This window comes from Varanus komodoensis, unplaced genomic scaffold (assembly GCF_004798865.1).
Source record: "Varanus komodoensis strain SLA01 unplaced genomic scaffold, ASM479886v1 scaffold33, whole genome shotgun sequence".
Taxonomy (NCBI): domain Eukaryota; kingdom Metazoa; phylum Chordata; class Lepidosauria; order Squamata; family Varanidae; genus Varanus; species Varanus komodoensis.
Genome location: NW_025335817.1, coordinates 7,198,560 through 7,270,648, shown reverse-complemented (window position 1 = coordinate 7,270,648; position 72,089 = coordinate 7,198,560). Strand labels below are relative to the sequence as shown.

Below are 72,089 nucleotides of genomic sequence, written 5' to 3'. Positions count from 1 at the left end.
CCATGCAATATTTGGGGACTGATGCACAAAGCTACTGAGTTTTGGCAAAAAGGCCTATTGGGGATCCCAAATGTGGGGCCTGGAAGGACTCCAAAGCACCCTCCCACTAGTTCTGGCCATAGGGGAAAAAACCTACAGTGAAGTAGCCAGACCAAAAATGAAATTGATTTTAACAATGAGGCCAGAGCAAGTTGGACAGGGCGCCAGGATAATCCACTGGACTTGTTGATCTGCCAATTTCTTTCAATATGGGCAAGTAATTGTCGAGTAAGGGCACTGGGATATTTTGCCATCCTTCCAGGCTGCCTGCTTGCACAACGCATTGTCTGCTCCATATTACTTGCTGGCAAACAGACCCAGGCACCCGACAACAGGTTTTTTCTAAGCAGCTAAATCCAGAGTAAGAGCCCATCCATTTGTCCCATAGCTATTTAAAGAAAAAAATCACCAGGCACCGCTGAGGAGACACCAAGCATCACCACTGTGTTAAACCCAAGTCAGCCTGTGAAAAAGGGTGTTGTCTGAAGAGGCCTGAGCGATATGTTCTGCAGGCCACTTTTGCAACAGCAAGTCGATTCCATACAGCTTACAGCCGAGGCTTGGGAAAGGCAGCTCATTTTAACTTGCAGCTGCACTGAGACTGACTCGGTCCTCTCAACTCTAACGGGGCAGAGTCAACTGAAGTGGTCTGTGGCTTACCCTATAAAGTAATCATTTTGACTCCCAGTCTCCTAGTATATGAGCAGCAGACAAGCTACTCAGGCCAGCAACCTCAACCCGTAAGCTAAAATATGTTAACAATTTTCCCCAAATGCCACACTGTCAATCAAACACCCCAGTTTAAGCCAAATGGAAATTTTACAGGTAGCTCATATGCCGAATGGGATGTCAACATGTCAAATCAAATAGACATCAAATGTATTCTTGCTAATACAGATGGAGAAAAAATAATAATCATATATAATGATAAGAGGAGGGAATTGTGGTTGCTATTTCCCATTCCCAGCATAGAAACATAGGAACAGAGCGAGTCAGAAGGGGCCGCCCGGGCCATCCAGTCTGACCTCCGGCACCAGCCGGCTCCGCTCACGACATGCCCACCATGTGGACGTCCAGCATTAACTGAGCATTAGTTAATTAGTTAATTAACTGAGCAGAGAGCTTATGCAGCTGGACAGTATGATATGGTAGATTTTTTTAATGCTGGAGATTACTTTCCCCAGCTAAAAATTGGCAGAACGTATTTGAAGTGGTTTTGCTTTTCATGACAAGTAACGAGTCTATATTTTTAGAACAAAATGGTATTTTGCAAATATTTATCCCATAGCCTCTTTGAAGAGATCTGAAAACAGAATGCATGCAACACCCACACATCTTACATCAAGAAGTACAACCATGCATAGCACTGCTTTAACATGCAACTCTCTGTGAGGTACATACACACTGGGAAGGTACATGATTTCTGTACTATTTCAAACAGCTTAGTTTCATGCATATTTAGTTGGAAGCAAGTTAAGCCAGGGGCTCCAATGCAAGATGGCAAGCACTTCTACGTTGTTCTCCAGCATAATCAAGAATAAAAACCAGGATTTTTTCAAAAGGATACAGTGATTCCAGAGGCCACATTCCGTACCATGCAACCAATTATAAAGTTGCGTTGTGACACAATGAATGCATAGACAAACCGTTCCAGAGGCTGTTACTGGAATAATAATAGAAGAAAGCTGGGATCTCACCCAAATTAAACTTTATGGTTAATTGAGTCCTGCTGAGACTCTTGTCCACTGGGACATTTGAGGTTAAGGTCTAGCAGTTTCAATGGCCCTGACAAAGGAGTAAAATGTTACAACTGCCTCAGTTCATCTGCTTCTCATGCTGCAGTTGTCAGCTTACATGATGATGCCATTTCAGTGTTGTGTATGTTGCTCTTCGGCCAGGAAGCAGATTGCCAGCTCCTCATAGCCCTGTTACCGGTTGTGGGTCTTTCTCTTTCCATGTTTGTGCCAATGAGGCAATTTTAACTCCATTTCTGGAAGATTTTATTTTTATTTTGCTTCCTAGGAATCATTCTTTCTGTGGGCTGAAAGCAGGACTGAAGAAATCATTTAAACTCCTGGCCTCCAATTTTTGGAAGCCATAATCACTTGCTCCACAGAGGGATGAAAATATATTTCTGATCCTGGGGAAAGAGTGTCAGATATTTTACATTTCCACTGCAGATGGTACGGAAATGATTCATTCTTTGGCCAATCCCATACTAAACAAACATAGGACCTTACTTCAGTGGCTAACAAACTTTTAAGATTTCCAGGGGTTTTGTTCAGCTTTCTGATTTACAAGACCACCTTGTAAAATCTAAGAAACTGAGGCCCGGGAGGATGCAATGTAAAATCTGCCCCCTCCTTTCCAAATCCCATTGAGAGGGATTGATTATGTAGTACAGTGGCCTGTAACCCTTTGGGGTTAGTGGACACCATTTAAAATTTTGTAGAGCATCATGGACACCCTCGCAAAATGGCAGCCATGGGGACAAGCCCATTCACAAAAAGGCTGCCCTAGTGAGAATGACTGGTCACAAAATGTTACTTCTGAACAGCCTGGTGTGGCTGAAAGAAAAGTAACTTGCCAAGAACCTAAGTGCAAGACAGAGGTGGATGCTGCTTTTAACATATAAACTTCTATGTGTGTGTAAAAGGAGGAATATAGACAACCAAGAGAGGTTTTTGTGGGTACCATGTTTGAGATTTGAGGTATATAGGCTTGGGATAATGTTTGGAACTTGGGATAATAGGATCAGATATCCTTTGAGAAGTCAGGCCATGACCACTAGGACACTTTCAAAGTGATTGAATAAGATTAGCTATGAAATTTAGCTCTGTAATCATTACATGGTGGGAGACTTTGGCATACCGCTGCAATCTTGCAGCCACTTTCTAGGACTGAACTTAATGGGACTTACTTCTGGTAGTTCTGGTAAATATATGTATGGACCTCTCTCCCTCCCTCCCTCCATGCGTGAAAGAGAGGGAATACAGATGCTCCATTATTTATGGTTTTATCAACTATGCGAGGGAAACCCTCTTCCAGAAAATTTGACTACGGACAAATCTATGGGCATAGTGACTGATGCCTTTTCAAATCAGAAGGTGGATAAAAACATAAGACTGTTACTAAAAGTATTCTTCAGGCTACAAGAATAAAGGAAAATTATGTAAATAAAATGCTATTGATTTTAAAAACAGCCACTTTAAAACATCCTTCATTCTGTCCTTTTTGATCAACCAAAATATGGTCCAAGAGTTGCATTGCAAATTATGCACACTGGGGGCTTGGCTCCCTTTCCTTACCTGACTCCCCCTTGGCCTGTCCCTTTTGAGTACCTTGGGGACCACCTACTGCCACTCTTTCTGCCTGAGCACCTGGTCCTTTTGGTTGATTGCTCCTAATCAACCATTTCCTGGTTATTGATCTTGACCAGTGAGTTAATCTTGAGCCTTGAGAAAGCAGAATGTGGGGGGCAGAATCATATCCCCAGACAGCACAGGGTCTTTGGTTGAAATACTGGCTGGAGCTCTTCCAGCTGGGGCTTCTGCCCAGAGCCAAGCTCGCTTGTCCACCCCTTCCTTGCACCTGGCAGGCGTTTGTGAGGCTGGTGCTCCCCAGGTTCCTGGGAATCACATGCTGAAGCCACTCCCTCCCATGCTTCCTCCCTTTTGAGGGGACAAAGCTCTGGGGCCTTGTGGGCCAGCCTGGCAGGGGAAGGTTTCCCCATCCCTTCCCTAGAGACTAAGCAATAAAAATAACGTACTCATTCACTACTCACACCTGCATTTCGTTGCAGTATGTGTTGCCTGCACACACTTGAGAAGGACGACAACTACACACTTTAAACAAGACCTTTACTTGATATCAACAGGCATGTCTCTATGCAACTAAAACTGGTGAAGCAAACAGGCAAAGGTGAAGCCACATTGGTATCCCAAATCCCTACCAGAGTAACCATTTGTCAGCTTTTCAACCAGTCCTTTTGCCTCCATAGGGCAGCTTTTAGTTAATGGCTGTTGCTTATTCCAACACCTTTTGTATTTAAAGGTGTTGGAATACTACTAATCATGCCAGAGCTTTTTGGTCTTAATTATACTTGGATCAGATTATAGTTGAGGAAAATGAAACTATCTGGTCCTTTGCTTGGAGGTCCACTGTGAGAGAGGGAAAAAACAGACACTTTGCATGGAAAAGGGGTAGGCCCAGACTCTGAAGGCACTTAGGGAATCCACCATGTTGAAACTAAGCAGGTCTGGGGCTAGAATGAGCTTGGAGGGAAGACCACGTGGGACCACAGTTTCCACAATGGGACAAAGGTGGGATATAAATATAATAAATAAAGGCCCACACTCAATATCAGGATTCTCTAGGTAGAAGAATCTGTTCCCTGTTGAGGACCCATTGCTATATGATGGCTACCAGCTTAGAAGGGTCTTGCCATTGTCTTCCTATGCACATGTGCTCAGAAGTAAGTCTCGCTGTATTTAATGGCACTTACTCCACAGTAAAGGTACACAGGATTTTTTTTCCCTTTTGAGTTCTACATTACATCAAAACCTGTTGGAATCCTCTTTCTAACAGTGGGTATAGAAGAGCCAAAGCTGGGTAAAGAAAGAGCCAAACTGAGCAGAGGTTTGCAAAGTATGTGGAGGACACTCCTAGGCTGAGGTCTTCGTGTGGCCTTCAGGCTACAGATTCCCCACCCCTGGATTACAGGACTGTGAGGAAACAATGGAGAAAAGGGTGATTTGTCACGATAACAGAGTCCTGCCCGCAGCAGTATGCCTGTGAATATCAAATGCAATGCTGGGGCGGGGGGGGGGGGGGGGAATAGGCTCCCATCTTCATCCCTTTCCCATAAATGTGAAAAAACATATCTGGCTGGCCACAGCAAGAGACAGAAAGCTGGTCTGATCCAGCAAAGTACATTCTTTTGTTCTTACGTGCTTACAGTTATGTTTTGTATTTCTAAGAAAAGGTTTGCAATTGCTGGAGAGCTCCTTTATTTTAAAAGGTCTAATCCCTCCCTCCTGTCATAATTCCAATATTAGGCAGCAAGAGCAGAACTCTTGCAACACCCACAGAAAACAGCTTCAGTTAAACACGTTTCATTCACCACCACAAATTACCCACAAAAAATTCCCCTGCTTAGACACACAAACAAGCTATTTGCTGAAAGACAATTGCTGCCAATGCACTTTCATCAGTGAAACATCAGAAGGCAAGACTGGGAGCGAGGGGAGAAATCCAAGTTGTTTGCTTAAGCAGAAACTGATTGGCCAAATTGCTCTGAATATGGACCAGACATGCGAAGTGATCACACAATGCTTAAATGGAGCAAAGAGGAGGGTGTCTAAAATTCACTGTAAAGTGAATTTTACCAAGCTCTGCAGCACATTTCTTCCAAAAGTGTAACACATCCTATTTAATGTAATAGATCTTGATACTAGATGCTCCAAGAACTTGCATTTGAAAGTGCCTTTTAAGAGCTTGTATTGCATGTTCGTTTTCTTCCCAGCACTATTTCATATGCCCTGCCTCTCTATGGAGATTTGTTTTGCTGATACAAATCTCCCCCTGCCAAACTTGCATTATCTTTTAAGAAGCAAACCCAGGCTGTGGACTTACACAGGTTTTGATCTTGTGCTACTTTAAATACGAGAGGCCCAAATGGGTTCAAATTAGGAAGTATTATCAGTATTCACTATGAAGCTGATAAAATGACAAGACGACAGAAAAGGATCCAGTGTTTATTGGTTCACCCAGTCTCAATACTGGTGGAATATGGCTACAAAACAATGGCACGTCCAGTTTCCCCCACACACATTATAGCCCAGAACAATAGTCGTCCAGAACACTGGGAAAAAACACCATGCTGGATGCTGTTTGGCAAGGGAAGTTCTGTTGCCACTCCAGATTGCACAAAGAACTGGATTTAACCAAAATAAAGGGGGGAGCATTATATGAGTAACAAAATGAAGCTTTTAACTAATGGAAAATCACACCAATGTGATGTGTCATGCATGCATAATGAACTGAATGTGATCTTTACTAAGAAAACCTAACGGAGAACTAAAATAATCTAGGTAAGATGAGATCCTGATCTGGAAATCTCATCTCTTTGCACATTCCAAGGCAGTGGGAGGGACAAATAAGATATGCAGGTTGTGGTCTGGCAACCTGAAGAACAGCATATATTAAAACAAAGGAGAAAATCATATTCCTCTATTACATTTTATTAACATGTTCTACTTTATTTTCGAGCTCTGAAAAGTCTTTCAAAAAAACTTAGTAGGAAGCAAAATGCCAAATTAAATATTTAATGCTTAAAAGAGAAAAGGAGAACTCTATTAGAAGTTATGAAATATGTTATTACAGCTGTGACATAACATGTAGGTAAACCTATACATCAGCTATACATATTGCCAACAGCTCAAGGAACCATGGTGCCAAGCTCAAGGAACCAAGGTTCAATTTGGATGTCAGGAAGTACTTCCTGACTGTTGGGACCCCAAGGGTACGGAATGGGCTTCCACAGGAGGTGGTTGAGGCCCCATTGGTAAGGGTGTTCAAGGATAGGCTGTACATGCACATGGTAGGCATGTCATGAGTGGAGCTGGCTAGATCTGGGGGTCAGACTAGATGCTCCGGGAGACCCCTTCTGACTCGCTCTGTTTTTATGTTTCTATCACACATTTGTTTCATTTTTAAAACTTAAATATGTGTTTATACAAAAATTAGAATAGATATTATAGAATTAAATATTTATAATGTGACATAATGAATTTGTCTTACCTTAATTCCTTTCAGTCCACATAAGAAGTAGTTGTGCCACACAGGTTTTGTTTTGTTAATCTGAATGTCAGTAACACTTGTACTAAAATCCCTAGAAAATAAAACCAGAAAAAAACTAAAGTGCAGAAGATTATCAATAGTTTTCCTGCTTTCAAAAATATAAATGGCCCACTACTGCCACCTGCTGGCACAGGAGAAATAAAATAATTGCTTGCCTGCAATTTTGATAAAATATTTTTCTCAACCTCTCGCTTCCTACCTTCCTCTCCTGCTATGGATTAAAGGTTAAGTGGCCTAAAAATATAATCTAGATAAAAGGATATTATGAAGGATGCAGCCTGAAATGCCTGTTTAATGGGTGACTTCCCCACATAGAGAAGCTCTTCCAAACATTTTTGCTTAAGACCAGGGAAGAATGATAAAACTGCTTGCACAAATTATGCAAATACTTGCAAATAAATGAATACTGTTATTATTCATGAATATTTTTAGTTGACAGGCAGCTCCTGTTTTTTTTAAATTGTTATTAATTCTGATTGTTGCCAGTCAGCTTTGATTTGCTTTTTCAGTGCCCCATGCGACCCAGGGAATGCTGCGAGACTTTTTTCATACATAGGATTGCAACTTCCATTGAGACTGAATTTGTTTTCCCGCACAAGGGTCCATAAGTGGGCTATAAATTATGGTGGAGGGTACCAATCAATTATTATGCTACATTTATGTCCTGCCTTTCTTCCTCTGGTGAGGAGCGCAAGACAGCTTTCGTCCTCTCCATTTTATCTTCACAGCAACCCTCTAATATAGGCTGGGCTGAAAGTCAGTCTAGCCCAGCCTTCCCCAGCCTTGTGCCTTCCAGACACATTTAGACTGCAACACCCAGAATTCCCAGTCAATGGCCCGGCTGGATGGGAATGCTGGGGGTTGCAGTCCAAATGCCCCTGAAGGCCACCAGGTTGGGAAAGGCTGGTCTAGCACACCTTACAGGCTGATGGGCCCCAAGTAATCCAGTGAGCTTCAAGGCCAGGTGGATCTTGGATTACCAGTTCCCCTCCAGCTGTTTTTGGAATAAACTTCCTGCATTCCTTTTCCAAAATTTTATCCGCAATTGTAACAAAACAAAGAGGAGGTCTACAATCACCACCAGCCACAGAAGGAATGTGGCACCCCTTAAAAGCCTACCTATTCACAATTGGTATTTACAACACAATTAAAAAGAGGAAAAATATTCAACATTCCTGTTTCCAGGATGTTCACACAAGTCTTTAAATAAGCATCCAGATAAAGCTGATGGCTGTGGTATATTAAAGTACAGGAAAATTACTAACATTTCAGACAATTGAATAATGGATGGCAGGTGTTGATCCTTCCAGGCTTGATGCATGAGTGACTTAAACTATGAGGGCTCTGAGTCTACTTTTACTGCCCATCAGTTAATTCCCAATCACGGGGATGTGATTTGAATATGCACAAACACCTGCAATTATCACGGATTGTTCAAGAGGTAAATTAATGCAGAGAGTAACTTGCAATCAAAAAGAAGCCAATGCAGGTCATACCCAGATTATAAAGCAAATGTACAGCATGTTCGAGAAGAATAGGACAGGGCACTGGAAGGCTCTATACAGCTTTAGCTTGGATAGGTACTGTTTCTGTGGATTTAAAATTGGAGCTGAATCAAGAAATGTTTGTGTTTTGGGTATACAGGACCCCACAGAGGCTGGTTAAAGTTAAGCAGCTGCTAATGCTGCTAAACTTTGTAGTGTGTACAACATCCAGCATCCCTGACCCTAGGCCTGGCTGGCTGGGGTTGATGGGAGGAAGTCCCAGGCATCTGGAGGGACCCAACCGGAGAACATTGCACTGTATTATTTAAGAACTTGAAAAGGGATCCACTGGGAGCCTGTTAGGCATTTCTTCATTTCCTTCCCATGCTTTTGTCCAACTCCTGAGGAAGCAACTGGGAACAAAGCTTAGATTTGCCCTAGCTCCCCTCTCTTTTCTCTTTGTGCTCCTCACCCTGAGGAGCAGTGAACAAGATCAACGTTAGGGTTCAAGAAGAGCCTGCATTCAAGCAACCACACGTCTCTCAACTTGAGCCCCCCTTTCCTCACACTGAGGAGTAGGGGAAGCTCTGAGAGGGCACATAACCCGAAAGCCTGCTCACTCAATACCAAAACCAGTTCTGGGTAAGGGAAAATAACAGTTGGCAGGTCTTTCCTAGAATCCCGACAGTTCCTCCATGTTTTTTAAACGCCCCTCAGGCACTGCAGATGAGCAATACCACAAAAAGGGGACATCACTTTTGATGGAAATCAGAATTTGCACTAGTTCTTATTCTTTGCCACCCAAAGTTTGACTTCTGCTGTTCGCCCTGTTCCCTTCTTTCCAAATATGAACTCCAATCTCTTCATCTGTGCATTTTCGTTCTCTTAGAAGTTCAAAAATCAAGCAATAAACTAGGGAGGGATGATTCCATGGCCTCACTTCTTACCCCATGGACTAAAATATTCTGATTTTAGGTATATAGAGCACTGAGAGTGCTTTGCAGCCTCCCTCAAACCCTGAAGACTGAAATAAAGAAATCATATGGCACATCCATCTCTATAAGCATGATACACTATAATTGAGGGAAATAAATAAATAAAGCCTGTTGCAAAGGGGACAAATACTTGACATTGTCATTATGCCTTAGAAAATAACAGTACCATAATCTTATCATGGAGTTGCCCAAAGCAACCTTTGAGTTCAGCTGCAGAAGATTTTTGGGATCCAGTGTTACAAATCAAGGGACACAAACTGTTGCTTTAGACTGATTAATTGAGGCTGTACAGATGACCAAGGGGAGTGCTCTCCCCTTTCCGCAGTAGTAGTCATCTGTATTTTTCTGCAAGACCTCTAGGATAGATATAGAATCACATCCTTTTCCTATCCATCAATAGGTTGAAGACTTTCTGTAGGATGTATCCAGACCTACAAGCTATGATCTTATTTGGGGGTTGAGATGGAAGCATTTGCTAACTAAAGGCTGGAAATGACTTTGTCCACATTATATCTCATGATCCATCCCTGTTTTTGCTCCTGTTTCTGCTCTTTTCATGCAAATGTTTGTACCAATGAGTTTGTACACTGGGAAATGAGACTGACTGCACCATGCTCAAAGTATCATTTTGCTTTTGTATCAAGTCCATTCCTATTATTATTATTATTATTATTATTATTATTATTATTATTATTACTATTATTATAACATTTCTATGCCGCCCCTTGCTGAAACCTCGGGGCGGCTTACAACACGATAAAATACAATTATTAACAGTTCTTTCCCCATTATCTGATGGTGAGTGTATATTTCACTGACGACCTATTTATTGTAGATGCTTTGGTAATTTCTTTTTATGGTACAATCATATGCGAGTTCAAACAGGTGTGAAGAGCTGCACAGACTGGCTGCTTTCAGCCCATGGTGTTCCTGTGTATCACCGAATTTGCTAACCACTCATCAGGACAGTGTGCAATTTAAAACAAAACCTTGAAACAATTTTATAAAATTGAGAGATTATAAATGGTAGGCTACTGAAACACAAAAACAACATAAGGATATTATTCAGGATCTCTGACTATGGCTAGCAATAATCAATTTAAATTACTGGGAGATGGGAAAGGCTACATAAAATCAATCCATTTTCAGGATGTCGTCACCTGTGATACTAACATGCAGGGATTCTCCGGCATGCAGCTATTACCCCTGAGAAACAGCACTCCGGTCTTTCTATGTAGCAGCAGCTGAGGGAGAGATAAGACAACCTGGCTCACTGCATTGCCTCTGCTGGGACCAATTGCCCTCTGGCGCCTTTCAGAGCCCCGTCTCCCTCAGTCTGACCATGTATGGTAACTTCATGAAGAAATAGCATCCAGGGATGTAATCCTAGATCTACTTATTTGGGAAGAATTCTGTTCCAGTTAACTCAGTAGAGCCTATTTTCAAGTTGACCTGTCCAGCAGAGGTGCTTCAGCCCAAGGGACAAATCCCATTTTGGTGAAACTCTCGGGAGACTGAATGCCAATGGTGAGAAAGGCTGAAGGCAAAGGAGGCAGGACCAAAATACACCAAACACCAGCGTGTTTCAGTTTAAAGCTCTCATTGGCAGCAACAAAGCTTTAGGAGAGGCCTTTTAGAATGAGGAGAAAGGTGCACACAAACTGAGAAATGGGGACTGGGAAAGAGGCATGGCTCTCAGAGGAACTGTGAAAAGGCAGACCGGGGCCCCAGGTGAGCTAAATTTGCTCCTCAGGCCTCTTATTCTGCACTTCTAATGTACAGAATTGCACTGTAAATTTCTTTGATTTCCTATGATACTTTCAAACCATAATCTTGCATATTTTCCTGTTTCAAACATTTTTCCTTTTATTTTGTGACTATTAGGCTGCAAGCAGATGGGATCTGTCCTGTTTATTTAATTGTTGCATAACATGTATAAACTATTAGGCACAATAGTAATAATAATGGTTATGAAATAAATCAAGCACTTACGCATACAAAGGATTTGTATTGGCCAGGTGGATAACAGGGGTGCTTACAGGTGCAGCTGCAATAAGTATATCTTGCTCTATGGCCATTGGAAGCACAGCATAACCGCAATAATCAATATGTTCACCTGCCATGAAACAGAACATTAACAAGTTTTTGGAACAATCTGGAACTCCTCAGCAGCACACTCACCCCTTCCCATTAAAAAGAAATGCCATGCTGTGAGTCATACAGGAGCCAAACGATTTTTATCAGGTAGAATATACAATGAACATCTTACCCTGAGTTCCAATTTTATTGTTTATGAGCAACAAAATACGGTTTGTATTTGGAAGCACATTGAGAGGCAGTTCACAAGAGACTAAGGATGAACAGAACAAACCAAAAAAGGGCCACACAGACATCACTGAGGCTAGAGGAAAGTCAAAGCAAACTGTTTGCAATCAATGGCTAAAACATGGCAGCCTTGAGGCCTGATATACCTTAGAGCAGGGGTCTCAAACGCGCGGCCCGCGGGCCAATTGCTGGGACGGGCGGGGCAGGGGCAGGGGCCCTGCGGCCTTCAAAGTGCCGCGGGATGAGCGGCCCACCACCACCGCGGTGGTGGAATACTTGATGCGGCCCTGCCTCACCCAGCCTCTACTTCCAGCGGCCCCCAGGTCAGTTGCGTTTGAGACCCCTGCTTTAGAGAGATTATTCCACAGAGTGGGTGCCACCACAATTCAAGGCTCACTTGTTCCCCTCGCCCTGTCCTCCTCTCATGATCCCAAGGACATCCAACACTTCAGGTCCTGCTTCTAAACAAAGTGCAGTTACCCACTCTGTTCCAACTCAGGGAACTATGCTTGGCGTAAAGTATGGTTAAGAGAACAAGCCAGGATCAAATAAAATGAGCAATATTCTCCAGTATGTCTAATGGTAGATTGCATAGTTCATTTACCATCCATGGTAAATCCCGAAGTGCAGGCACTTCTCATGACACCCAGGGAAAGTCCAAAAAATCAGGCTGCTCTGTTCATCCATAACTACAAAGCAGTTCTAACCATTTTCATCACCAAGAGCTGGCCTTTTGTAAAACTAACCATTTTTAATTGTCCACTCAAGACCAAGCCATTCCAAACTACTTTGCATTACAGCAATATATTGTGGCTGGGAAAAATTTTTTTCTTCCAGTTACAGTGAGGACTGCAGGCAGGCTCAGAAGGAAGGCTGGGGGGCTGGGGTGGCAGATGGCATCAGGGTTCCTGCTAGTAGGAAAATGGTTGGCACTAAACCCCCGTGAGCCCTGACTCCACCACACCACTGCTTCCATTCAAAGGAGACCAGGCAGAGGTACAGGTAAAAGTTCTGCCTGAGAAAGGAGTCTGCCAATCGCAGTGGATGATTACTAGGCTGGATGAGACAAAGGCCTGACTCACTACGAGGCAGATTCATTATGAGAAGGGTAGCCTACGGTAATCCAGTCTCAAGCTCACCAATGCATGAACCCACTGGTTAAGCAAATCCTGCCCAGGAATGGCCACTGGTGATGGCCAGGGCGACTTATCTTATATTGTTATTTCTTGTATTTTAATTTTATGTTGTGAGCCGCCTCGAGGCTTTGGCGAATGGGGCGGCATAGAAATGCTGTAATAAATAAATAAATAAATACACCACAGTTGGTACATGCTGCTCTGTGCTGTGGAAATCACAAGGGGTTCTAGGAGCTCCTCCAAACTGCATATCCCATTCTTTCAGATGGAGTACAATTCCGTCAAGATCAGGTAAAAACCTTCATTCCTGAATCCACGGTTCACTTATCCAAAGTGCCTCCATCATTTATTTATTTATTTTTCAATTCATATCCTGCCTTTTTCCTACAAAGGGCTCAAGGCAGCTTACATCATTCTCCTCCTCCATCTTATCCCCACAACAACAACCCTGTGAGGTAGGCTGGGCTGAGAGTCTGTGACTGGCTCAAAGTCACCCAATTGGCTCCATGGCCGAGCGGGGACTGGAACCCAGATCGTTTGAGTCCCAGTCCCGTGCTCTTAACCACTACGCCACATTGGCTCTCATCATAGCAGGATTCAAGTTTAGAGTATTGGCCCTTCTCTCCACAAACCAAATACCATAATGTCAGGGACTTTAATCCTGATTGGCCTAAAAGTTTTCTTGGTTAACCACAAGAGTCAACAATCCAGCAGCACGATTCAAAACTCCAGAAGCTCTTTATTGAAGCCAGCACCCAACAATCCAGAGCAGTGCGCTCCTCCCTCAGCACCAGCTATTAAAAGAACCAGTTGTTTTTTTACCTTTAAGAGCAAACTCAGTCATTGGTCACTGTGGCCTATCCCCATCCTTACATGGATCCCATCTTCTGCTCATGGTTAGCTAGAGAAAGCAGGCCACCTGCTGCACTTACCCAAACAGTGGGCTGTTAAGCAAAAGGTGGGGATCTATCCCATCTTTTCCCAAAATGGGTCTCAAGACAGCTCACCAGTTCTCTTGGAACTGTGCTGCATAAAAGTTCCAAGCATGAATGTCTCACCATCTCCAACTGTCCTATTACCTCTTGATGTAACTGTGTGGAAGTCTCAAAGCCAGAGTAAATATGATGTAGTGCCTGAAAGCATACTTTGTGTGCAAGCTGCTCATAATAGCATTTATTTATATCATCTATTGAACATACTCCTTTTTTTTTTACCTATTAAGTTGACTCGCCCTGGTGCTCGAACATAAAATTTTGGAGCCGATTTAAATTTGGAGACGAACATCTTCTTTAGCTTGAACAATCTGAAAAGTAGGGTAGGTTTTAAGTTATTATACCATTTGATAGCAGCAGGCATTCTAAGGGATGAGATAAAGCCTTATATTAGCTTAGTATGACCTGGTTCCAGCTTTGTAGACTAAGGGTGCAACTTATGCTGGCTGAAGAATGCTGGGAACTGCAGGACTGTTTTGGTGACCCATGCACAGGTTCATACCCTAATGAAGTTTTGTTTCTTTTCCGTATGCAGTGCAATAAACTTTGCAGAGCTGTGTGGGAGGGAAAGCAGAAAAAGGTATATACTTTGCACGTGGAAGGTCCCAGTTCCTGGTGCAGAGCAGGCATCTCAGCTAACTGGTGACATGACTGATCATTGTCCTGAACTGTGGAAAGAACTGCCACCGACCAGAATACACAATGCTGGCCTAGGTAGACAACTAGCCTCTCAAGGTATGAGACCTGGGACCTTTTCCAGGAAGCTCTTGGCAGCTGGGGCCTAAAGCAAAAGGAAGGGGGCAAAATATCCCCCCTTAAAGCTCTTAGTGGCAGGGACTGTGCCTTTAGTTTAGGAGAAGCAGTTCAGCCTCCTAGAATGAGAATGGGAAACTGCACAGAAGCAAAGAAAATAGCAACTTTTCCATGGTTGCTAAGACGTCCAGAGACCCACTGGGTCTTGGATGGGGTAAAAATACCAATGAATAAATAAATAAAATGGCTGGGGAAAGAGGTCAGTTTTGGACCTAGATTAAGACCAGAGCCAGATTTCCTCTATACATGCTATATGGGACCAAAATTCTCCCTAGCTCAGTATGGTCTTCACTGATTGGCAGCAGATCTGCAAGCTTTCAAACAGGCCTCTTTCCCTGCCCTACCTGGAGCTGCTAAGAACTTGGTCTTCTGAAATTCTAGGAAAATTTTGATTGGGGAAAAAAAGTGGCCAGGGCATCAAATCTTACGCAGCCTTGCCTCAGAGTAAACTGCACTGCAGAAGCTTACTGCACAGGATTGTAACACAAAACATATCAAGGAATAAGTAATTTATTCCATTTGAGAGCAGTCTTCCCCAAGCTGGTGCCTGCCCAATCTCCTAGACTTCTATCAGTCATGTCAACATATCCAGTGGTTAAAAATCCGGGTTGGGAAAGGCTGCTCTGGAGTATAGATGCAGTACCCCCGCAAATTACAGAAGCAGAACCATTCAACAAGGATGGGCGCAGGGAAGTGTAATTCTTTAAAGGTCACTCTACGGCACAAACTTATTGGGGTCAGACCCTCCCCGCCTCGGCGGTTGTATCCAATTTCCTTCTAATGTGACATTCATTTGAATGGGTCTGCTCTCCTCTCACGGGGTACAACCCAACGTTTCCTCCTGCGTGAGACCCTTCTCTGGCTGCTGTCGGTTAGGATTTTAATGACAGGAGGACTGCAGAGCGGCCCTGGGAGCGCCAGCCACGCACCTGGTTTCCTCCACCAGCTGGACTCGGAGGGCTGGGGGCACGTCCGTGGCCATGCTTTGCTTCTCGGCCAGCCAGCAAAACCCAGAGGCTAAGATCCTGATGGGCACAAGCCTCTTCCTTGTGACATGGCAAACGAGCGAGCAGCAGCCCTTCCTGCCGCGGCGTTTCCTCTTCGCATTCTCCGCCCAGATGAGAGTCGGTGACAACAACCTGCGCGGGCAAATGGGAATCCTGCAAACCGCGGTTTTCTTCCAAGAGAAAAGGTGCTGGAGAAATTCACGCGACGACACCTTCTACCCGGGCGAGGGAGTAAAGGAGCTTAGGCTCCTCCCCCATTTAATGCATTCATTTACACCACTTAGTGAGCAATCTTGTATGTGTTTAGTTGGGCTGGCAAATGCTGGTAACTGTAGGACATTTTACCCATCCGCCTTCTTATAGAATTAAGGGCTTCCTTTCATTTAAATAGAATAGGTTGCCTCTCCACGGGGTAATTAGCATCCCAATCGTAAATATGTTTAATGAATAGAAGTCCTCTTGGTCTTAATACATGGGATTCATTTTCACAAAATGTGAGAATAATTAGGTGCTTACTTTTATAATGGCTAAGCTTTAAATTGTGTGGTAATTGTTGTATAGTGCAGCTTATTCAAAACACTCCCTGTTGCAGGTGTTGATACTGCATATTATTTCAGAATTCATATTAGTGTCATTTGACAACTGTCCTCATGGTTGCTCCCAAGTTTTTCTAACAGCATCTCAATGCCAAATATGTATATTGATGGTGATGGTAAAGTGAAGCTAGGCCATATTGCACCATATGCCTACCCTACTGAAGAGAGAATTTTGTCAAATTTGTTCCCAATTATTCAATTTTAAAAATGCAACAAACAGAACTCAGGAATTTGAATAAAGCTTGTAAATCTCAGTCAGAAAGCACTGAACACATAAACTTCTGCCTGCAATATATCCATTAAATCAAGGTAATTTGTGGTCCTACAGCCCCCATCATGCCTCACCATTGGACACCCTAGCTAGGGGTGATGGAAGTTGTATGGCAAAACATTTGGAGGGTCACAAGTTACCAGTCCCAGTAAGTGCATGTAGCCAGAATACAGATCTGATTCCATTGCTAGCTATCTGGGTGATCGGCAGCAAATTAGCAGAGTGTTTATATTCCTGATTTTCTAATAATTGCAACAAATGAAAAGCATTCCCCAACACACTCACTCCCCAATTTAGATTGCTGAAGAATGCTTGGACTGTGCTTCTAATACTAATCAGAAATTCCTGAGCTTAACATGTGCTCTCCGATCCAAATTCTTAGCATATGACTAACCCATTCCAAGCCACTTTTTTGCACTTGGTTTTTTGTTCCTGGCTCAGGAATCTACTACAAAGTAAAACAAAACCAAAAGTAGATCCTGTAAATCTGAAGACAGCCTACTCCTGTATTAACAGCACATAAGGTATTCCTAGGGGTGGAGGAAATAGCAGCTCTCCAAGAACAGAACCAGTTGTAGATTCCATAACTCCAAGACTGTCATCTTTCCTTCCCCACTCACCACTACATTCCTTACATCTATGCAGAGCAGACAGAAATACAACAGAAATACAACAAATCCAACAGCCACGTGGCACCTTAAAGACTAAAAAATGATTGTCAACTTTTTCTGGACAGTTCCTCAGATGTGAGTGCCTGTGATGAAGCTGCAGTTTGTCGAAATAAATTTGTGGGACCATAAGATATCACGGTTTGTTTTTGTTTGCTGAAACATATTAACGTGGGTAAGCTGTGGAATGTGTTATTTTTGCTGCAATAAATGTAAGGGCACAAACCAATGCAAGTTTAACTCCCAGCTTGTGGACCGGGCCATGCAGAAAGTTGTAAGCCCTTTTCCTATCAACTTGCACAGAATCGCACCTCTAAGACAAAATTCAAGAGGCAGTTTTTTCATCAGTGTATTCTCACAACAGTCAGAAATCAGCAGCATCGTTATTTCCACTTGCCGTCATGTTCTTAAGGACGCGGAAACCCTCTCAAGAAACCGAGGAAACCCTGCATAAACTGCATCTGCAACGTACTAAGTAACACCCCCTCAGTTTGATCTTGCAGCAGTAATCTAAGAATGAGCGGGGAAAAAACTACACACTATTCGCCATTAAAAGGACAAGAAGACTGCAAGGAGTAAAATAGGACGCCGGCCGACCTAGCCAAAAACGAAACAAATCAATCCAGTGGCTGCGGTGCTGCATCTGCGTTTCGGCTGCCCGGGCCCAGTTGTTGCTAAGGCCCAGGTTACCAACGCAGGCCTAGTGCACCCACAATCAGGCTCCGTGCTCGCCACCCACGCGCCTGAGCGAAGCCGACGGGAACACGCGGGCGCAGAACGTCTGTTCCGTTCCGCCTTCAAAGCCGAGAACGGAGTCACATTGAGGTGGGGCCGCAAGGAATTGTGGGAGCAGAGGGCTGGCTGCGGCCCGTTTTCTCCTCCCTCCCCCCCGCCCCTTCTTCCCCTCCCCTCCCCCCGCGCGTCCTCCGGCCAAGATGTCTGACATGGAGGATGATTTCATGTGCGATGATGAGGAGGACTATGATCTGGTAAGTCCGCGGCCTTAAGAGCGAGGGGATGGCGACGGAGGTCGAGCTTCTCACGCGGGATGGTATCCCTCGGCCTTCACTCATCGCCGCAACCCCTTCTGGAGGGCTTCCCTTCTCTCCCCTCCCTTTCGGATGCAGTGACAGGGCAAGCCCCTTTCCTTTGCCCCGGGGGTAGGTAGTGGGGCAAGCCAAAGCTTGCGGGTGAGAGTGGTCTGAGGGGGCACCCGCTCCTATATATTCCACGCTCTAATAAAGGAGGAAAATTGCGGAGGCCACCCAAGTAGGCCCCTTTTCAGGCCCAGCTAGTCTGGCTCCTGTTTTGCATGACCTGTTTCTGTGGATGTCTGGGACGCTTGTTTGCTTATCTTGGTTATGAAGCTTAATACCAGAACAGGGCTAGGTGGGCAAAAACCAGCTGCTTGATTAATTTATATGTATGTCTATGCATTTAGTACTTGGTCAACTTTGCTGGGGTCATCTCAGGGGTGGAGAGATAAGGGATTGGAGAAATGGGGAAGCCAAAGGAATCTGCATTGCAAGTTACTATTTTCCCAAGTTTCCCTTGAGATACCTTACACGGGAAATCAGCGTTACACTCTGTGCTGCTGATACTGCATCTTGCGGAGTTCCTTTCCTTTCCATCTTCAGTGAAGTGTGCATGTGTGTAGTTGCAACATAAATCAACATCTGGTATTTTAAAAAGAAATGTGTGTGTTTATGAGGCAGCAATCTTAATACAGTCATTCTTGTTTTCTTAATAAGCAGGTGTATGAGTGTTTTGAACTGTGTCTTGCATCTCTTTTTTAGTATTTGCACAATAATTTATTAATGATTATTTGTATATGTGGTTTTATGCTGTATGCAGAGGAGAGCAGAGTTTTAAAATTGCAAATCTTGATATTTGTGTAATTGTTTACCTTGTACAAGGTAGTCCTGTTTTTGTGTAATGTATTAGTTACTTCTAGATTGCATTCTAAGCATGTTTGGTGGGATTTATCTTCTGAACAAACATGTATAGGATCAGATTGTAAAGTGGAAAAGTTATAATTTTTTGTTTTTAAAGTAAAAACGTGTGTGATGCCAGATGGTGTTAGATTCTGCAAGTCTCTGATGATGATTGTAAATTGATATTTTTCTGTGTAACAGCAAACCTTTAATGGGCTTTTCCAGTAACCATAAAAGCAGAAAACAAACTATAAGCATGGTTTTAAATTTAGACCCTTCTTTCTTGGTTTGAGAATACAGAAACAAATATTTCGGAATACTGAAGAGGATATTATGGCTATAACATCCTATTCTCTGCAAGCTATGTCAAGGGAATAAGATGGCTGTATCATGAGGAAGGGTGCTGGTTCAGTGGTAGAGTACATGGTTTCTGTTTGAAAGGTTCAAGATTTAGCCCCTGCATCTCCTGTTAGAAGGTAATTATCTGAGACCTTAGAAGGCTGCTGGTGGTCCACATGATCAATACTTGACTAAATGGGCCAATGGTGAAGAGTGTATAGCTTTTTGGATGATGTTGGAATTCAATTCCCATCATCCCTTACAACTGGCTGTGCAGCCCCCAACTGCTGAAAGAAACAAGTGGTCCATTTCAGGATATGGCAGCTTAGTATGTAGCATATTATAAATAAGGTATTGAAAAATGCTCTTCCCTACGGACATTAACAATAACATTTTATATGTATATTCAATTGATCATAGCATCAAGACTGAACGAGTCCCCTCCCCTGTCACTATATAACTTGAATATACTTGAATAATTAAGTACTTGTACTTGAATAATTAAGAATACTAGGAAGATAGTCTATAATGGTACAACATACATAATCACAGATCTGGAAGCAGTGTAAATAAAGGTAGTTGATGTGCAACGAAATATCTACCTGTGTAGCTTGATCACATACACATGCTTAGGAGGACCAACAGTTACTTGGTTCTGTTCTGAAATGGTTTTACAGCATATGAAACTACCTTAGTTTTCCTAACTCTTTGTGCAATTACCATGACTTAAAAAATAGTTGTAAAGTAAAGCTTGATTTGAACCTGCTCAGATACTACACTAAAAAAATTAATATCATATTTTCATAATAAAATTCTGGACCATATGGTTTGTGTTAATTTTGATAAGTCTGAAGGAGGCAGATAAGCCAGTGGTCTGACTTGGTATGAGCTATTTTTCATGTACAGAATTCAATCTAGTTTTGGCACCCAATTTGCTCTAACTACTGTAATATAGCTATTATGGGAAGGCGTTGCATTTCAGGACCTCTCTTGTGAGTATTCTTCATATAACTACTTCTGGGTTACAATCAAGTTCCATCTAAATATCTGTTTATCCCGTTTTGAAAGAAAAAATTGACTGCTATCCAGATCTGCAAGTTGAAGAGGGATACTATTTTGAACTGTCACGGGGTCTTAGTTGGATCGTTATCCATGAATAGTTATTTAGGTTGCACAGTACTATGCTGTGTGAATTCTTAAAGTGTCAGACAACAGATTAGACAGTAGACGGAGAATAAACTTTTGTATAAAGGATCCCATTTATTTTTATTTTTCATCAGATACCAGCAACAGCTATTAGCTGTTTCTGAAATATGAAAAGAGTATTAACCATACCTACTTAATTAACTGTTCATGAGGAAAAGTAGTATGTCTCTGCAGATCAGATCTTGGGGACAAATGGGAGCTGGCCATCGATTTCATACCTTGGTTGTAGACTTCAGAAGCATTTGGCTGTCCCCTGTTGGAAACAGAGTGCTGGACTTTCAACTAGTTCAGCAAGGCAATATGAACAAAGCCTATCAAACAAGTTTCCAACTATTCTTTCTCTGACACATTCTTTCACAGTAGCAGTTTGTTTCAGAACACAATTCCTCAATTTTTCATAGTTTTTCCTTGGTCCCCCAGAAAGCTGTATGCTAGTCATTGTGTTTGTATGAAACAGCCTTCTCTTTTCCTTACATTGGTGGTAAAGTATGGAGCAGCTAGGAAGGGAGCATCAGTTACCAGTTACAGGTAGAAGAAACATTTTCTCTGCTACAACATGGAGTGAAAGCATATTGGAAAGGGCAGGTGGAATACATAAAAGTCAGTACAAGGATTTGGATACAAGGATTTTTTTTCCTATAATACAATTAGCTTTTCTAGACAAACTGTAACAGATGAACACACAAAACCTAGTTTGGTATATATTTTTTCCTTTACTGTGGTTTGCCATTATATTAGATGAAATTACAAGGCAAAACTTCAGTAGGTTGGCAATACATTTCAGTTTCAGGAAAATAATTGCTGCTATACTTTGGAAATGGTTAAGGAGGCAAGGGTTTTCAGTTTCTTTTCATTAGAAGCAGTTGGATTCTGAAATAGATATTAAACGTTGAGTGCATGTATTTATCCCCTAAAAGGAAGAATAAAAACAACTTTGCTTCCCACCGATCACTGAATGTACATTGAACAAGCTTATATTTTAGTGGCTTTTAAGCAAAGCTATATATAATGAATCATTTTATATTTCTAAATACCAAACACAGTTAAGAGTGAGTTTGCATGAGATGACAACCATCATGGCTAAACAGTCATGGTTAGTTGCTGTGTTACCAAACTAGACCACTTCCCACTGGATGGATGGATTGGGGACAGTAAGCCACCCTGACAATCCATGGCCTGTCTTGGGCTTGTTGAACCCACAGTGGATTGTTGGGTCATCCAAACTTCAGAAACGAATTCCATCATGGGTTGTGAGAAGCTGTAAGTGAGCTGCTCAATGAAGCAGACTTGACTGTGCTGCTTCCAGATAGAAACATAGAAACAGAGCGAGTCAGAAGGGGTCTCCTGGGCCATCTAGTCTGACCTCCGGCACCAGCCGGCTCTGCTCACAACATGCCCACCATGTGCACGTCCAGCCTATCCTTGAACACCCGCACCGATGGGGCCTCAACAACCTCTCGTGGAAGCCCATTCCACACCCTCGGGGTCCTGACTGTCAGGAAGTGCTTCCTGGCATCCAAATGGAACCTTGGCTCCCTGAGCTTTGCTCCATTGGAGCATGTCCTGCCTTCCTCTGCAGGGGAGAACAGGTCTCTACCCATCTCCATGTGACACCCCCTCACATACCTGTATGTCGCCAACATATCCCCTCTGAGTCTCCTCTTCTCCAGGCTGAAGAGACCCAGTTCCCTCAGTCCCGCCTCATACCCCATCCCCTGCAAATCGGCCACCAACCTTGTGGCCCTACGCTGCACTGACTCTAACCTGGCTATATCCTTTCTGTAATGAGGGGCCCAAAACTGAGCACAATACTCCAGTTGCGGGCACACCAGAGTCGTATAGAGTGGTAGTAATACCTCTCTTGATCTAGAAGCCACACTTCTGGCTATGCAGCCAAGGGTAGTGTTCACCCTCTTGACCACCGCATCACGCTGCTGACTCGTGTTTAGCCTGCAGTCAACCAGTACCCCGAGGTCCCTTTCAAAAGTGCTGCTCTCCAGCCACTTGTCACCTAACCTGCACTTATGACACCTATTCCTATGCCCCAAGTGCAAGACCTTGCACTTATCTACATTGAACGCCATCCTGTTGTCTCCTGCCCACTTCCATAGTCTGTCCAGATCTGTTTGGATGTGGAGTACCTGCTCCTCAGTTGTGGCCACTGCTCCAGTTTTAGTGTCATCTTGATTAACAGACTGTTCACCCCTTCTTCCATGTCATTAATGAAAAGATTAAACAGGATCGGCCCCAGGACAGAGCCCTGGGGGACCCCGCTTGTCACTGGCCTCCATCCCGATGATTCCCCGCTAATGGTTACCTTCTGCTTTCGGTCAGTCAGCCATGCCCTAATCCACCGGACAGTGCTTTGGTGTATCCCAAAACTCCTCAGTTTCTCCACCAGAATATCATGGGGCACCTTGTCAAAGGCCTTGCTGAAATCCAGGTATACCACATCCACTGCATCCCCTCCATCCAGCCATCTCGAAACCTTGTCATAGAATTCCACAAGGTTTGTCTGGCAGGACCTGTTTTATACAGCCACTCCACCAGTGCGCAAGAGGCACTTAGCAGTGACCATCACTGGTTGGTTACCCTATGTTAAATTTTGCTTGGGATGGCACCAAAAAATCCTGCAGAGACATGACCGATGTGGCTGGAAATGTGGAGCTTTGCCTGGCCAATGCTCTAGAAAGCATCTGCTGTCAAAATGCAGTAGACCACATCCATGGTCATTGACCAAGCAAGGCTACAAGTAGGTCGCTTTGCACACACTTGACAGCTGTACTTGCACACAGTTGAAAATCCAAGTGATTTATTTTCCTGAAATTGGGGGGTGAGCCTATGTTTTCCTATCAGGTGTGATCCTCTCACTGCTTTTTGTATTGTCCTGACTGTTCTCAGGAGAAGGAATGTCCTCCTTTTCCACACTTCTCACAGCCTCTATATATTTTGGAAAAAGGAGAACTGTATGCCACTCCCTTTTCAGGACTACTTTCTTTTGACAGTTTTTTTTCTTTTAGCCTATCTAGCAAATTTGAGCATATTTTAACCGGGGGGGGGGGGCAGAGACATATGTACAGATTTATATCTGCATATTTGCCTAGCCAAAAAAGGCCTGCCCCTTGCAAACACACAAATAGATATAGAAGAAAGGTTTTGAAGTAGTAACAAAGGACATCCTCTAACCGTCTCTCAATGACCCAAATTTTGGGACACAATTAGAAGACCATCAGTGCCTGCTAGTCATAATGACTAAATATTACCTTTCCATTCAGAGACATGCTTTTGTGTACTCCTTGCTGGGACCATGAGCTGGAGGATGCTATTGCACCCATGTCTTACTTATGGGCTTCCCAATGACTAGATTAATGATAAGGGTAATGAAAGGGATTACTTTCAATTCATCTCAGTGTTGTTATTTTTTAATCTGTTTGAGACATCAAAATAATGTAAAACATTTGTGTTCTCGCAGACCATAGCTAAGTAGGTTGATCTCTCCCCGCTTCTGTCTAGCCCTCTATCACTTAAATGCTTAGTTTTTGCAATTCCTTAACTGAACATATTTTTTCTACTCTTCATAAAATGTAGGAATATTCAGAAGACAGTAACTCTGAACCAAATGTAGATTTGGAGAATCAGTACTACAACTCTAAAGCCCTGAAGGAGGATGATCCCAAAGCAGCACTGAGCAGCTTTCAGAAGGTTTTTCATTCTTGCTTCTTTTCTTTCTTTTTCTTTTATTGGTGCATAAATCCCAAATAAATATTTTGCCTCATTAGATGTTTGATTTGTTGTGGCCTGGTACAAATGTAATGTCTTTGGTCATTCCTTGTCACAATTCAGTTTTTGCACTGAATATGGTAATGGTTTACCTTATCTTGGTATCAACATGTTTGCCATGTAGCTGGGAGTCCTGCAAGATCTGGTCCCTGTTCCTCTGCCTGGCTTGTTGCCATCTTGTATGGCAGGGTGCAACCCTGACTCTCCAGCTACAAAAACTGCTGCAATTGCTGAAGGTGCCCGAAGACCACTTAGAGTATAGGAGTTGCTGCTGGGGGCAATACTAGTTGAAGGTACAATGTATTATTTTTGCTGCTATTTCCACTTTTAGACTCTAACAGTAATACTGTAAATCACCTAAAGAATCCATCTGGATTAGTGGGTGGCATACAAATTCAAAAATAAAGAAATAGTACACATTATTAGAGGATTACTTAATAATGTATTCATTCTTTTATGATTATTGAAATTCTGTTGTAAATGAATCATCTTGAAATGGTGTATTTTATTACATAATTTCTTCTAATGATGTGTTTGGGTATGGCTTATCATAGAAAAGCCATGCCGACTGCTGATAAATGTGTTGAGGTTCTACTAGTGAAAACCCCTGTTTTGAAGCAGCTTTGGTCATTGTGATTTGGGCTAACTGTAGTTAAGTTTGGATATCAGCGTCATGCAGACATAACTGTAGCTGTAGTAATCTCTGAAACTGAAAGGGAGATGAGGAGAAAGTGGGGGAATACATGGCACATTTTTTCACGCTACTCCTCCATTAGAAGAACAGATAGTACTACTGGGTCAGTGTCTCCCTGATGATCAGTGAATTGCCTTATTCCTCATAAACTTTAGTGACTGTCCTGTAAGATTTTTGTTGTCATCATTTGTTTCCCCAGGGAATTGATGCATCAGTGGTAATGTTGTATTTAGTGAGGTTATAAATTATTATAAATTACTAATTTCTTGTTTATATTTGCTCCTTGTATGATTTTTTTTAAGTTGCAGAGAGCATGAGCAGAAATTGTAGACTCAATTTCTATGAAATGTCATTAAAGCTTTTTTAAATAAAATATTATTGTTCTCCATGATAGTTGCAGAATTCTTGAACTGGTGACCTGAAAATTACAGCTGGGGTTTGTGTTTTCAGAAAGGGAGACCAACCAGTGTTGCCTCTCTGTCTCAGAATTCATTGTGAGATGTAATGTGCTTCCTGCAACAACTTCCACTGACTAATTCATTCCATCAGCATTTTCTTTGCAGCCCTCATAGCCACACATCTGGCCAAATCTTTGGGCTTTTCTGTTTCTCTCCCAGTTCCCCACTTTTTGTACTATCTAGTTGAATTAAGAGTTTTGAAGAACTCAGAAGCTTGCACATTTCCATGAAATTTTGGTGGTGCTAATAGAAGTATTGCCTAATTTTGCATTCTGGATTATACTGGATGGAATTTTCACACAGACAATCATCTGAAAAAACATAGAAGCATTAAGCAACCTACAGCATAGCTTTTATGACATCTGCAGACATCAAGAAAAGCAATTCTCTTATACCCTCTGATTTTCAGGTTTTGGAGCTTGAAGGTGAAAAGGGAGAATGGGGATTCAAAGCATTAAAACAGATGATAAAAATAAACTTCAAATTGGTAAGATGTATACTATTTTTCTTGCTGTATTTTTCTTACGTTACTATATCTATATGGAAGATAGCTTCTATTTTCAAACTGTGAGCCTCCTACTTCATTTATTTGCTTACCTCTACCTCGAAAGACCCTTGGGGCACAATCCAGTGAAGCTGCCCATAACTCTTCAGACTCCAAGGTTATGGGCTTCATAAGCATTATTATCATTATTATTATTATTATTATTATTATTATAACATTTCTATGCCGCCCCTTGCCAAAACCTCGGGGCGGCTTACAACACGATAAAATACAATGAAATACAATAGCACATAATAAATTACCATTAAATACAAAATACAAAAAATACATTGGTTTACAAATATAAGATTAAAATTATCAGTATAACTTAAGTAAATAAAAATACAGGAGGAGAAAGAGAAGGAAGAAGAAGTTGCCCTGGCCAGATCATATGTTTTAACAATTCAAATGATGTTTAAATAAAAAGGTCTTTACCTGGCGCCGAAAAACCAGTAACGACGGTGCCAGGCGGACCTCTTTGGGGAGTGAATTCCATAGGTTGGGTGCCACCGCAGAGAAAGCCCTCCTCCGAGTACTTACTCTCCTAATTTCTTTCATGGAGGGTTCCCGGAGAAGGGACTCTCCCGCAGATCTCAAAGGGTGGTCGGGCATATACGGACGTAAGCGCTCGTTCAGGTAGCCAGGACCCAAGCCGTTTAGGGCTTTATAGGTCATAATCAACACCTTGAATTGGGCCCGGGCTTCAATGGGAAGCCAGTGAAGCTGACGGAGGACTGGAGTCATGTGAGCATAACGCCCCGTCCCTGTCAGCAACCTGGCAGCTCTATTTTGCACCAATTGAAGTGTTCGGACTGTCTTCAGGGGAAGCCCCACGTAAAGCGCATTACAGAAGTCTAGGCGGGAAGTCACCAGCGCGTGTGTCACCGTCGCAGGCAGTCGTACTCCAGGTAGGGGCGCAGCTGATTAATCAGCCGAAGCTGAAGGAAGGCGTTCCTCGCCACCGCTGTCACCTGAGCTTCCAAAGAAAGCTCTGGGTCGAGGAGTACTCCTAGGCTGCGGACCTTATCCCTAAGAGGGAGTGTTGCACCATTCAGGACCAGGTCAAATCCACCCTCTCCGAAACCCGATCCGCCAACCAACAGGACCTCCGTCTTGTCTGGGTTGAGTTTCAGTTTATTTGCCCTCATCCATTCCCTTACCTCGGCCAAGCACCGGTTCAGCACAGCCACTGCCTCACCTGGATTAGTGGAAAACGAGAGGTAAAGCTGGGTATCATCAGCGTATTGATGATTCCGCAGCCCACACCTCCTGATGACCTCTCCCAGCGGTTTCATATAGATGTTAAATAGCAGAGGGGATAGAATGGAGCCCTGTGGTACTCCATGGCATAGCTGCCATGACGTAGAGACATGGTCCCCCAGCACTACCTTCTGGAATCGACCATTGAGATAGGAGCAGAACCACTGCAGAGCAGTGCCTCCAACCCCCAATCCCGCAAGTCTGTCCAGAAGGATACCATGGTTGATGGTATCGAAAGCCGCCGAGAGGTCCAGAAGAACCAACAGGGATGTACTCCCCCTGTCCTTCTCCCTGCACAGGTCATCGTACAGGGCGACCAAGGCAGATTCAGTACTGTACCCGGGTCTGAAGCCGGACTGAAAAGGATCCAGATAATCAGTTTCATCCAAGAGTGCTTGGAGTTGTCCCGCCACCACTCGCTCCAACACCTTGCCCAGAAACGGGATGTTGGCCACAGGTCTATAGTTAGTGGCCATCTCTGGATCCAGTGACGCTTTCTTCAGGACCGGTCGTATTACCGCCTCCTTTAAAGGGGCAGGCACTCGACCCTCCCTCAGAGAAGCGTTAACCACTTCCAAGATCCAGGTCCCAATCCCGTGCTTGGAGTTATTTATTAACCAAGACGGGCAAGGATCCAATAGGCAAGTGGTGGGACGTACTCTTCCAAGCACCTTGTCCACATCATTGGGCCGCAATAATTGAAATTCTTCCAATAATTTTGGACCAGACGGTAGCATTGGTGACTCCTCAGAGACCTCCGATTCATTAGTGGAGTCCAGCTCGTGACGAATCTGAGCGATTTTCTCCCTGAAATGCCTGGCAAAGTCGTCACAGCGGGCCTTTGAGGGTGGCATCGGATCTTCCTTAGGACCCGGGCGAACCAGGCCTTGCACCACTCGAAAAAGCTCCGCCGGACGGCATTGTGAGGAGGCAATGGAAGCAGAAAAAAACTTCTTTTTCGCCGCCTTCACCGGCACAGCATAGGCCCGATAGTGGGCTCTCAAGTGTGTTCGGTCAGATTCATTCCGTGACTTCCTCCACCTACACTCTAGCCGTCTCCCAACATGCCAGGAGTGTAGAGGTGAAGGTCATTTTTGTGCTCCTGCTGTCATTCAAAACACATTTTGCCCATCTAAGTATGGCACCTTTTGGTGTAAAGAAAGGATGCTGGCATCACAAGGATACTGTGTATGGTGACAGAACCTGTCTCCTCCCTATCCCCACCCCTGAAATTCCATTTCTGAGGTCACTCTTCTGACCTTGGAACCACAGTCAGTGTCATACCCTTCTTGCTGACTATAATGGGTGTGGGGGTATGCTCTGATATCAGAGTCCTAGTCCTGACCTCGGAGCAAGGTTCCGTAGAGCTGGGATTCCAAATTTTCTCAAGGTCTTTGAGACTTTATTTAGCTGTCTAAATCAACATTGCCCCAGGAAGAGTGCAAAAGCCGGTATATTTTTGTAAAGATGGTCAGTAAAAGATAAATGCAGGAAAAGTCTTTTCTATCTATAGAACAAATAGGGTTAGCAGTATCTATAAAGGGTCAGTGGCAGCTGTAGAAAATGCAGGGTTGGCACTGTCCGTAAAGAGGCAGTGCTACCTTTAAAAAATCAAGTTGTTCTAATATGTAAACATGTTCATATAATTGCAAAGGCGTTCCTATAAATGCACAGAAACTATAGCTTCATAGCTGGCAGTCTGAATGCAGTCTGTGTACACAGAACCTGTTTTCATCATCCTTAACTATCTATCCTGAATGTGGAAATGCCATGCAGTCTGAAGTTGCATTTAGTCATAATGCTGTATGGCAGCCTTCACCAACCTGGCGCCCTCCAGCTGTTTTGAACCTCAGTTCCCCTCATCTTCAGCTAACATAGCAAATAGTCAGGAATGCTCAGACCTTATTCTAAAAGTTTTTGAGGGCATCAGGTTGGGAATGTCTGCTGTATGGTTTAGCATTGTGTGAATTTGGTTTGGGACCATCAGCTCCCACCCCTCTACTTCTTAGGTAAAAGGAGATCAGAACTTGTCTTTAAAAAATAGTCAACATTTTTAACTAAATGTAACTAAGGGTCCTTAAACTACAGTTTAGGGTTCAGACATAACACTAAAATGGAGTTGTTTGAAAATTTTATTTATTTATTTATAAAATTTGTATGCCGTCCATTACTTGCATCTCTTGAAAAATGAAAATGATAGTTTCCTATATACTTGCAAACCAAATGGAGGGAGAACCCTAAGCCCCAAACTCATACATGACAAGCTAATTCATAGCCTATTGTATCCAAACCAGACCACAGTGTAGAACAAGCAACATGAGGTAGTTGTATCATGTACAGTTACATCCTTCTCAAAAACATCTCATGTAGAAAAAAACTGATTCACTTCTCCCCCTACAGCTGCAAATAAAGTGCCCATTTTGAATGTATGATCGGGATTTTAAATTGCACGTATATAGCAAAACAATCAACTTGATGAACTCACCTTCCTGTCAGAAATGTTTTGTTATAAACATTATTTTTCTCCTGTGCAGACTAACTTTCCTGAAATGATGAACAGATATAAACAACTACTGACCTATATACGGAGTGCAGTTACAAGGAATTATTCTGAAAAATCCATCAATTCTATTCTCGATTATATCTCCACTTCCAAGCAGGTTAGATTATCCTTCCAAATTCTAGATATTTTATCTTTTTTGAAAATCATCTGAAAGAACAATTGCAATGTTGGCCTTTTACAATTATTGTGAAAAATAATCTCTCTCTGTGTTCCATTTAGAAAATAGCTAGTCTGTCAATTCTCATCATTAGCAAATAGGCTACAAGAGCACTGTGCTAGATTTCTGATACAGGATTGCCAACTCAGTGGAAAAACTTTCCTTTGAATCTTCATTGGTTGGCCTCAGTATGTTGAAACACACAGCAGGAGATGTTTACTTGGTCTCAGAAAGGCTGTAAGAAAATGTAGTCTGGCATTTCTCAAAATGCCATAAGGACTCTATTGAGCTGACATTGGTGCATCTGTTTTAAGCTTAAGAGGGAGAGAATCTTGGAATCTTAACAGAATTCCATCAGCCATCACTGATTCTTTAACAAAATTTGCCACAAAAATCACCCTTACACCCTCCATGCTACATATAAAGGAGCAGGCTCTTTGAAAAACAAAATATTGTTGATTATTCTTGGCCCAAGCCCATGAAAATCTGAAAACCTCATTGGCATTGTCTCTAGATCAAACATCGCAGGTATATTGTGGAGTAAAGGACTTGTGAATATGCATTTGACAGTCGCAGTTACTTGGATATCAGTAAAATCTTTACAGTGCCAATTCCCCAATCAGTTGCAGTTGTATTAGTAGAAAGGATGATACAACCCATCCCAAATTTTCCTGTGATGGTGCTCCAACTGATTGGATAGAAACTTGGGAATCTTTCTGTGCTGTTGTCTTAGTCTAGTGTGTTATTGTGATCCTGTTAAGGGTGCAATCATACGCATGTTTAAAAAGAGAAATAGCCTATAACTTGTAGCATTCTCCAGTATGCATACATAGGGGGACTGCACCCTAGATCCTCTAAAAGACACATTAGCTTCATTTCCATCACAGAATTGTAGGCTGTACAGTTTTTAAAACAGTATTGGGGGTCAGGGTTATGCATATTTAAAAAGTATTGTTGATTAACCAGCCCCCCATCTTCCCTTGTCCCCATTATTTTTTGAAACTATAATACTGAAATATTATATTCATTTTAAATGATTCTTTCACTGAAATCTGCAAGGCTTGTTCTTATGAATGGAATTTTCTAGGGTCTGGAAAAAGAAAGACCTCCTGTCCCCTGCTTACTCCCCTGGGATAGCATTACACAGCTTCAGAAATAATAAATAATAGGCATGACACTACAGTTCTAAGAAAACCTACGCCTTTTGAGAAATTAGTATTTTTATTCCTGTAGTTAGAGCATAGTTTGAGTGGCCATTGAAAGCAATTCAGGAGCTGTACATCTACTTTCTGACCTGCAACAGAAAAGAAAAGCACTAGCATAGTCCTTTCTCACTACTAGGGTTTCTCTGTCTTCTCAAGTGTGTGATGAAAGAGGTGGAGAGGTTCCTTTATGAAAGTATGAGAAAAGTGGAAGACACCCACAATAGATCCAAAACGAGACAGCTAGTCTCAAGATGCTAACCCCCAGTTGAATAGTCTGGAGATGTTGAAAATGTAGTTTTATTCTTATCATTTGTTATGTCTTCTTCAAATGACACATTTGTATATTTTATTGCAGATGTTAGATTGTATAAGTTGTCATTTTTTTTCATCTAAAGTATTGTGTAGTTCAAAGTTGCACTTTGAGTATGTTCACATTGACTTTATTAACAGGCACAAATTTGCTGTTTACAATTATAGAATTCTGATTTTTTATGTCAGATGGATTTACTTCAGGAATTTTATGAGACAACACTTGAAGCTCTGAAAGATGCTAAGAATGATAGATTGTGGTTTAAGACAAACACGAAGGTAAAATGGGCAATTTGGTGTTCATTGTGTAGTAAATTTTTTAATGTGCATTTAAAAATACATATTTCACATAATTACCATGTTTTCTTACAGCTTGGCAAATTATATTTAGAACGAGAAGAGTATGGGAAACTGCAGAAGATTTTGCGTCAGCTCCATCAGTCATGCCAGGTAGAATCTCATCTCTCTTCTAAAACATCTGATCAGAATTGCTGTCATGCACAGTGCAGGGAATCAAGGTGAAATCAGTACTGCCCCTTCAGATAAGTATACATGTGAATACCTGCATACATTTCTTTATTGGATGCCAGGATGCCAGCATTTTCAGGAGAGGTTGCCAGAATGTATGTATCTATTTGCAGTATTTGTATACAAGTCCACATTCAAACAGATTTTGGAGTGGTGAACAGTATAAGATTAAAACAGTATATTAAAGACAAATAAAAACAATATTATATTAGGATTGTGGCTGTTCAGCAAGTAAAGGCTTCCTGGAATAAGAATGGCTTTAGCAAGCACCAAGAACAGCAATGTTGGTGCCTGCCTGACCTCCTCAGGCAAGCAGTTCCATGGAAATCAAGCCATCACACCAAAGGCTCTTCTCCCAGTGTACTTCACTCAGGCCATGTGTCTGTGTGGAACTAGAGACTCGGCTGGATCATTACTCTGTCTGTTAGAAAATACCCAAGAGCATTCAGAAATCCACTGGATTCCATCTAATTACTGGCACAAACCATCCAAATTGGCCTCCTCACCCCTGCAGCAGGGAAGGAAGGTTTTGAAGGTTTTGATTTCAGACCTTAACAAGAAATGCCCTGTCCATAACAGGGTTACTTGTACCCTTTCACCAGTTCTCAGAGTCTCAGACGCATGTCATGACCTGGAGGAAAGACCAAATGAACTACCATCCCAGACCCGTTCAATATCACACTTGGGACCACCCCAGCCAGATTAGTCAGGGAAGATGCTGGACAGCAGCATCCCCAGCCTGTTTTTATGGCCCAGCACCAGATGTAACCTCTCAAGACCTGCTCCAAGGCAGAGTAGCTTCCTGGTGGCAACTGTCAGCTCTGGGACATAAATAGCAAGCAACTACAACTGGAGTACCAGGACCAGGATGATGGAGGTGGGGGAAGGTCTTGGCAAGATCCAGTAGGGCCGGAGGCAAGAGCAAAGTCAGGTATAAGCAAGGGTCAGATGCCAACAAGGCATGGCATAACCAGAGGCAAGGGCAGGAACAGACAGGAGTGAAGGTACAGATGAAGACATTGCATTACTGGAGGAAGAAGCTTGATCAGGACCACAGAGCAACCACCACAGAGACTCTTGTTGCTGTGGCAAAACAAGGCAGGGCTGAGCAGCCTTTGTAGCACCTCCTGTGGCTTTCAGATGCTCTCCATGGTTGCAGTGGTTCTAATCTCTGCAAGTACCCACAGGTCTGATGTTAGTCCTGCATGCACTTGCAAGGTGAACCAGGCTTCCTACTCTTACAAGCCACCAGGGGGAGTTGTACTGTGCTGCAAATCCTGACAACAGTGATGGAAATTTGGTGAATCACAGCAAGTCCCACACACCATGGCTCACCAAGTGATGCCAGTGCGACTTCAAGTACCCAGGTACTGAAAACTGGCCCAGGGGAACTGCACATGATGCACAGACCCATTTTTCACAGATACACACCAGAGCAGCCTTTTCATTCAATTAAATCATGAATGACTCTGGTCTTATTGTGGCATTAAAGACAAAGTACTGCAAGGCAAGAGGGCTCAGTGGAAGAGCTACCAGATACACAAGAGCTAGAGTGGAGTAGAAGCGGAACAGCATATAAACATCTGCAATCTGTTCTCCTAACCCCCTCCATCTGCCATATCTCCTTCTGCCCCAAGTCACTGGGATAGTGGCATCACTCCATGGGTCCCTCCATCAAAATCTTCCATACACATCTTACTGCACCAGAGATCACCACACATTGAGTAGTCATTTGTCACACATTACCTTCAACCATTCAAACCCCAAATCCATCTTTCAGCAACCAATTATAGAAAAGCAAGCTAAACACTGTCATGCAATTTCATTTAGCAGTTATGGCCAGCATAAAACTACCTTCTCCACTGCATTCACACCCTTACTCCAATTCTCACTTGCAGTGTTCCTTACCCTTCTCTCCCCTGACATTTACTCAGAGAGAATCCTGTCTCTGTCCACCATGGGCTGCCACCCGGAATAACAGTAGCAACACAAAAAGCAAGCGCATAAACCCTCTCTTGCACCCAGTGCAGCCAGCAGTTCCTAAACCCATGGACCACCTCCCACCACACTATAAATCTATGCTACACAGAAATACATTCAACTAACTATTCTGATTTACTGTTTATAAAGACTATTAACCATCTTTCTGTATAAAAATTCTAGTGATACTTTGCAGTTTGCCATAATTAGATACCTAGAAATTTACCCATTTCAAAATACAGTTCCAAAAGGAAGTGCAACCAAGATTTCATGAATCGCTTAGAACTTGCTCATGAGCTGGCTTTACAGTATCCTTGGGCAAAAGTGTTCCATAGTTGTAGCATTGTTAATAAGTGAAATAGTCCTGCTTCTTGGACTTGTTGTTGGTGTTGGGTTACAAAGTCATGCCTGACTCTTCACAACCCCATGAACCACAGTACTCCAGGCCGTCCTCTCTTCCACGGTTTCCTGAAGTTCGCCCAAATTCATGTTCATTGCATCAGTGACATTATCTAACCATCTCATCTGTCCCTTTCTCCTTTTGCCTCCAATCAGTCCCAGCATCAGGGTCTTTTCCAGTGAGTCCTTCTGATTATGTGGCCTCAGTATTTGAGCTTCAGCTTTAGTATCTGTCCTTCTAAAGAACAGTCAGGGTTGATTTCCTTTAGGATTGACTGATTTGATCTCTTTGCAATCCAAGGAACTCTCAGGAGTCTTCTCCAACACCACAATTCAAAAACATCATTTTTTCGGTGCTCAGCCTTCCTTATGATCCATCTCTCACAGCCATACATTGCGACTGGAAAATCATAGCTTTGACCATACAAATCTTTGTTGGCAAGGTGATGCCTCCGTCTAGTATGCTGTCTAGATTTGCCATAGCTTTCTTCCCAAGGGGCAAGTATCTTAATTTCATGGCTCTACTCACCAACTGCAGTGATCTTGGAGCCCAAGAAAATAAAATCTGTCACTACTTCCACTTCTTCCCCTTCTATTTGCCAGGAAGTGATAGGATACCATGATCTTAGTTTTTTTAATGTTGAGTTTCATGCCAACTTTTTCACTCCTCTTTCACCCTCATCAAGATGCTTTTTAGTTCCTCTTCACTGTCTACCATTAGAATGGAATTGTCTGCATATCTGAGGTTGTTGATATTCCGGCTTGTGATTCATCTAGCTCTGCATTTCACATGATGTACTCTGCATATAAGTTAGATAAGCAGGGTGACAATATAGAGCCTTGTCGTATTTCTTTCCCCATTTTGAACCAATCATTTGTTCCATGTCCTGTTCTAACTGTTGCTTTGTGACATACAGGTTTCTCAGGAGACAGGTATGGTGGCCTGGTACTCTCATCTCTTTAAAAACTTGCCAAAATTTGTTGTGATCTACACAATCAAAGGCTTTAGCGTAGTCAATGAAGCAGAAGTAGATGGTTTTCTGGAACTCCCTAGCTTTCTCCATGATCCATCATATGTTGGCAATTTGATCTCTAGTTCCTCTGCCTCTTCGAAATCCTGCCTGTACTTCTGGTAGTTCTTGGTCCACATACTGCTGGAGCCTAGCTTGTAGAATTTTGAGCATCACTTTGCTAGCATGTGAAATGAGTGCAATGGTGTGGTAGTTTGAACATTCTTTGGCATTGCCCTTCTTTGGGATCGGAATGTAAACTGACCTTTTCCAATTCTGTGGCCACTGTTGAGTTTTCCAAATATGCTGGCATAGTGAGTATAACACTTTAACTGCATCGTCTTTTAGGATTTTGAATAGCTCAGCTGGAATACTGTCACCTCCACTAGCTTCGTTGTTGCTAAGGCTTCCTAAGGCCCATTTGACTTCATACTCCAGGATGTCTGCATTGAGGTCAGTGACCACCCCATCGTGCTTATCAGGGACGTTAAGCTCTTTCTTGTATAGTTCTTCTGTGTAATCTTGCCACCTCTTCTGCCTTTGTTAGGTCCCTGCCATTTTGGTCCTTTATCATGCCCATCTTTGCATGAAACGTTCCCTTCCTATCTCCAATTTTCTTGAAGACATCTCTGGTCCTCCCTATTCTATTGTTTTCTTCCATTTCTTTGCAATGTTCATTTAAGAAGGCATTCTTATCTCTTCTAGCTATTCTCTGGAATTCTGCATTCAGTTGGGTGTATTTCTCTCTTTCACCCTTGCCTTTTGCTTCCCTGCTTTCCTCAGCTATTTATAAAGCCACCTCAGACAGCCACTTTGCTTTCTTGCATTTCTTTTTCTTTGGGATAGTTTAGTTGCTGCCTCATCTACAATATTATGGACCTTCATCCATAGTTCTTCAGGCACTCTTATCTACCAGATCTAGTCCCTTAAATCTGTTCATCACTTCCACTGTATATTCAGAAGGAATATGATGGCCTAGTGCTCTTCCCTAGTTCCTTCAATTTAAACCTGAATTTTGAAATAAGAAGCTCATGATCTGAGCCACAGTCAGCTCCAGGTCTGGTTTTTACTGAATGTATAGAGCTTCTCCATCTTTGGCTGCATAGCACATAATCAAACTGATTTTGGTGTTGACCATCTGGTGATATCCATGTGAAGAATCGCCTCTTGGGTCATTGGAAAAGAGTGTTTGCTATGACCAGCATGTTCCCTTGACAAAACTTTGTTAGCTTTTGCCCTGCTTCATTTTGTACTCCAAGGCCAAACTTGCCTGTAATTCCAGTTATCTTTTGACTTCCTGCTTTAGCATTCCAATCCCCCATGATGACAAGGACATCATTTTTTGGTGTTAGTTCAAGAGGCTGCCATCAATCTTCACAGAACCAGTCAACTTCAGCCTCTTTGGCATCAGTGATTGGGGTGTAGACTTGGACTGCTGTGATGTTTAATGGTTTGCCTTGTATTCAAACTGAGATCATTCTGTCATTTTGGAAATTGTATCCCAGTACTGTTTTCTCACTCTTTTATTGTTCATGAGGGCTACTCCATTTCTTCTGAGGGATTCTTGCCTGCAGTAGTATACCTGATGGTCATCTGAATTAAATTCACCCATTCCTGTCCATTTTAGTTCACTGATTCCCAAGATATCAATGTACAATCTTCCATCTCATGCTTGACTTTGATTCATAGATCTTACATTCCAGGTTCCTATGGAGTATAGATCTTTGCAGCATCGGACTTTCCTTTCACCACCAGATACATCTGCAACTGAGTGTCCTTTCGGCTTTGGCTCTGTTGCTTCACTCTTTCTGGCACTACTTGTACTTGCTCTCCGCTCTTCCCCAGTAGCACAATGGACACCTTCTGACCTGAGGGGCTCCTCTTCCAGCATATTAACTTTTGGCCTTTTGATACTGTCCATGGGGATTTCATGGCAAGGATACTGAAGTGTGTTGCCATTTCCTTCTCCAGTGGGTCACATTTTGTCAGGGCTCACGGTTATGACCTGTCTGTCTTGGGTGCCCTTGCATGGCATAGCTTGTAGCTTCACTATGCTACTCAAGCCCCTTTGCCACAGCAAGGTTGTGATGATGAAGGGGGCCTTTCAGACAACGGAATCTAATTTTCTGTAATGATGGTTGTACAAAGCTTACCTCTGGTGAATCACATATAGTAGATTGACCTGCAATGTCTGTTTCTCAGGTGCAGATTACTGTAGTGTAACCTGTAGGTGGTCGCCCTCAAAAATGGTTCAAAACTGTTACAAGCTCAGAACTCTGCTGTTGGCAGTGGCTTGACTGTCATAGATTGATCATTTGCACTAGTTGTTTTTATCTATAAAGCCGTACCCAATTACCATATCGGGATATAGACTTCCTCATGTGACAGTATAAGTTGGTTCACTTAGAGGAGAGCATTTTCAGTTGCATATTTGTGGAATGTTTCAGGGAAACGAACTAGTTTATAAAACCCTTTTCCCCATTCTCAAAACATTTGTATATTCTAGAACAAATGCCTCAGCCACTGTTGGTATTATTCTTTCGGCTATACCAGTTGAAAATAGAACTCAGCTTTATAATTTGAAATAAAATTTAGTGTGGTAAATAATGCTAATTCAATACAAGATACAACGTCCATTAATAAAACTGTAAAACATTCATAAGCTTGGCATAGCAGCAATGGATTTGACATACTTTCATTAAAAAAAAAATCTCTTTGCATCTCCATTCTACCAGTGTGATCTGTGATAAATTGTACTTAATCTTTCTTTTCCTGTATAATCAGATTTTTAGTGCATTTTAAACTATGCAGGGCAGTACTTCAATTTTCTGGACCAGGTATCAAAATGTCACAGGACAGCCCTAGTATTTACTTGCACTGAGTACTATGGAGTATGACTTACATTTGAAGTTCTGACACTGTGTGATAGTGTACATAAGTACTCACAAGAGAAGAGACCATAATTTTTCATGTTTTACACTGCACAACTTTTTTTTCTTTTATCAGACTGATGATGGAGAAGACGACCTTAAAAAGGGCACCCAGCTATTGGAAATTTATGCTTTGGAAATTCAGATGTATACAGCACAGAAAAATAACAAAAAACTTAAAGCACTATATGAACAGTCATTGCACATCAAGTCTGCCATCCCTCATCCACTTATCATGGGGGTTATCAGAGGCAAGTACTATTTAAATGTTTAGATCAGGCATTGTAAGAGCCAATGCATTTATCTGGTCAGCTGACAGTCTTGGGTACAGTATGGGGGCCTTCGTAATGGGTGGTTCTGTTAAATAGCTTCTTAAATTGAATGTGGAGGCCTGTTGATCAATCCTGTCGTGCATTGGAATTGGGATAATTTGGATTTTTGAAAAAGGAGGGGAAGATTGTAAAGGAAACCAATGTTTTCATGAATCCTGCCCTAGGGTTTGGTTTCATACAAGGTTTCTTTTAGCAGTTGTCTTATGCTGTATGTTAGAACCCTGTAACTTCAGAATATCAGGAAGAGTGTATAAGCTTTGGGATTTTATTGTGTGTTTGCATTTTTGGTATTGCATAAAGACAGCATTTTGTCATCTGAACATTTTAAACATATATTAGTTTGGATCATAGAATCACAGAATAATAGAGTTGGAAGGGGCCTGAGGGCCATCAGGTCCAACCCCCCCTGCTCACTGTGGGATTCCAGGTTAAGCCATCCCTCTCAGATGGCTGTCCAGTTGCATCTTGAATGCCTGTAGTGTAGGAGAGCCCACAACCTCCCTAGATAATTGGTTCCATTGTTGTAATGCTCTAACCGTCAGGAATGTCTTCCTGATGGTCAGCTGGAACCTGGCTTCCTGTAACTTGAGCCCGTTATTCGTTGACCTGCACTCTGGGATGATCAAGAAGAGATCCTGGCCTTCCTCTTTGTGACAACCCTTCAAGTACTTATTTATTTATTATATTTATATGCCGCCCCATAGCCAAAGGTCTCCCTGGACAGCTTACAAAAAGAAAACAGCAGCAGTAAACAAAACAATTCAAGAATAAAATACATTAAGAATATGAAATCCGATACTCAAGGCAAAAGGTCACATCTCCTCTCAGTCTTCTCTTCTTGAGGCTGAACATGCCCTTCAGTCTCTCTTCATAGGGCTTTGTTTCTGATCCCTAGATCATCCTTGTTGCGTTCCTTTGAACCCTTTCCAGCTTGTCTACCTCTTTCCTAAACTGCCTTACCCAGAAATGAACAAAGTACTCCAGATGAGGCCTAACCAGTGCTGAGTAAAGAGGAACTAGTACTTTATGGGCTTTGGAAATGATACTTCTATCCATGCAGTCCAAAACAGCATTTGCCCTTTTTATAGCCACATCACATTGTTGACTCATATTCAGCTTCCAGTCTCCAACAATTCCAAGATCTTTCTCGCTTGCAGTATTATTGAGCTGAGGATTCCCGATTTTGTAATGATGGATTTGGTTTCTTTTTCCTAGCTGCGGAACTTGGCATTTGTCCCTACTGAATTTCATTCTGTTGTTTTCAACCCAGCACTCCAATCTATCAAAATCACCTTGAACCTTGTATCTTTTTTCCTGGGTATTAGCTATCCCACCCAGTTTTGTATCATCTGCAAATTTGAGAAGCGTTCCCTGTACTTTCTCATCCAACGCATTTAAAAAATGTTGAAGAGAACTGGACCCAGGACTGAACCCTGCAGTACTTCACTTGTTACTTCTCTCCACTTTGAGAAAATGCCATTAATGAGCATTCTTTGAATCCGATTCTGCAGCCAAGTGTGGATACAACTGATCATTGTCAGTTTGCCCACTTTTAGCTAGTTTGCCCACTTTTAGCTAGTTTGTTAATCAAGTTATCATGGGGCACATTGCCAAATGCATTGCTGAAGTCAAGATAGATTATATCCGCAGCATTCCCACGGTCCAGTCAAAAAATGAAATCAGATTAGTTTGGCAGGATTTGTTCTTGATGAATCCATGCTGGCTTCTAGTCATCACTACATTGCTTTTAAGACTGACTGCTTTATAATCTGCTTCAGAATATTCCCAGGGGTTGATGTCAGACTGAATGGTCTGTAGTTCCCAGGTTCTTCTCTTTTTTTCCTTTCTTGAAAATAAGGACAACATTAGCCCTTCTCCAGTCATCCTTCCCCTGTCCTCCATGATTTCTCAAAGATAATAGAGAGTGCTTCTGAGAGTTCTTCTGCCAGTGCCTTTATGACTCTAGGATGGAGTCCATCAGGCCCTGGAGATTTAAACTCATTTAGTCCAATTAGAAGATCCTTGACTATTTGCTTGTCAATCTTGAGCTGCCATCCTGCTCCTTCACCTTTACTCCCCCTTCATGAGGAAGGCGATAGATCATCTTTTGGGAGAAAGATATCATATATGCTGTGCAGGAAATAATACATCTTTTTGAAGGATTGTATGACTTGTTCTCTGTGTGTGTGTATGTAACCATATTTCACAACCTAACCTTGATACATGAAAGAACCTAACTATTCCACAGACAAAGTTTACATGAGTCCAAGTTTACCATTTGAAAGAATTCAATCTGACCAACTATATTTATAGTAGCTTTCTCAAATAACAGTTGAATGTGTGCCCCAGGGTGGCAGTGTTTTTCAGTGGTCCTTTACAGAGTAAGTACTTGAAATAAGATGTGTGATTTAGGGATCACAGATAAAGTTTCCTTAGCATGCTTGTCCTGTATCCATCTGAGCAAATAATATAATGTCATTTGTAGAAGTACTGCTGCTGGTACCCATTCCAAAATAATATAGCATGCTGTATGAAATATTTTAGTCATATAGCAAAGCAACAGCATTTACTTCTGCCAGTTTTTCTTCCAGAATGTGGTGGTAAAATGCACCTAAGAGAAGGTGAATTTGAAAAGGCACACACTGATTTCTTTGAAGCATTCAAGAATTATGATGAATCAGGGAGTCCAAGGAGAACAACTTGCTTAAAATACTTGGTCCTAGCAAACATGCTGATGAAGTCTGGAATAAATCCATTTGACTCTCAGGAGGTACAGTTTTCAGTTTTTATTAGTTTCATTAAGGCATAATGAACATAAGGCACAGCATAAACATTTTAGTTGTTATCTAAATATATTTCTTGTTTCTGTACTGTTTAGGCAAAACCATATAAAAATGATCCAGAGATTCTAGCAATGACAAATTTAGTAAGGTAAGAGTTTTTCCCCCTAATAGGCAAAGCTAGAAAAAACTTTTAATATAAATAAATTAAAAATGCTAGTGATTTGTAGCTATAGACCTGAAATTGTCTATAGCTGGTATTACCCTTAATGGCAGAAAGTACAAATACTTCACCTAATGACCTAGTGCCTTTGTAAATTAGTAATATGTTGTTGGTCCTTTCTATAATTTACTTTCATGTCAGTATAATGCTATGTAAATGGATCACTCAGTTTACCAGATCTCATATTGTCCATATGTTTTGGATGCAACACGTACACACACTCAATACAGAAACAAGATTTCACCGAATGTTAAAGACCTCTGCTCTCAGTATGCAGGGCAAGAAGCAAAAAGCATGCCTTGCCCCATAAGAATTTAGAAACTGTGTTTATAAAACAGCAAATTCTGCCTGCTGCTTTTAAAACCAAGAGGACTTTAAAACACAGTTTCTAATATGGTATGAAGGCCTACTGTAAAAGAAAAGTTAGAAAAATTCCTTCTAGTTGTGCTTGAGCTCTTGGTCATATACACATCTGGATTGTAGTCACTACCTCTATTTTGAAATGCCTTCAAGTTCTGTTTATCCTCAACCAAAGAATAATTCTTATTTATAGATATTAAGTATACTTCTCTTGGATCATGAAAATCAAATTCTGGTATCTGCTTTCTTTCCCAATTGACAAAATTGTAATTCAGCACTCTCTCTCTTGAAGTGCCTATCAGAATAATGACATCACTGAATTTGAGAAGATCCTGAAGACAAATCACAGTAACATCATGGACGATCCCTTCATAAGGGAGCATATTGAAGGTATGACTGTGAAAGAAGCCTTGTAATCTTAGTTTCTCCACTGGGCTCAGTTCTTCATCCATGACCTTTTACTTTGCAAAAATGATAAACTGTGCAAATGTGCTAAGTAAGGCTGAATACAAATGTGTCCCCTTTTATGAAAATGTCAGTGGAGCAGTGTGGCTGGAAGGAGAAACACTGTCTTCTACAATATGTTGTGCAGGAGAGCCCCATATGATGATTAGCTTTGGTAGTTGGAGTGTATTAGGTTGCGTGTTTGAGCAACCAGACAACATTCTGATGTCAGCGCACCTGCACTGATGTTCTAGGAGGAATGTACTCAGTTGACCAGACTACCATATTCCTTCGAGCTTGTGCATTTTTAATATCAGAGACAAGCAGAACAGAAGCATGCATGGCAGAGTCTGACTCTTTAAAAGGTGAATGGTAGAGTTGGCCAAGGTGAATTTCCTCATAACTCCACACCAGGAGGGAGCAGAGGAGTCCTGTGTGACTGTATCTTCCTCCTCTATGATCCTAAGCCTGAGGGGGCTGCTCAAGTGGGGTGTGAGCCCTCCCATTGCAACGGTAAAGCATATTGCCCTGCTACTAATGTCTGAGCATCTAATGAACTGCATTCACTGTTCTTTAACTAAAGATGTCAAGAATTAACCTGGTTGTTTACTTGGGAATGCTTACACTCTACATTGGGCTGTGACAAATCTATTTCCTAATTAAGCTACTATAAGAGTTAGTGGGGAATTCATAGAACATTTCAATACAGCTGAATAAATTGAAGTATGTTTATTTTTCATTTAAATGAACCTTCAGTGGGAAACTTAAGTGTCAGTTTTTAGGTCTGTTTCGAAACACTAAAGTATTAATGCATATATAGGATTGTACTGGTAATTGGATATAACATCAGCATTTGTTTTATTTATTATAACATAACATAAGCATAGGTTTTTTAAATGCTAGCATTAGCCATCCAATAATTATTGTGCTTTTCTTCTCTTTCAGAACTTTTGCGAAACATCAGAACACAAGTGCTTATAAAATTAATTAAGCCTTACACAAGAATACATATTCCTTTTATTTCTAAGGTACTTCTAAATGCTGTCTGCAGAGGATTTTATTTCATATCAGTTGCAAAAATTGAGGAGAGCTATAACTTGATAATCTTCTCTCTGAGCCCACAGCAAGCTGAACCATATATGTTCCCTGTTTATTTTTCCCTGCTTGTTGATCTCTTATAATCAGAGTTGTGAGAGTATAGTGGTACCTTGGCTCACGAAATTAATCCATTTCAGGACTCTGGTTGTGAGCCGAAATGGTTGTGAGCCAAGTTAAATTTTCCCATAAGGTTCAATGTAAATAAGGTCAATCCATTCTGTAACTATTTTTTTTTAATCAGAAAAATGTGAAGCAAAGTGACAACAAAGATCGTGGCCATCTCCCTACCCCTCACCCCGAGCACAAGTGCGGCCATCTCCCCCCCCCCCAGCACAACCATGATCATGCCCATCATCCCGGCGCACTGTGGGGGAGAGACAGCACGATCGCAGGCCCTGGGGGAGGGAGAGATAGGCGCAAATGGGGCATGCTGGGGGAGAGCCAGGTGTGATCATGCTGGGGGAGGAGATGGCTGAGATCGCGGTTGCGCTCCTGCAGGAAAGACAGGCGTGATCTCGGCCATCTCCCCCCCAGCACAATCGTGGCTATCTCCCTGCTCGGGGTGGGGAGACAGCCGTGATCATGGTCACCACCCAATGCAGAGTTCATGACCTGAGTTAAAATTTTTATGAAATTTTTGTTTGCAACCTGATTTGGTCATGAACCAAAGCGTTCGTGAGCCAAAGTACCACTGTACTTTGAACGGAGAGGAACACAGGAATTGCATACAATGTGATATTGGCAGAAATGAGTTGGAAGTTATTCACTGAGATTTTTGGTTCAAATTTTGGATTATGAGGTCAATTAATAAGAGCCTGAAAAGGTCTTTCAACTTGTTGGGGGAAGACCATTTTGTTAATTTCAGGATTTCCTTGTTAGTAGCAATGTACCCCCTTCCTTTCCTCCTCTCAGAATGTTGTTGAATAGTAGATTGATATTAATATTATGCATACTTCATCTGCATGTGCAAAGTTCAACAAGTGTAGGAAAGCAAACAAAAACATTCTATGGATAATTAAACCCTTGTTTCTCCCTTAGGAATTAAACATAGATGTAGCTGATGTGGAGAGCTTGCTTGTGCAGTGTATACTGGATAAGTGAGTATTTTTTTCTTTCCCCTTTTGAGCAGTGAATATTTTAAAGGGCTTATTTCTAGCACTAGAAGAATAAATAGCTTGTGTACTTTTTCCTAGGAAAATGCTGCTGATGTACGTTGTAAGGCAGTTAAATTTACTAGTTGATCCTAGGCCTGTTTGTATGATCAAACAGGCTACCAGTGGTTCATGCCAGACACCATTAGCCCAACTAGCTAACAATAGGTTATAGTTTATTTTTGGTTAATAGCCCTCTCTCTCTCAAATAGGCCATGCCACCTAGTTTTGGCAAGATGACAAACCACACCCAGGCACAGCTTAATGGCTCCTGGCACATACCACCAATTTAAACAACCCACGGTGAGGCAAAGTGGCTTGTTTAGATCATGCAGACTGGTTGCATGACAGTGATACTATTTAGAAAATCATCACAGAAGTGGTTGTGGTACAGAGTTAAAGAACTTTCTGCAGTTCAGTCTCTATAATAAACAAATAATGTGTATGTTCACCAGCAACCATTTAGCATAAGTATGTACCTCGGTAAAAGCTCGTTTGTTTTCTTCAAAGCCGAAGTAATAAATCTTAAGTCTCCAGTTATTTTATTCTAGCATTCCAGTATTAGCTCATTATCTGACAGTTAGCACTGATGCAAATACCTTGGCTCCAAAATCATGGTTCTGCTATCTGCCATGGATCCCTAGAAACATAGGACGTAACACCATCAACCCTACTATTAGGTTTCGTAAAGCATCTGAACAAAGAACATTATTTTGGCGGTCCCATTAAAGGACACTCAACTATCAGTTATCTTGTGTATTATATTTTCCCACCATAGGTAAGGTATCATTTTGGCTTTCTTTTTAAAAAATTGGCACAAAGTATTTGGGCTGCCACTATTTCCTACTTCATCACAGCATATAAATTCAAGTTCGTTCTATTTCATTGTTTGCAAGTATGTGGTTCTCGTCATAAAACAACCTCAACTAATTTCACCTATATTTAAAATTTCAAGTACATTACTGAAAATCCTTCTTGACCATTTATTCATTTTTCAGTTATTCATATAACAGTTATTCATCTCCTGCTCTCTTATTCATTTCTGGTGACTTTAGTAAGAGCACCTTTCTGTGATGTTATGATTTCATTGTTCTAATTTTCTTACTTTTGTAGTTTTCCAGCTTCCAATAAATTATATAAATAGCAATTTAGTTCTCAGCCAAAGTATGCTCTTAAATATTCATTTAGCTTGTGTGCGCTCTTGTACTTTAACTGTGGCCTGATGCTGACATATTTGTTGCATTTGTATGCTACCCCATAGCTCAAGAGCTCTCCAGGCAGCTCAGAAGAAACAGGGACAGCAACATAGCCATAAAATCATAACAAGGTTAAAACTATACCATCTGATGCAACATAAAATCCATTAATATAAAATATAGAACTGGAGAACAAGTGAACCAACAACAAAAACCAAGCAGCAAAAATAACATGATAAAACCATGCATTATTCTAAATTTCTTAGTTGGACAGACAGACTGCCAGCTAAACCACACCTCTATCTTCTCTGGATTGGACCTCAGCTTAATGGCTCTCAACCAGTCCATTACTGAGTCAAGGCACCAGTTTAAAACAGCCACTGCCTCAGCTGTATTAGATGAGAACGAAAGGTAGAGATGAGTGTCTCCAGCACACTGGTGGAACTTAGCCCAAACCTCCATATGACCTCTCCCAGTGGATTCATGTAGATGTTGAATAGCATGGGGGACAGATAGAGCCCTGCAGAACTCCATGGCACAAGTGCCATGGTGCAACAACAGTTCCCCACCAACCAGAGATGGTCTGCCAGCTAGGAGCAGAGCCACCACAACACAGTGCCACCAACTCCCAACCTGGCCAACCTCTCCAGAAGGATACCATGGTGATCTCTTATGAGCTCTTAACCATGTTGAGTAGAGTACAAATGCCCCGTGAGCTTGCAGTCACCTAGTGATTCTCATCCTTTCCTTTTTGAAATTTGACATTCATTTCCATTTCTGTGCCTTTTATTTCCATTACCATAATCACATTGCCAATCCACCTCATTGGCAGAGTTATACTATCCATGGCTAAATCAAACTAGAGTTGGGAAACACTGAACTGTGGTTGTACTAACAGTAGTTAAGGCAAAGGCAATACTATATTATGGGTGGCTCCAGACAGGGAAGTGAGCAGGGAGGAGAAAGATTGTGAGAGTCCCTTCGCTGCTCTTGATCTTCTAATCATGGTCAGGAAAATTAGATACACTAAAAGTGTAAGTCTGTATCCATCTGTGTTTTATATTATTAGGACATGTTTAAACACTTTTTTTTCTGCTTCTTGTTTTAGTACTATTCATGGCCGAATTGATCAAGTCAATCAACTCCTTGAGCTAGATCATCAGAAGAGAGGAGGAGCACGGTATACTGCATTAGATAAATGGACCAACCAACTAAATTCTCTCAACCAGGCTGTAGTCAGCAAACTGGCTTAATCAAGAACAGGCTATTACAAAATGTACTTAAGACAACAGCGCAGTGATGTAAACCTTAAAAACTGGGAATGGCAAAACTACTGTCGGTTGGTGTGCCCTGAAATTTTTGGAGTTAATGGCAGAAGTGCTTTTTTGATCAGCTGGTTTGTGTTTGCTGCTGCATTTATCCCAAGAAAAACAGCTTTAATCTTCAGAAGAAAACCAAAATGCCATGGGATTTATGCTGTGTTGACATCTTGCCCTCACCATGCAACACCCTAATAATCTGTCAAGGGGCAACTAATGACCAGAGAGAAGGTTTTCTTTGTCATGATTTTAAATACACTGACATGTTCCTGTTGGTTTAAATTTAAACATATTTTCCTGCAGAAAAAAATCTCACAAAATAACCTGCAATAACTTGAAATGCATACCCTTTTGAACACTTCCTTTTTCTCATGTATAAATTGAAATGTTTGCTGCATTTTGCAAAATGTCAATTCTCCAAAAATGTGTCCGTATATTTCTGTACCTGCAGTGTAGTAAAGGTTTAGAAGAAACCCCGTAATTATGGTGGCATACTGTCACTTAGGTTTCAAGCAGCAAAAATAAACAGTGCAGTTCAGAAATGGTAATAGTTTTTGTTTCTTGACTTCTTTTTCATTATACGGTTGAGATTTGTTTAAGAGAATCAGAAAGATCATTGCTGCCTTCTGCCTGTATATGAAACCTATCTGAAGATTGGGGCACAATCCATCAAGCTCTGTCAAAGGAGCTTTTCTTGCTGCAGGCCTCGTACTGCATGATCTATAGTCAGGCAGTCAAGAACTGACCATTGGTTCACACAGTCCTCCCCCCACATCCTCACCTGTTGGCATTTCCCACTTCCTTGTCAGTTTCAGCAGTAAGAGTGTGACATCTCTACTCTTGACCATAGTTAGCGCCAGACCATAGCGTGCAGTTGCAGTTAGAATGGATTTGCAAACTGGCTTGGGCTAAATATAGTTAAGGAGAATACCAATGATGAAGTAAAAGCTCTGAAACTGAAGGGGAAGACAGGAATTTGCCCATGGGAAGGGTGTGGAGCAGCTGATCCTGTGGGATGCTTCTGATTACCTAGCATGATTACAGTGATTGGTCAAAATTGCATCTGTGGTGACTGCAACAGCTTGCAGATTGCATCTACTACCTTATGTTTCGCATGTGTGCTTGTTCTTTATTCTACAGTATTTATAATCAACACTTGATTAAGCATTGCTAATTTAATAGTTTTGCTGGCATAGAGCCCTTTCCTATAAGGTAATGCACATGTGTCGTACCTGCTGTTGTCTTGGAACATCTTATGAGTTGGTTTTGGATAAACATGAATTATGGCTGATGGGCTAATATTGCTAAGTTTGTGGTTTAAAAAAGAAAAACTAGACTATGCATAAGAGTGATCTTTAGTAACCAAAGGCCAGCATCTGAGAGCCACAACTGACAGTTGTAGATGCAGAAATGGGGCTTTATGTAAGAGGACAGGAAGAATAAAGACAGTTCTTTGGGATTCTTTCAAAGTAGTACCATAGATGATGCTAAGGCTACCCAAAATTTCTCTGGTATAATGTCAGCCTTCCCCAACTTGGTGCTTTCAAAATGTATTGGACTATACTACCCAACATCCTCAGTCACCCGTATCATTTTCCTGTGCAAGACATGTAAAGATTAAATATAGGAAATCTGTTAAATAACTCAGTGCTATGCAAGGAGATGTAGAGCAGCCTTTCCTATGTCTTATGCATATTTAGTCAGGGGTTAGACATATTCTTAAGTATTTATTTAAACTACTTTTATACTGCCCTGCGTTCTATTTAGGACTTCAAGATGGTGTACAACCAAATTAAATCTCAATACAGATAACGTAAGAATGGAATAAAAATCCATAGCAATTTAAATTATATATGTGGGTGTGTTGCAATGCAGATTTTAAAAGGTCTATATAAGAATTGAAATCTGGCTCTCTAAAGATAATGAGAAAGAATTTGTATAAGCAGAGGTTTAATAAGTTTTTTCTGGGATGTACCTATATTTCATTGAGATCAGGTAATACAAAAGAATGGCAGGAGATTTCTCAGCTTTGGGAAGTGGAATAAAATAACCATAAAGTTCATTCATAGGTTGAGAGCTGTAGTTTTTCCTTCAGAAAATATATAGAAATTACACATTTTATTTCTGTTGCTGTGTACATCATGGTATGGTCACCATATAATTGAACTGCATACAGAGGGGTTTTTTAATTAGGGATGTTCGTATTTTTAATTTTAAGGTATTTTTAATGTAGCAAGATTAATTAGGTTATACTTCAAGAAGAAAAATTGCCATTTTTGTGGAGCATGGATGAATGCATCTATGCATGAGTCATCTGGGTAGGATTCGCTGTGGCTGAGCAGATAAAACATTCACAAAAATTTCCAAGACTTAGAAATATGTTTGTCACTGGAGGTATTCAAAGACTGGACAATCATCTATCGAATGCTTTAAATTGGATTCTTGCACTGAGGAAGGGATTGGACTAGATAGCCTAAATGGCAGCTTTCAACTATGCCTAATTCTGAGTTTCCCACACTATTTCAAAAGCAGTAATATTGAAAGAATGGTCAATGAAGTAGGAATATAGGTTCTTCTGGAACCCAATACCAATGTGGTTTGCAATTACTAGAAGCACCCCAAAGCATTCCAGCAAATCACAACTCTGCCTTTTTACCTAAAATTCTTATTGTTTAAAGCTTGTCCAGTGTTGAATTGCATACTATGTAATTAACTGGATTTCCTCTTCCATTAAACATTACACGAAGGGGCAATCCTATGACTTCCCGGCATTGTCCAGGAGGCCATGGAATAAGGTGAAATGTCTTCTAGGGTAAGAGCTAGGATTCTCCTATGCCCCCTGCAGCTGGGGTGGTTCTTTCCATGCCAGCTAGGCTCTGATGATGGAAGACCAACTCCAGAGCTGGTATAGGGAGTGCTTGGGCAAGGCACAATACATAGTTTACATATTTCTATCATTTGTATTGATTTGCTGTTTTACTATTACCTAGTTTTGCTAGACATTTGCAGAGACAAGGACTTAAGCAGAGTTCTCATATTCTACCTTCACACTGCAGGTAAGAAGCTGCTCCTCTGGCTTCTGATTATTAAGAAACTAATTCTGCAGATTTTAAAGTATACCTTCATAATCATAAGGGCTATAGACTAACATTTTTAAATGCTGTATCCATCACATATTCTGAGCTTTTTCTGTGATTCTGTAGAATTCCAGTAAGCATAGAGCCTGGGCTACAGCAGGAATTTTCCATTTATTCTCAAATAAGTGTCCTTATTAAGGGAAACAAATGGAGCTTTTTGCCCAAGTGTATTTCCTGTGGAACGGTATACTTTGTATAATCCAGGGATTGGGAATCTTTGGCACTTCTGATGTTTGACTGCAGTTCACATCAGCCCTACCCAACATAGCCAATAGTCAAGGATAATGGGAACTGCCATTCAGTCATATCTGGAAGGCCACATATTCCCCATCCCTGGTATTATCAGAGCAGTGACACAGCTCTGAACAAACATTGTTCAATAAAATGGTTTTTAATGCTGGGGGAATGTCCTTCAGGGTTTTATAAAATTATATGTTGGTTCTGTTTTTGACGCTTAAAGATAGAACTCCCACAACCTTGAAACAAGTAAAAATAAAGGCCACAATTCAGTGCAGATATAATTACCCTTCAGAAAGAGCAATTACTTTTAGGGTGTCATATACAACTTGTGTTTGACTTATGGCCAAAGAATTCTATGGGTATCCCAAACAGTGAGGCATTTGTTGTGGGTAACTATAACATGCTTTGATTGAAATTTGGCAGAGTTGTATATGCCAAGATAAATTTGCCCTGGAAATCAAAGTCAGTTTGTATGCCATAAGTTGTCCTGCCTGTAATTGATCTTTAAGCCATACCATCTGCACAATTCAATCCTAAATTTCTTTAGTTAAAAGTCATACAGAATGCAGTGGAATTATCTTTGTGTTTAGGACTGCAGCTGTAGTTAATTCTAAAACTATTCTTTACTACCTTAAGCCTTGTTCTCTTGCTGCTGCTGAGCTGGCAAAACAGCATTCTGAGGAGGAGTATCAGGAATCCAACTTCATGAAGCACTCCTACATCTCCTGACCGAGGAGCTGCAAAAGCCATGAATAGTGCTTACAATTCTTTTGGTAGGCACAGATGGAATCGATCTTCTAAAGTGGAACAGAACCTGGAGTGCAAACTGACTCCATAACCATTACTGCCAGAACATCTGGTTATGTAAGGCAGATGACAACCAATCCAAAGAAACCACTTTCTCCACAGTTGTGCGTGGTTGCAGTGTGCAATTTAAAGGATGGGGGAAGTGTTACTGTTGCAAGATTAAATGTTGTGAACCGCCCAAAGAGTACAGGGGGTATAGAAAAGTAATATAACTACTACAAAAAACACTAACAAGAGTTAATCCTGAGTTAATTTTTAGGATTGATCATTAGGCAGGCTGGTGCCTGAAGGGGAAAAATTATGTTATGCAAAGGGAAGATTTATACAAAATGGGTTTGCCTAGGCATCACTTTGGGACATACAATCATATACTATGCAACCATTTTCACAGTGCAGATACGCGCTTGACACATCAGCCTCCATATGGGGAAAGCATCACTGTACATAGTGGTAGCCATGACATGCCCCATTATAAGATCCCTGAATACACAACTATGTTCATGGGAATGTGTAATCAGGGAAAATAGCAGCATCACTGTATGCTAAAGAGGATGCTTAGCCATAAAGATGAGGGAGACAATACTGATCCTCTATCTATCTATCTATCTATCTATCTATCTTTCAATTTATATCCTGCCTTTTTCCTACAAGGGGTCAAGGCAACATACATCTCCTCCTCCATCTTATCCCCACAACAACCCAGATCGCCTGAGTCCCAGTCCCATGCTCTTAACCACTACACCACACTGGCTCTAAATTGAGAAATTTAGGGCTAAGTCTAAGTCCCACATACTACGCCTGTTCATAATTTTCTCGAAGCATTAAAACTTTATTCATCTTCATTTACATCCTGATCCCAGACAGAAGGAGGGAACCACCTTTGGCCTACAATTGCCATTATCCATCACCATTGCCTATGCTTGTTTAGCCTGACAGGAATTGTGGACTAAATCAGCTAGAGGGCCACAAGGTACCCATCCATACCATAGAGCCATAGTTGCAAAGGAGGTTGTGCTTTTTCACCTAAGGTTGCCACAAAAGTATGCCATTCTCTCTGTAGTGATGTGTTGATTTCTAAAAGACAATCTTGATACGGCACTGGGAGGGTGATTTCTATTGTGCCTCAAACATATTCTGTAAAGGTTAGAAGTCAACTGAGTATCATCCTGAACTTTGAAAATGAACCTTCCCTGCCCTTCTACTTTCATACATGCCCAGAATGATAATTAGAACATCCCTGTAGGACTTGACTACAAACATAATGTTAACAGAACCTACCTCAGTCTAGTTTCTTCCATGTTTGGACTGAAACTCCTGTTCATTAGGCATGCTGGCTGGGACTTAGGGGCATACTTGGTTGTAGAAGGTTGCCTAACAATATGTGAATTACTAAATTAGATTGCTCCTCCTCTTAGAACCACTTCCTCTGATGACCAGAGGGAGCTGTGAGACAGCAAAGCCCCTTACAGTGGTTTGGCTGGGATCAACTGCCTTTTGGTTCATCTTCTGCCAGAATTTGTCCCCTGCAGGGTCTGTTGTACCTCATGTTTGCTCATCTTCCCTTTCCTCCCTTGTCTTGACCCCCTTCCAAACTGTATCTATTAAATTGTAAACCATTATTTTAAACTGTGCCTTGGCATTGGCAGTATAAATATAGAACTTGAACTGAAACAGTTCTTGACAAAAGTGACAGAGTGCAAAAGCAGGATTACAGCTGAACATTAAGCAAACAATGTTATAGAAAATTGCATGACTTTAAGGTCAACAATGAACAAATTGAAATGGTAAAATAATTTGCATACCTTGCCTCAATTCAAATGGAGACTCAGCCAAAAAAATGGAACACTGAGACTTGGAAGGACAGCAGTGAAAGAACTAGAAAAGATCAAGTGTAAAGAAACTAAGGCAAGATCATCCACAGTACTGTATTTCCAATCACTGTGTAAAGGTGTGAAAGCTGGATGGTGAAGAAAGCTAATAGGAAGAAAATTGGCGTATTTTAAACATTGTATAGGAGGAAAAATACCCTGGACTGACAGAAAGATGAACACGTGAGACCTAGATCACACCTGTGATCCCTGTAAGCAAAAATGTTGAAAATGAGACTGTCATACTCTGGGCACATCATGAAATGGCAAGACTCACTTAAGAAGGGAAGACCAACTATGAGATGGATCAATTCCTTAAAAGACGCCACAAGCTTCAGTTTTCAAGAGCTGAGCACAGCTGTGACAGAGGACTTAACAGCATGTAAAAACAAATACTGTTGAGATGCAGTTACCAACCCAACAACAATGAAGCATGGCTATGCAAAACTAAACAACTGGGTAGAATTTAACAAGCTTTCACTTTGCCAGGGCTTCTGCACACATACTTTTTAAGCTGGCTCCATGTGATTAGTTACAAATTAAACAAGTTTTATATTCAGTGTTCTAGCTGATTTTATGCATAGTTTAACTGTTCATATATTTAATACAAACGGTCAATTGTAAAGAGAATATTACAAAAATATCTGTGATAGCTTGCAGCAAATAAAATATGTAATACTTTTATTCATGCTTTCTATACTTGAAAGATTAGGGTGGAAACAAGCACTGCAACGTAAGTCATGTTTTAAATCTTTTCGTATGAATTAGAACTGTATCAATGCTGGAGATGTGCTGAACCAGTTACAGAACCTCAACCAACCTCAACCAGAACCAAACAGGAAGAGTTTCTGTCATAACTGAACCTGAAAGCAGATTACATCAGAACATTTTGTAGTTTGGTTCCGTGGTAAAGGCGCAACCAAGTATGATGCCAGGTGTACAAAGCCTTGTATAAATCATAATGTGCAAATCTTTTAGTTGAAATAAATTATACAATATGAATTCCTCATGTGCATCATTTATAATACAGAGATAGGAGAAAAAGAACTTTCAACACCAGTCCCCTTACTTTCATTTACATTGCTGGCTTCAAGGAATTCAAAGACATTTTATGGTTCCTAAGTGGTTTTACACAAGCAATGACCAAATTCAAATTTGCTTAGCATTTAGCAAAGCTGCTAAAGCTAAGCAGTTCTTTGGGATGTTGCTTTGCATGAAGAAGCTACCAAGTAGAGCTTGGAAAGCCTCAAGTCTACAAGCCTAACAAGACATGGCAGGTCAGTATCAGAAGTTTTCAAACTGTGGTCTGTGAGTCACTGGTGATCTACAAACTCTGTCCAGGTATTTTAATTTTTTAAAACTATTTCAATAGTGGTTGACAACAAATACACTTCTACAGAAGTAAGATGAATCCTAAACTTAATCTGAGGCTAAAGCTAACAGTATGGTGATCAGAATATGAGTAATCTATGTGCTGTTATTTGCAGGAAAAAAAGAAAATTAAGTGGGTTTCTGAAATCCCAGCAATTTTCAAGTGGTCAGAATGGTAGGGTGAATGGCAATACTGGGCTATGTAGGCTAATGGTATAACTCAATATACGGCTGCTTCCTATGTGTCCTCAGATAAGGCTCTGAGATCCACCTGACAAGAAATAAATGAAAGACTTAACTTTTTTCCTAACATGCTAAGTGTCAGGAAACAATTATTTCCCTCCCCTCCAAATAGCCAAACCCCTAAATTTGTCTACTTGCTATTATTTGGGGAATATATTGCAATTTTGTAAAATGCCCAGAGAGCTGCAGCTCTGGGGCAGTATAGAAAAGAAAATCACCATCATCATCTGACTCAACTGCAAACAGTGTCAAAACTGCGATACTATTTCAGAAGCTAGGGTAAAATTCAGAGAAATTGTACTACTGGACTCTGTGATTCTCTTGTATGAAAGAGAGAGATGTGCAAGACAACAAGTTGCAAAAACACTGGACTGTGAATGTGGTTTCACCGTCCACAATGTAGCATTGTTGTTTTGAATGGTGCCATGTGAACATGTACAATGAAGCAATAATTAATCTTACAACATTTGCAATTACAGTACAGGGTTTCTATATATTAATGTGCTGTTTCTAGACCCCATTGTTACTGAAGCAGACCCATAAATTGGGAGAAAAAACGGTTTGCTTCTCGATGTCTCAGACCAGAGAAGAATATCATCTCCAGAGCTGTTGCAAAGGTGCACCGATCTAACCATGTGGAAAAAAATGCCCAAATTGGTCCCCACTATAAGCTGACTAGTGTGCCACATGTCAAGAAGTGCCACTCCATAAAACTTTAGAACACACATGCAGTCTCACCCTACATTCTGTGTACTGAAGTGATTTTGTTTCTAGTCATGTAAACTTCAGCAACTTGGAAAAGTGGGGCAGGGCACAGATATATCTCTAAATCTTTGCTAGATCTTTCCAATGAGAAATTGAAGATTATTGCAGGACCAGCACAGGCAAGGAGATCTGTACCGGTGTCTATCTCAAGGAGCCCCTGGGAAATAGCACCTGCCCTATTATCAGAATGAATGTTCTCCTGACTGGATGGGCTTAGGAACATATCCCATTCTCAATTTGCACACTCAGGCTATGTGATCGGCCATGGCTTCCTTCTCTTGCCTGATGGATTGGGGTGTTCCTTCCCCTTGCTTTGGATGGAAACTGGGCTGAACCAGCAGCAATTAATGTGCTTTCTGCTGGATAATGATTTAATTATCTTCCTAAGTAATGGTGCTGTTGCCTTCAATACAGAAGAACTATGCTGGCTTAGATCAAAGAATTGAGATAACTATTTTATTTCCTAAAGCATCCAGTCCAGTGCCTCTAGAAATTCACAAGCAGAGTATGAAGGTGGTTCTCTTGCATGCCAATATTCCCAAGAATTCATTCTGCTCAGGCCTTACACCAAAAAAATCAATTCTAAGGTGGCAGTACATGGATGACCGAATTGAATGAAAACCAAATATGCTCCCTTTAAATTCTGGGTTCACCAGGAGCAGGCGGTTCACAATAGTGGGGCTTGATTAGACCTCTTTAAATTTTCCTATATTAAGTGAACTCTGCTAGTTTAACTCAAGGGTGCCTGGTGCTGAGGCTAGGCCTGGTTCAAGAGTGTTAACTTTTTCATAGGTTTTTCTACAGGAAAGAATAAAATACTGTGCTTGAGTCAAGGATGTGCAAGGACAAGACCTATTTTCTTCCCCAGTCATAGTGAGTTCTTCTGATCTTTCACAGGATTCTACAAGAAGGTTACTGTCTATAGCATCAAGGCACGCATTGCACCAGGGGTCTCTACAATGTGCTAGCCCTCGCTTGCAAATACAATCTGGGGATCAGAACAGCAGGCATGTTGCTACTATGAAACAAAAACAAACTAGAAAGCACACTCAGATTAGTGCTGAAGAACAGCATTGTTGACTATGAATAACCGCCTCTCTTTTTTCTTAGGCTGACCTTTAGGTGGGTATGTATTTCTGGAACATAAAATTGTACAATGAGCATTTTCACTGTAGCAATACATTTATTTTAAACACAATTAAGCAAATATCTTAAGAAAAATGTCACAGGCTATAACTCGACAGTCGGCACTATTTGGGGTAAGATTCCTGACAAGCTGAACTGCATTCCAAACTAAAAATCTGGATGGCCATTACAAAGAAGGCAGTTGTTTCATGCTTTGCTTCTAGTGGGCATTTTTCACTGGATTCTCTGTCTGGATAGATGGGATCCCCCACATTTCTGAGAAGAGCAGTGACTGCGTTTTAAATAAGCTGTTTCTTGTAGAAGTACTACATGGACAAATGTGGCAAAACAAGGATAATTTACAAAGGACAGAAGTATGGGTTTTAGAGGTAACCAGCTGTTTACTTTTAAAAGTTATGCAACCTTCACACTGGTGGTCTTCTTGCTTACATTTTAACCTCTTGCTTTTGTCACTGACTCACAAAATCTTCCTCTTAAATTGCAAGGTTTTAAGAGCTCTTGATATTATTTAAATATAGACAGATTTGGACACACCCCCTTTATCACACACTGGAAAAGATAAAGAAAAGTTAATAGAGGTGGGAAAATGTTAACATGATCATAGTATCAAAACAGTTGGAAGGGATTCTTAATTCCTTAATTCAGCCTCTTGTCATAATGGGGGGAAAAAGTTTCTTTAAGGTTGCAAGTTTGTAGTGAATTCAGAAAGACTGACTTCCGAGTAACCATATATAAGATTGGCATGTATACGGACATTTTCACATGAGGCTTAAAGTGTTTTGTTTGCTTCAATAGTTTTTAATAAGAATCAAAACTATATTGGCCAGAGTGTGTGCATTACGAACACCTCTCCTCTGCTTCATTTTCTACAATCAGCAGACATTAACATAAATATTTTCCAATAAGTTTAATACTGCTTTACTTATTGCATTTGTATACCACCCTATTACCAAGACTATGTGGGCAGTTAACAAAAGTTATATATACATTCATTTCATTCTTATACTGGGATTCCACTGGTGACTCATTCAATAGACAGTCACAACTGCTTAGCTTTAGCAATACTCCTCCATCAGGGGATCATATCCAATGGTGGCATACCACCAGGGACAATGTGCTGGCATAAATCAGTGTAAACACATCTTCAGTACTTGCTAGTGCAAAGGTAAAAAGCAACTTATAAATATAGGAATAAAAATAAAAACCAAATATATGTGGCAGCACATTATCGTTTTGCATTTTTTCACTAGCAGCTACCAATGATACTGCACCAGCATTGCTTGATACAAGCACAAGGTTGCTTGCGCTAGCACTTTAGGCCTGACAGACCTGAAAACAGTCAAAAGCAGTAAGAGACAGAAGTAAAAATTTGTCCCTTAGCCTGTTCCTTAAAAAAAAGAAGACGACAACACCCGCTCAAAAGTAATGTGTGGTAATACTCATTTTTCACTGAACTCTCTCTGAAACTTGCATAGGTCTCAAGATCACAATTAGAGTTCTCTGGTTTGTACTGGAACATAATCTACATGCAGACGGTACTATTTCATTGCGTATCCAGTTTGCATATTATAGCTTTGCAGAAACTTCCGTATGACAAGGCCGTTGTTGCCTGTGGTATACAAATCACTTCTCCATCTTGCTTACAGGTTCTAGTTAAACAGGTTTCACAGGACATTGAAAAATAACAAAATATACCCATGTGACAAATATTTGTTCAATCTGCCCTGAAAATCTTCAAGGAAGCAGAATCAGGGGCTTCCTTTTAGAAACTAATTCTATCAATGATGTTCAATGGGCATGCTCCCAAATGTGACTTAGGACTGCAATGGCTTGCTCCTCTGCTGAACCAAAAAATATTCTTGCAGTTCTGTCATATTCATGCAATGTTACTTGAAAGTGACCTTTTATCAACAATTTGAGAGGTCCTATTATGTTAACTGCAGCTTTTCTGCAGTAAAACATACTCCTTTTGTCCCATTGATAGATTTGCAAACAACTCTTCCTTTTCATTTTGACATTATTAAATATAAAGCTGTCATAATTACTCACCATAATAGTGTCTTCACTATGTAAAATATACCCAATTCCTTCATTCTTTTCTGTTCTTAATTTCCTGCATACTTATTGATTCTTCTCTCTCAGCTCTGTGACAGCCCTTAATTACTCACTTTATTTTTCTAGTTCTGAATGGAAGAGATACTGTTGCATCTATTTAGACTTGTATCCAAGACTGGAAAGTATACCTAACAAAATGAAGACTGAAGAAAAATGGGGACTTCAGGAATGGGCGTCTCCGTTAGATGTACATTGAAACTCACTGCTTGATTTCCAACACTTTGTATTGGATAAACATTCCAATTCATAGGGCCACTAAGTGTGTGACTTTGTACTAGTTTATCCTCAAACTGGTTGATATTCTTCTGTTTCATTAACGTGCACTGCTGTGGAGAGCTTTTTTAGGGTTGGAAAATGTTTTGGGGGGTTTGTTCCTGAATACCTATGTTTTCTATTCTCAGAAACAACTTTGATAAAAATAGGGATTGTGACTGGGACTCTGTCCAAAGTGACTTTCTGGGCAACTGGCCTTTCTAGTTTTTCATGTATACTCAAAGTGGTATTTTAGCTTCTTTGTTGTGCTTGAAAAAAACCCCCAAGACTGCTGAGGGTGGAGCTACACAATCCACTGTTATTCTATGTCTTAAAACCCCAATGGCTGCTTCTATTCTATAAAGAAGTGCTGGGAGGAAGCAATCTGCAGAGAACAGGCAAGTGGGATGAGATTTATTTAACTGTGCTGATGATCTGTTGAAGGACAGCACGGGTCTCCCTCCCCAACATGTGGTCAGTATTGGTGAAGTTGTCACAATTTTGGTAAGATGCAGTCCTTTCTAAAATAATATTCAAGTATCATCATAGGACAATTAAAACTTTAAGACAGTGTTAGCTAGTGAACAATTTTCAATCATTTTTGGGGACTGTTTTAAGTCAGTATCTGAGGCAAATAAAATACAGTTTAAAATATTTTTTATTTTTTAATATTTAAGACCTTCTGTTGAACTATTAAGATTCTACCAAAGCTATCCATAACAAATATATTATTTGGATAAGCACTTTGGGTTCTACTTATGGTCAGCTAAGAAAAGCAATAATGGCCATAATACTCTCAAGTTTCCTCTTCTAGCATTTAAACTGTTTGCAACAACTAATCTAATGGAAAACATGCCAGTTTTAAAACCTGGAAGTTTGAGTTTTAATTCTAGCCTTAATAGATGGTATCCAGTCAAATCTTACCTTCTATAAACTGCATTCCCTTTCTGAATATGGACCTGCTTATTTGTAAATATTCACAACTCAGTGTTGAAGGTACTTGCAAAAGAAACAGGTTTCTCATAAGAATAGAGCAATGCAACAAACTAGGTCAACAAGCGCATCCACATGCTCTAGGTTAGCGTTATCTATACAGAATCATAAATATAGCCTCTGAGAGAAGTAATTGACAGGAGATGACTCACTCCATATTGTCCTCCATTTCCTACAAAGTAATTTTGATCAGTGTGGTTAAGCATTATACTAGCTGATTGGTCATTGGTTGGTATGCAGATCTTAGTCTTGCTTTCTAATTTTAAAACTTGATTTGACAAGTGACTTAGCTTATCAATAACAGACCCATTAGTGAGGGTAACTTTAAGCAAGTGATCTAGGTCAGCCCATACCAAATAAGGTCTTAATGCAGCATGAATGGAGCAGTAGATTCTATAAACATAGGCTATTCTTGGCCCAGGGACAGTCAGCAGACAGTAAAACCACTGTAATACAAGGTGCCTTCATTTGGAGTTATGGGATTTCTCCAACTTATCTTTGAAAAAATCACTTAAAACTTCAATGAATTTTGCCTCCAGTTTTAATATGTTGGTGTGCAATTAGTGGGTGGAGGTGGAAGAAGCTGCTAGGGAAAGAAAAAAACCAATGATATGTTTTTAAAATGATTATGAATTCATTTTGTCCTTTCCAATGTAATAACTGAAAGTACTGTTTACTGAAATATATTCAACTGGGAATAAATGACTTCCATGTTTCACTATTAAAGCATGAATCTGTGATCACAATAACCCAACTTTTCCATGAAATATTAGGCTCAACTATTTAATATTCAGTAGGAAAAAGCCAAGTACAAAAGAGTACCTGCTTTTGCCTTTACCTTATTATCTCATCTTCTATTCCACCACTCTCTCCTTCTGTTCCCCTTATCTCCCCTCCCCTCACTTGCTTGCCTCCTAAATAGAAAAAATGTGGCATAGCAGTTAGGGACTAGAACATTCTAGTTCAACACTCTCATAATTCATGAGGCTCCCTGTGATGCTGGGCTGGTCACTGTTTCTCAGGCTATTATTATTACATCGTCCGCCACCTTCTTCCTCATGTAAGGAACCCAAGCAAGTTTGCCTAACTCTATTTTAGCCTCACAACAAAAGCCCTGTGAAGCAAGGCACAACAGAACTGAACAAGAAAAAGATCTTGGAGTAATTCTGGACAATAGACTAAACATGAGCCAACAATGTGATGCAGCTGTCAAAAGGGGTAAATGCTATTTTGCGATACATTAACATAAGTATTACTTCCAAATCACGAGAAGTAGTAGTTCCTCTTTACTCCTCACTAGTCAGACCTTACCTGGAATACTGTGTCAAGATTTAAGAAAGATGCAGGTAAATTAGAAAGGGTCCAGCGGAGGGCAACAAAAATGATCCAGGGTTTGGAAACACTGCCCTGTGAGGAGAGACTGAGAGAACTGGGAATGTTCAGCTTTGAGAAGAGAAGACTGAAGGGGGACCTGATATCCCTGTATAAGTACCTCTAAGATTGTGACAAAGAGGAAGGTCAAGGTCTCCTCTTGCAGACGCAAGAGTGTAGGACACGAAATAATCAGTTCAAGTTGCAGCAACCCAGATTCAGGCTGGACATCAGGAGAAATTTCCTCACTGTCAGAGCAATACTAATGTGGAACCAGCTGCCTAGAGAGGTGGTGGGCTCTCCCACACTAGAGACATTCAGAAAGAAACTGGACAGCCATCTGAGTGGGATGGTGTAACTTGGTGTCCTGCAGCAGGAGGGAGTAGTACTCGATGGCCTTCATGGCCCCTTCCAATTATACTATTCTATGATTCTATGTTAGACTGGGGCTAAGTGACTGGCCTACAGCCACCTGGCGAGCTTCATGGTTGAGTGGGCTCTAGAACACAGATCCATCAGGTCTCCAGTACAACATGCCAATCACCCCACAGCACTGGATGTCAGAGTTGTTGTGAGCATAAACATGGAAAAGAAGACTGTGAAAGCCACCTTAGGTTCCTCTCAAGAAGAAAAAAGGTGGGCTATAAAAGCAAAAAAATAATAATGGAGATTTAGGTTAAGTTCAAGGAGCTATCATTCATTGCTTGATTATGTTAGTTGGCAAAGCATTATTTACATTTATGGTGATGAAGAAATAATAAGTAATAATCAGAAATGTATTATGTGCACTGGCAAAGTGGTGACTGGCCTTAATTTACCCATGATGGTGCTACTGAAATCACTAGAACTTATTTCCACAGAAGTGTGCCCATTTGGGACTAAAGCATTGATTTCATAAAGCGACAGGAACAAAAATTAAAATTAGACATTAAAAATATAAAATGTTAAAAGAAGGGCAATCACTAGATTAAAGATACCTTTGTTGATTCATTGTATGAGCTATGATTAACTGGTTGTGTCAAGTTACATAGGGATCAAACAGTTGTTTGACAGGTAATATAGTAGAAATATACAGTATTTTTAAAAACATTTATGGGGAAACTGTGAAACAACCTCACAGCCCTCCCACACTTTGCATAGATTTTATTTTTAAAGCTGTGTGTGTTGTGTGTAGAAATATAATCCAAACACTCACGGGAAAATTGTAACAAAGTACGTGTATCACCATTGCAGAAAAGATATTTCCTAACCTCTCCTGTCATGTAACAGCCATGGAATTATGCTTGAAGGGCTGAGCTAAAATCCCCACTTACGATTATTATTAACACATTACATTTCTATACTGCCCGTAGCCAAAGCTCTCTGGGAGGTCCAACATCATTTTAAGTGACCCATGCAGATTTCAGCCAGGCCTGACCCTGCTTAGCTTCCAAGATTAGGCAAGATCAGGCACTTCAGGCTCTGCTATGAAATTCACCTGGGCCAGTCCACCTCTCTCGGCATAACTTGCCTAGCGGGATTGTTCTGAGGATTAAAAAATGCATGGAATCATGTACAGCAAGTTGAACATGGGATAGAAATCTACTCAATTCATAAATACATATAAATAATTCGTAATTAAAATAAAATCTGCTCTTCCAATTCATTTCTCTAACTATGGCTGGTATGTCACACTCACTTACCAGGAGGAAGTAAACCTCGTCGAACTCAACTGGACTTACTTCCGAGTAGACACATTTAGGATTGAGGAATCAACTTTGCAGCCCTAGTTTTTTCCTTTTCTCTTCTAAGAAAAAAACTTTCTCCCGGTACTTTGCCCGGGTTGTAGAAGGATAGCCGCCTAACCAACTAGGGCGAGGGTTCGTACATTCCTACTCAGAGGTAAGTCCCGCTGAGTTCAATGGGGCTTACTTCCACGTAAGTCCGTACCGGATTGCAACTTTGGTTCCCCTGAACGCCGCTCCAGCACAGCTTGCTTTAGGGCCGCCCCGCAGGGCCATCCCTCTGCACGTCTACGACTGGGCCTTCCTCCCAGGAGCGGGGCGTGTGTGTTTGTGTGTACGGAGCCGCGTCTCCCCACCCGAAAAACTGAGGTGCTCTAGCTCAGGCTCCAGGCAAGCCAAGTTCGTTGGCCGCGGCCCTCCGAGCGAATCTCACAGGCCCCTCGTTGCTAGGCGACGACGGCGAAGGTGGGCGGGAGGCTCGGCTCAGGGGAGGGCGTTTTAAACCAACGCTTTATGCGCAGGACGGCCCCCGTCGGCTTCCGTCCCAGATGATCCGTCCCCGACGAGGCCCCCCACCCGCTTCTCTCCTCGGCTGCCTCCTTCATCGCCAGCCGACGCTGGTGGCGTAGCCGGGTCTTGTTCGGGAGCCAGGTCAGCTGCCGCGGAATCGACGCCGCCGCGCTGGGTGTGAGCGGAAGCCTGTCAGCGAGGAAGAAGGAGCCATGGGGAAAGCGGCCTGCCGCCCCTTCTGAGCCTTAGTAGGAGTAGCGCCGCCTCCCCCGGCCCGGTGCGCTCGCGCTGCTGGAGTCATGGACAAAGCCGTCGGTGGCCAGGTAGGGAGGGGGTCCTAGGAGTCTGCGACGCACCCCCGCCGCCTCGAGACAGAGGGGGTTGCTAGGCGACGCGGGGGTTTCTCTCCCCTGGGGAGGGGTCTGCTGGTGGAGTTGACTCTAGCGGTTAGTGGGGCGCGTGAGGGGATGACCAAATGGAGGTGGGGGAGCGCAGCAATTGGTGGCGGGGGGTGGGGGGGGGATACCGCTTGTGAGAATGAAATTGTGGCTGTATAGCGAGAAGACGCTTTCTGTAAAGATAAAGGGTGTGGTAGAAAGAAGAAACCACTGGGGGAGGGGGCAGAGGTTCAGGCTGGAGAGAATTAGGTGAACGGTTAGAGCAGTGAGGGATTTAAAAGGATTTATTGCAGGTCTGGGTGGGGTTATTTGTTGCTGTAGTTATGCAGCGCTTTCGACATACAGAGTGCTTTACAGGATTTCGTAAGACATTCACATGCACTCGCACCCACGAACCCCTCTGCCTCCAAGGAGCTTACAGTCGAAATTCTACAGTCGGGAAGGTAAATGTGGCAGAGACAAGGGCTGCGAGTGAATAAACAGTGTTACATGTACTTGCATAGTTGTAGGCGGGGGATGACAATTAAGTTGCCTGCTATTGAAGTCTGTAGGTTGGATGGATAGTTATATTATCTGGATCAATCTGATATCGAATACTTGAAATACTTTTGTTGCACAGCAAGCCAGCTGTATTGTTTCCATATGACAAAGGATTGGGGGGGATTAAGAATTAGAGTATAGTGGGTTGCCTTCGGCAACCTTATGAGTTTTGTAACGGGAGATGCCGTGCGCTCTTTTAGCGTTAAAGTTTACAGACCTGTTGAAAAAGAAAACAGTGATTTAAACAACTTTATTTTGGCCTTGGGCTAGAAAGAATTAGTCTGACAAATTCTTTTTATATTAACAGAATAACTTAGCTGCGAACTGCAGCACAAAAGGGGGAAAATGTATAAGGTGAGGTTAGAAAAAGGATGGGACAGAAGGGGTGGGTGTACTTCTTTGAACACAGAAGTAGAAGGGAAATATGCTGCTTAACCTTTCCCATAGTTCTCATCTCAAAATTGTGATCCTTTAAGATAATTTCCTTCTGCATTTATTTCTGTATTAATTTGTTGCATTTCTTTCAGGAAAAAGGTGGGAAATAAATAAGGCAGCTTACATAATCTTCCACTCCATTTTATTCTCACAACAACCCTGTGAGGCAGGTTAGGCTGAGAGTCAGTTTCCAAATGTGTGCGTACGATGGATGAGAGTAAACAAGCAGTTGCAGTTCTGTGCAGGGGAGGTGGCACTAGAGTGACCTATAGTTGAAAAACATTTTACAAGAAAATTTTAAAATAACCCTTCTACCTCCATTCAAACTTGCTGCTTCTCAGGTCTGATTTTTGCTTTTAAGGTGTAAATACACCATTGCCAACATACTTACAACATACAGTTTATATCTTAGTATTAGTGAAACAAAGCCCTGGTCAAATTTGGATGACTTACTAAACTGAGATATGAACAAGCCTTGTCCACACATGCATGTTGTTAGGTTTTTCCTTTGTGGTGTACAACAATGCTAGGAAATCTCTAGCCAAATGTTCTGTTTTGTCTGAACCAGGAAATGGCACTTCTTACCTTTAGAACAACTAGGATTTTAATCCAGCTTTAGATGGTGGTGTAAGATTCTACAAACCATTGTTTGCTGCTTGGGTTAAATGAGAAAGTGTGATTCATTAGGAAGATGAACCACAGAGGGACTGCATGAACTGGCAAATGGTTTGTGTATAATTTGGCATATTAAACTGAGGCATGATTGCCATACTGTGCAATGACAGTCTTCTACTGTGGAAGACTATGACTGTTATCATATAAAGCCTTCAGGTTATACTAGTTGCTTATAAATAATACAGCTGTCTGATTTTCATCATTTTGGAGTTCAATCCTGTGCACATGTAGAAAAAAGTCCTACAAATCCCAGCATGTCCCAGCCAGATAGGGCAGTCCTATCCAGTTGAATGTTTAATAGCAGGCATTCAGTAGCAGCTGTAGTTTTTTTACAGGAGTTTATTTTCTGCGGCTTCTAAAAATGTTGTTAGATTGTCAGTAAGCCATGTGCAATATATTACTGGGCAGGGTTGTGGATTAATTAGAAAAGATTATATTTAATCTTGAGTTGACTTCATGAAATAAGAAGACATAATTGCACATTCCATTCTTGCAATATTTTCCTTGTGGTTTTCATATCTTTTCAGGATACCAGTATCTGAATTGTAGTGATCAGACATAGATATAGGAGAGAAAAGCTGGAGACAGTCTGAAGATACAAAGTAGATGGAATTCAAGTAACTTGATTTGAGTGAATAGAACACTTGCTCGGTATGCAAAAAGGTCCAAGTTCAATCCCAAGCATTTGGCAGGTAGGGCAAAGACTGCTCTCTGAAATACTGAGAAGCTGCTGCCAATCTGTGTAGATAATAGTGAGCTAAATGGACCCATAGTCTGACTTGATTTAAAACAGCTTACTATTCCTATGACATTTTTTTCCTGTAAGAGGTCAAAAGGGTAGGGAGAAGGGCTTTGAGACTTCTGGTCCTCTTTGATCAGTTGTTTAATAGTGTTTTGAGCAGAAGGCACTTTTCTTAATGAGATAGTTTTGGTTGCTAGGTGGCAAGGCCAAAAGAAACCTATATGTTTAAGGAGCTTGTTCTGTGGTAATTTCAGAGATTCACATTGAGCCCCTATCAGGAGCCACCTGTCTTATAGCCACTTTCCTGGTCTGCAACTTAGAAGCCTCTTCCCCTGTAGAAGTTGGAGGTGTGGCTGTCCACAATAATAGTTCAGACCTGGTGTACTTGGAACACCCCTGTTGTGTTTCTTGGAGCCTGCTCCCAAGCAGCTATGCACGGGATTGCAGTCCAACTCTGCCAAAGGAAGTAGAGGAAAGCAAGCTGCTGGAAAGCTTTTCTAGGCAGTTATGCATTCTGAACTAGTTATGCGCTTACAAAAGTTATTGCCTTGACATTTGAGGACACGCATAACTTTATGATTGAATTTGCTGTTGTAAGAGATTTGCATTAGCTGTTGATCCTGATGGAAAAAAGCTCTAAAATCTAGGATTTCTTTTTTACATGAAATCCATTTGCATGACTGGACTTCCCCCTCCTCTCCCACTCCTACAGTCTTTACCACTTTCAGGTATGTTCCAGAGGATCCCCCAAAACTCCCTAGCAGTTTCTGCGGGCATGCAGGACAGGAAGTTTGCCAGGGTAGAAGGAAGTGCCCTCCTTCCTGTTCTCATTCAATCTTCCATCAGGAGGGGCTAATTGGATACAACCCTTAAATTTTACCTGGCTTATTCTGCATATAGGTTTATTAAATCTGATGTAATGAAAAGACTAGATAGGATAGGAATCAGGTGGGTAAACAGCATTTAAAGAAGCTAATCTAAAATAAATTTCTCACTTCACATTTGGTGATGTTAGTAAACATGGAACTATATTGGTTTTGAATTTAATTGCTCTGAATTAAAGGGTTTATTGATTTATAGGTGGATCGCAATTGGAGTTGTGTGTACATCCACCTGGAAAGAAATTCTGCTGAAATGTATTGGACTAGGGGCTGGTTTATACATGATTGCCATTCTGCGATAGCTATTAGCATCATAACTATCTGGTATGAAGCTCATATCAGAAAAAAACAATGATGTATGTTACATGGCCCTACTTGTGCAAGCTGTTTCTTTTAAAATTCTCTAGATGCACAAATCTGCACCATGCCTATTTATTATAGGTTAGGAGAATGTTCATAGTCATTCTAAAAACTACTAATTTTAAGGTAGCTCTGAACAGTTCCATACGTTTTGGTAAAGTTCCCACAAAGTAAATGGTTGCATATATGATGTTTTAGTTTCCCATTTCTCCCAGTAACCAATGCATATGATGGAAGGAAAGTCACTGCAGAACTAAAACGTGTCAACTATCATCCTGTTACTTATGTGTAAAAAGTATGAGTAGCTGCTGCATTTTAGAATTCAAGGTAGTAGGCATAAAAGCCTTAAACTAAATAGTATAAAAGCAAGAATCTCGCACTTCTCAGCAGAAACCACAACTGCCTGAGAGAGAGGCATTCATTTGGCAGCAGAAAACATAGAGGGAAAGGGGCTACTAGCATTCCTTCAGATGAGTATTGCTAAAGATAACTGTGTTAGACAAGTTTCTGCAACCCGCTGGAAACATCCTTGATTCTGTGGAGCACAAGCACAATGATGAGTAAACCTTTGCTTTTTACATATCCATTTGCAAATGGTATCTCCTACTTTTTGCAGTTGTTTCCTTGAATTTTCTTCAAAGGTAAGAACAATGAACTCCAGCAGTTGTGGAAATGAGCATGGAGGATCCTTATGTTTTTTGTATTAGAAAATGTTATTTTATTATAAGCATACCTCAGAACTGCTAAGAGGTATCATTTGTTCTCTTCTGAAGTGCCCAATTAGTAGATTATGCCCTATTTCAGAGCAGCTAGTTCTATACATGTTGCTATGTGTGGTTCCGTATTTCAAAGCATGTTAAAGGCATACTGACCTTGGTTCTAATTTCCATATTTCCTTATCTCTTCTTGAGAGGGCAAGTACTTTGAGTAACTTTTTTAATGGAGAGTAGGCATTGACATCATGAAATCAGGCTGGCATAAATCAGATTGCAGAGGGCTCTTAACCGAATTTTGTTTTATAATGAGCTGAAATCTAACAATTTTTCAAATCTTTAAAATGAGTTCAGGTGGTGACAGTAGCAAGGTGGAGTTGTGCTCTTCTAAATGAGATCCAACTGATAATTATACATTCATAAATATTAAACTCACAGTAGTGACATATTTCTAAGAGAACAATGTAATAAGATTGATGTTTATCTCCATTGTTCAGTGACATTTATCCCATATAATTGTTCACAAGATTGCAGCCTTATAGTCCAATCCTGATTCTTGTTCATAGAAATATAAGGCCCCTTGTGTTAAGTAGGCCTTTTCCCACTTAACATTCATAGGATCATTAAGCCAGTGGGTTACTGTAAACCAGCAACAATTTGAAGCATTTGCAAAAATCTTTATCCAGCCTGAACCATTTCATACTTCAACTCTTATGGGGTCTGTTTTCCTGTATTATCTCATCTGTCTCACTTTTTAAAAGTACATTAATGGCATGGTCTTATTTACATGTAAACAGTTAAAAGGCCTACTGGCAGTTGTAGACCTTTTTCTGTCTAAACTTCCATAGATTTGCTCACCAGAGCTACTAAATTACAGAACTTTATTTATTTATTTAGAAGATTTCTATGCCACCTCATTCGCCGAAGCCTCGGGGCGGCTCACAAATACATCAATTAAAATATTATACAATAAAAATATAAAACAAGTTAACAATGTAAAATAAGTCGCCCTGGCCGAAGAATAAAATAAATAAATAGTATTAACAGTTAAAATGACGTTTGAATAAAAAGAACATCTGATTTACCCCCACTGAAATAAATGGAAATGTAAAATTGCCAAGTACCCAATATGATCTGGGATTAGTTTACCTTCACCAACTTTCAAAAATAGGATATTGAAAAAAAAACCTTTGCATTTTCATGTATTATAAATTCGATTTCTTGTGGTTATGCCATTTCAAGAGCACTGGCATATATTTCTTGTTTGTTTTCAGCATGCTCCTAGTATCTTCTTCAAAGGATAATGGTTAAAAGGGACTGCAAGGGTCTGTGCACTGAATCCTGAGAGCCAGTGTGGTGTAGTTATTAAGGACACAGGTCGAGGACTCAGGCAGGCTGAGTTCTAGTTCTCCCTTGGCCATGGAGCCAATTGGGTGACTTTGGGCCAGTCACAGACTCACAGTCCAGTCTATGTCACAGGGTTGTTGTGGGAATAAGATTGAGAGCAGGAGGAGAATGATGTAAGCCACTCTGAGTTCAATGTAAGAGAAAAGCAGGATATAAATCTAATAAATGAGGCTCAAAGTTGTCATTTTTGTCATGTGCATGTGTGTGAAAATGACAGAAGAATTACCATGTTCATGGGGCAAATGTGAAACACCTCTTATTTGTAATATTCTTGTATTGGGGGAGCAATTAAGATGCAGCAGAATGTATGTTTAGACAGAAAATAGTCTTATAAGCAGCTTGGCTGATGCTGGAAGTTGTGGGACTCTTTTCTTTTTAAATATGCATAGTATTATCCCCGTAGCTTGTGTTGGAACCACTTCCTTATTTATAAATCTAGTATATGACGTATGCTTTTCAAGTTTGTTCTGCTGTCCCATTTTCTTCAGGACTTCCTCATAGCCTGAGGAGCTATGAGTTAATTTAAGCTAACTGTGCAATCCAGCACAATCTTATAGATGTTATGTTAGGTTTCTGGGAGGAGATACCAATATCATATCCCTTTTTTGTCATGCTGGTTTCATTTTAGGTCAGTAAATTTATTTCCAGCTAGGATGTCAATGGGGTCTGCAGGATTAATATAGTAGATTTAACTCACTTTTAAAAGTATCAAACTATTTGTTGTTGTTTGGCAATTAAATTGGTGAAGCCTGTGTAATGTAGCGATTAGAGTACTAGACTGGCACTGGGAAGATGCAGCTTCTAGTCCCCACTCTGGTTAAAAGGGGAAAGGTTGCATTTCACCTGGGTGAAGATCCTTGGTTAAAGCACAGTGTTTAATTAAAGAGGTGGCGTAGCAGGATTATTATTATTAGAACATTTCTATGCCGCCCCTTGCCAAAGCCTCGGGGTGGCTTACAACACAATAAAATACAATACAAAAATAACAATATAAAATTAAAGTTAATAATATAAAATAAAAAATATAAACGATATAAAAGAAGTTATAAAAGAAAAGTTATAAAAGAAAAGAAAAGAAGTTGCCCTGGCCAGATAAATAAGTAAATATTATTAGGATGTTTCCAACTTGTTGGATGGGGATTCAAGAGATCCGGGTTCTAGTCCCCATTCAAGCATGAAGCTCACTGAATGCTTTAGGGTCAAGTGCCTGCTCTCAGCCGGACTTAACATTACATGGTTATTGTGAGGATATAAAATGGAGAGAAGGAAGATCATGTATGCTGTGCTGGGATATTGGAAGAAAAAGCAGGATATAAATGAACCAAAGAAATAAATTGAGGTGGTAATAGAAGCTGTAGTGTTTCAATTTATTTGAGGTGTTCCTTATTTGTTTGTATCCCAAAATAGTCCTTTATATTAAGGCTTATGAGTTCTGTTTTAATTAAAACTTAGCACACTATGAATAAGGAAGTTTAAGTAGTTTTTCATGTCAACAAGCTGTTTGGTATTTGGTATTAGTAGATAAAAATTTCTGTCAGTGCTATTGCACAGTCATAATAACCCTGTGCAGCTTCTCTATTTGGTTTAAAATACAAGGTTACATATTAGGTAGCTTTGTATCTTGCTGACTTACCCTGACAGTAACCCCAACTGAATTGCTTGTTTTGCAAAGAAACCAAAGTGTGCCCAACAGAGGGTTGTGCTCATTATGGGTTGTTCCCCTCCTCCTCTTCCTTTGATCTTCCAGACTACATCCCAGGGAATTTGGCACCTGAAGTTCCATCTCATCTACTCTCCTTGGGCAACTGATAGCCTTTTTTCCCTAAGTTCATGGTTTTTCCCCTCCTTACTCTCCCTGTTGTTATGAGATGCCATGCATAAGGAACGGCATATAAAAGTTTTAAATACATAAATAATAAATAGCCAGTCACACCCCCTCCAAAGTGCCCATGCAACACAGAGGAAGGGCTGTCACTGGTTGGCTACTCCGCTTAAAAAAGTGAAAAATAT

The 72,089-nt window shown here is 41.1% G+C and overlaps 3 protein-coding genes across 5 annotated transcripts in view; 2 read left to right on the top strand and 1 right to left on the bottom strand.

Annotated features, from left to right (window-relative positions):
• The window catches only part of GALK2 (galactokinase 2), a 66,497-nt gene extending 50,626 nt beyond the window's left edge, over positions 1-15,871 (bottom strand). Inside the window, exons 1-4 of the mRNA XM_044438590.1 lie at positions 15,575-15,871; positions 14,055-14,143; positions 11,372-11,495; positions 6,841-6,931 (exon numbers count right to left, since the gene is read on the bottom strand). Of these exons, the coding sequence (XP_044294525.1) occupies positions 6,841-6,931; positions 11,372-11,495; positions 14,055-14,143; positions 15,575-15,627 (357 nt within the window). The 5' untranslated portion in view covers positions 15,628-15,871. The remainder of the gene's footprint in view (positions 1-6,840; positions 6,932-11,371; positions 11,496-14,054; positions 14,144-15,574) is intronic.
• Positions 15,872-18,087: 2,216 nt separating this feature from the next.
• On the top strand, positions 18,088-47,934 carry COPS2 (COP9 signalosome subunit 2). Of its 2 annotated transcripts, none has more exons than XM_044438751.1 (13): positions 18,088-18,176; positions 24,255-24,368; positions 26,008-26,085; positions 29,937-30,062; positions 31,826-31,915; positions 32,009-32,086; positions 38,560-38,734; positions 41,407-41,585; positions 41,694-41,746; positions 42,471-42,568; positions 43,568-43,650; positions 44,759-44,817; positions 47,176-47,934. In XM_044438751.1, the coding sequence occupies exons 1-13, from the start codon at positions 18,123-18,125 to the stop codon at positions 47,318-47,320; spliced, it is 1,332 nt and encodes a 443-aa protein (XP_044294686.1). In that variant the 5' UTR covers positions 18,088-18,122; the 3' UTR covers positions 47,321-47,934. The 2 variants fall into 2 exon arrangements, with proteins under 2 accessions (XP_044294686.1, XP_044294685.1); XM_044438750.1 differs by having other exon boundaries at positions 31,805-31,915.
• A 16,002-nt stretch (positions 47,935-63,936) lies between these two features.
• SECISBP2L (SECIS binding protein 2 like) overlaps positions 63,937-72,089 on the top strand; it is a 38,241-nt gene continuing 30,088 nt past the window's right edge. The window contains exon 1 of one of the 2 annotated variants that reach the window (XM_044438741.1): positions 63,937-64,251. In XM_044438741.1, coding sequence (XP_044294676.1) covers positions 64,228-64,251 — 24 coding nt within the window. In that variant the 5' untranslated portion in view covers positions 63,937-64,227. The remainder of the gene's footprint in view (positions 64,252-72,089) is intronic. The other variant, XM_044438742.1, reaches the window with a different exon arrangement.

Coding starts and splice junctions, on each gene's coding strand:
- COPS2 (XM_044438750.1), top strand. CDS start 18,123: ATGTCTGACATGGAGGATGATTTCATGTGCGATGATGAGGAGGACTAT. Junction 24,369..26,007: donor CACTGAGCAGCTTTCAGAAG/GTTTTTCATTCT, acceptor TCTGATTTTCAG/GTTTTGGAGCTTGAAGGTGA. Junction 43,651..44,758: donor ATATTCCTTTTATTTCTAAG/GTACTTCTAAAT, acceptor TTTCTCCCTTAG/GAATTAAACATAGATGTAGC.